The sequence below is a fragment of the Triticum aestivum genome, chromosome 5B (assembly GCF_018294505.1).
Source record: "Triticum aestivum cultivar Chinese Spring chromosome 5B, IWGSC CS RefSeq v2.1, whole genome shotgun sequence".
NCBI classification, from domain to species: domain Eukaryota; kingdom Viridiplantae; phylum Streptophyta; class Magnoliopsida; order Poales; family Poaceae; genus Triticum; species Triticum aestivum.
Window position 1 is genome coordinate 495,118,347 of NC_057807.1, and position 72,089 is coordinate 495,190,435.

Sequence of the window (72,089 nt, forward strand, 5' to 3'; positions counted from 1 at the left end):
AAACCTAGGCAGAGGAAATAATATGTTTTTTAAGATATACTCCTTCCGTTCGAAGTTACTTGTCACAAAAATGGATGTATCTACAACTAAAATACATCTAGATACATTCATTTTTTGGACGAGTAATTTCGAACGGAGGGAGTACTTTACACGACATCATGAAGATCAGCGACAAGGATAAGAATTCATTTGTTTTTTGTTCTTTTAGAAACCTTGTCGGAAGGGTGGGTATTCCTGCAGTTCATTAACAACAAGAGAGATGTGTGCCCCTTCGCCTGTGCTCTCACTACTCAAGAGCGATTGTCATCTCCTGTCGGCGCAGCCGCAGGTCTACCTCGTCTCCTGTGTGACGGAGTCGATTCCGGCGAATCACAGGTAGGGGATCCCGAGCTAGTAGCATAGATGCGATGGTAACAAGAATATGAGGTTTTACCCAGGTTCAAACTCTTTCAAAGAGATAATACCCTATGTCCTATTTGTGATTGTATTGATTGGGGTGAAGTACAAAGTACGGATTGATCTACCACGAGATTGTTTTATATGTCTACGAGCCATACCCATCGGTTTATGTTGATATACCAGGGGGTCTAGGGTTATAGGTCGGCTATATGTAAGGTAATCGTATTGTAGACAACCTCTTAGTTTAGAGTATGCCAAGTCTTCTGGAATATTCCTTCTACGCGCCATGGACCTTTCAGATAATGAACCACCATGGGGGGGGGGGGGTCCTTGATCTGGCTCACCTATCCGGTTCGCGACCTGCATGAAGAGTTAGTTGTCCAACCGCATGTCCTTACAGTCGTGCGGGGTCACCTCGGTTATTAAGAATTAATCAAACAAAAACATTGGGTCTAATGACAGCACCTCATGTTTCACCAAGGATTGGCTTTCTGCTACAGTACTAAACATGTATGTCACTAGTGTTTAGAATAACGTTTTGCTTCCTCCCTGCTCCTAACCTCCTCCTTGATAGAACTCCGGGATCCTGGGCACCTACATGGTCGAAGATCGAGAAAGATACGAGACAACTACAATGCAATTTTAACACATACATGACATTAATTCAAACTCAATTCCATCGATCCATCATACAAACACATCGGCTTGCAAGGCTATGCCTCAACCCATTGCCTTATCGAATTACTCACACATGGCGATCGGATCGCAAGAAGAAATCATTGAAGAAGACATGAAGATGAATGCTTTATTGATAATTTGTCTTACAGTGGTTGCTGGATGCGATACACGATTGGAGGTGATTTGCTGCGGTGATGGTGGTGGCTATGAAGATGAGATGGGAAATAACGACGGCTAAGGTTGGAGAATGGCTTCTGGTTTGGTGATGGTAGTTGCTACTAGTGATAGGCATTGGGATTTCCCCAAAGAGGAAAGGTGAAGTAATATAGTAACAGAAAGTATTTCCTTCAGTAAAGAACCAGGGTTATCGAACCAATAGGAGATCCACGCAAACGACCTTTAGCGGTACCTACACACACAAGAGCAAATATTTGCACCCAACACGGGCAAGTGGGTTGTCAATCCCCTTGTACTCGTTATTTGCAAGGATCAAATCTGATAGTAGGAGATATATATATATATATATATATATATATATATATATATATATCATAAAGTAAAATAAAATTAAATAAATTGCAACAGGGTTTTTAGGGTTTTAGTAATATGATTTAGATAGACACGGATGCCATAGCTTTCATTAGAGGCATCTCTCTTAAGAACATAGCAAACGGTGGGTACACAAATTACTATTGGACAATTGATAGAATAGCGTATAGTTATGACGTTATTCATGGCATGACCAGTACATAGGCATTATGTCACCGTAATGATTCTGCATCTATTACTATTACTCCACTTCGAGAAAGCATTTATGCTTGCCTCTCTAGGTATTAAGGTCATGACAAACAGAGTAATGCATGAAGCATGATGACATAATGTAGACAGGAGAAAACCAATCAATATGATCAAACCCCGTCATTTTATCCTTAGTAGAAATAATACAATACGTGCATCGCTACCCCTCATGTAACAGAGTGAGGACACCACAAGATTGAACCTACCACAAAGCAACACTCCCACATAGTGAGGGCTGCCGCCGCCTCCCGCGCCCGTTGCCTCGCACGGCGGGTACGCCCCACCAGGTTTGAGCTGGATGACACCCATGGTGCATCCATGGCCTCGGCACGCCAACAGAGGGGTTGCGCCTCTGCCACCCTATCCAGACGCCATACGGACCGCACCCGCCTCCGATGAGGCAGCGACGACACACCTAGCGCCGTATCCATGCGCCATTTGGTCGGGCGCAATGGATTACCGTTGAAAGGAGTCCGGGCTCTGCCTCACACGGGCGTCTTCCTGGGAGCAGCGGAGCGCAAACCAGACGACCATCTCATCCTCTAGGCTGCGTGGGATGAGCTCAGGGTCGACGGATCTGGAGGGGAAGGACTCGGATCCGCTTCCCGCTATGCCGAAGGACGGAGATCGCCGGACGTGAGTTTGGTCTGGCGAGCGAATGGGAAGAGATATATGTGGGGTTGGATGGGCCAGCGTGAGCCGGCTCCGACGCGGCGGACGCACCCGGGCGCCCTCATATCTACGTCATATTTAGGCTAGATACAAGACGTATCGGTCAGCCTGGACATTTGAGGCCGATTTGCGCCCGGCTGTAGATGTTCTTACAGCTTGGCAAAGGTCAGATATTATGCTCCTCTGCTGTAGATACACTTTCTTGCTAAAGAAACGAGCATCTGGCTTGAGAGACCCAACTCCCGGAATTTAAAAGAATTGTGACACCGGTAGGAGACAAGGGACGCTTCTGGCGAGTTCCCGGCTGCGAAGTGAAGAGCATTAGTGCGGCCTCAGAAGGCCATCCCATAGTGCGGGCTCTAAATGGCGGCGATCAGACATGTGTCATGGTAGGCCAAGCTCAGCACACGCACAACATCGCGAGCGCTCTCCTATCATGGCGTGCACGCGCTCTGGCCACACCGTTGATGGCAGAGGCTATGTTGCTCGTGTTATCGACGCATGGCGAGACCTCACAGCAGAATATATTTCGCCCGCGTGTGTTAATGATCAAGTTCTCATGATAGGGCCGTTAGGACAACTCCAATGTAGGACCCCATCCTGTCCGCACTTCTCCGTTTGGGCCAAAACGGACATATGACACGGCCCAACGCGCGGTCGCATCCTTAAATTTTGTCCGTTTGGCGTCCGATCCACCTCATTTTCGGCGCAAACTGCGTCTGGTTTGCGTCCACACAACGCCGAACGGACAGGCATGCACTTGCTCATCGTCTGCCTTGGGGACGCGTGGCAGCCGTCCACCTACCTCCACCGCCAAAACTCAATGCGCATGTGCGGCGGGCCCCCACTGTCAACCACCCAGCTGGTGGGTCGTCCTTCTTCTTAAGTGTGGAAGCCGTGGACCATACAGTCCATAGCTTCCACTTGCTAGCCGGCCTGCCTCCTCGAGCCCCGACACGAGCAAACCCTAGTGGCCGCTGTCACATCCTACTCACCCACCTCCCCGCCGGCACCATGGTCTGGCATTGAAAGGGGAAGCACGACCACGATGCCGGCTCCTCCTTTGGTCGACCCGCTCCACTAGTTTCCTGCCGCCTTTACCACCTTCTTTACCCGCACCACCTGCTCTGCCTGCGTTCGAGATCGCGCCGGTGGCGGCCGGGCACTGTTGGGGAACGTAGCAGAAATTCCAAATTTTCTACGCATCACCAAGATCAATCTATGAAGTAATCTAGCAACGAGGGGAAGGGGAGTGCATCTACATACCCTTGTAGATCGCTAAGCGGAAGCGTTACAAGAACGCGGATGAAGGAGTCGTACTCGTAGCGATTCAGATCGCGGTTGATTCCGATCTAAGCGCCAAACAACAGCGCCTCCGCGTTCAACACACGTGCAGCCCGATGACGTCTCCCGTGCCTTGATCCAGCAAGGGGAGAGGGAGAGGTTGGGGAAGACTCCGTCCAGCAGCAGCACGACGTCGTGATGGCGGTGGAGGAGCGTGGCACTCCAGCAGGGCTTCGCCAAGCACCGCAAGAGATGTGGAAGGAGAGAGGTAGGGCTGCGCCAAGAGAGAGTTCATCTCGTGTGTTTTGCAGCCCCCAATACCTCAAGTATATATAGGGGAAGCGGAGGGGCTGCGCCCCCATCTAGGGTTCCCTCCCTAGGGGTGGCGGCAGCCCCCAAAACCCATCTAGGGTGCGGCCAAAGGGGGGAAGAGAGGGGGGCGCCCTAGGGTGGGCCTTAAGGCCCATCTGGACCTAGGGTTTGCCCCCTCCCACTCTCCCTGCGCCTTGGGCCTTGGTGGGGGGCGCACCAGCCCACCTGGGGCTGGTCCCCTCCCACACTTGGCCCACGCAGCCCTCTGGGGCCGGTGGCCCCACCTGGTGGACCCCCGGGACCCTCCCGGTGGTCCCAGTACGTTATCGATAGCACCCAAAACTTTTCCGGTGACCAAAACATGACTTCCCATATATAAATATTTACCTCCGGACCATTCTGGAACTCCTCGTGACGTCTGAGATCTCATACGGGACTCCGAACAACATTCGGTAACCACGTATATCTATTCCCTATAACCCTAGGGTCATCGAACCTAAGTGTGTAGACCCTACGGGTTCGGGAACCATGCAGACATGACCGAGACAACTCTCCGGCCAATAACCAACAGCGGGATCTGGATACCCATGTTGGCTCCCACATGTTCCACGATGATCTCATCGGATGAACCACGATGTCAAGGATTCAATCAATCCCGTATACAATTCCCTTTGTCTACCGGTATAGTACTTGCCCGAGATTCGATCGTCGGTATGCCGATACCTTGTTCAATCTCGTTACAGGCAAGTCTCTTTACTCGTTTCGTATCACATCATCCCGTGATCAACTCCTTGATCACCTTGTGCACATTATGATGATGTCCTACCGAGTGGGCCCAGAGATACCTCTCCGTCACACGGAGTGACAAATCCCAGTCTCGATTTGTGCCAACCCAATAGACACTTTCGGAGATACCCGTAGTGCACCTTTATAGCCACCCAGTTACGTTGTGACGTTTGGTACACCCAAAGCATTGCTACGGTATCCGGGAGTTGCACAATCTCATGGTCTAAGGAAAAGATACTTGACATTTAGAAAAGCTTTAGCATACGAACTACATGATCTTGTGCTAGGCTTAGGATTGGGTCTTGTCCATCACATCATTCTCCTAATGATGTGATCCCATTATCAACGACATCCAATGTCCATGGTCAGGAAACCGTAACCATCTATTGATCAACGAGCTAGTCAACTAGAGGCTTACTAGGGACATGGTGTTGTCTATGTATCCACACATGTATCTGAATTTCCTATCAATACAATTCTAGCATGGATAATAAACAATTATCATAAACAAGGAAATATAATAATAACCATTTTATTATTGCCTCTAGGGCATATTTCCAACAGTCTCCCACTTGCACTAGAGTCAATAATCTAGTTCACATCACTATGTAATTGTAATGAATCAACGCCCATGGGGTTTGATCATATCTCGCTTGTGAGAGAGGTTATTAGTCAACGGATCTGAACCTTTCAGATCCGTGTGTGCTTTGCAAATCTCTATGTCATCTCCTAGATGCATCTACCATGCTCTATTTGGAGCTATTCCAAATAACTGTTCTACTATACGAATCCGGTTTACTACTCAGAATAATCCGGATTAGTGTCAAAGTTTGCATCGGTGTAACCCTTTATGACGAACTCTTTTACCACCTCCATAATCGAGAAAATTCCTTAGTCCACTAGTTACTAAGGATAACTTTGACCGTTGTCCTGTGATCCATTCCTGGATCACTCTTGTACCCCTTGACTGACTCATGGCAAGGCACACTTCAGGTGCGGTACACAACATAGCATACTGTAGAGCCTACGTCTAAAGCATAGGGGACGACCTTCGTCCTTTCTCTCTCTTCTGCCGTGGTCAGGTCTTGGGTCTTACTCAATACTCACACCTTATGACACTGCCAAGAACTCCTTCTTTGCCGATCTATTTTGAACTCCTTCAAAATCTTGTCACGGTATGTATTCATTTGAAAGTACTATTAAGCGTTTTTGATCTATCCTTATAGATCTTGATGCTCAATGTTCAAGTAGCTTAATCCAGGTTTTCCATTGAAAAACACTTTTCAAACAACCCTATATGCTTTCCAGAAATTCTACAACATTTCTGATCAACAATATGTTAACAACATATACTTATCAGAAATTCTATAGTGCTCCCACTCACTTCTTTGGAAACACAAGTTTCTCATAAACTTTGTATAAACCCAAAATCTTTGATCATCTCATCAAAGCGTATATTCCAACTCTGAGATGCTTACTCCAGTCCTTAGAAGGATTGCTGGAGCTTTGCACACTTGTTAGCATCTTTCAGGATTGTCAAAACTTTCTGGTTGTATCACATACAACCTTTCCTCAAGAATAACGTCGAGGAAACAATGGTTTTTGACATCCTATCTGCAAGATTTCATAAATCATGCAGTAATTGCTAATATAATTCCAACAAACTCTTAGCATCGCTACGAGTGAGAAAGTCTCATCGTAGTCAACTCCTTGAACTTGTCGGAAAACATCTTAACGACAAGTCGAGCTTTCTTAATGGTGATACTTACCATCATTGTCCGTCTTCCTTTTAAAATCCATCTGTACCCAACAGCCTTACAACCATCAAGTAGTTCTTCCAAAGTCCACACTTTGTTTTCATACATGGATCCTCTCTTGGATTTTATGGCCTCGAGCCATTTGTCGGAATCCGGGCCCACCATCGCTTCTCCATGGCTCGTAGGTTCATTGTTGTCTAGCAACATGACCTCCAAGACAAGATTACCGTACCACTCTGAAGTAGTACGCATCCTTGTCGACCTACGAGGTTCGGTAGTGACTTGATCCAAAGTTTCATGATCACTATCATAATCTTCTACTTCAATTGGTGTAGGCGCCACAGGAACAACTTCCTGTGCCCTGCTACACACTAGTTGAAGTGATGGTTCAATACCCTTATCAAGTCTCTACGATCCTCCCACTCAATTCTTTCGAGAGAAACTTTTCCTCGAGAAAGGACCCGTTTCTAGAAACAATCACTTTTGCTTCTGGAACTGAGACAAGAGGTATACCCAACTGTTTTTGGGTGTCCTATGAAGATGCATTTATCCGCTTTGGGTTCGAGCTTATCAACCTGAAACTTTTCTCACATAAGCGTCACAGCCCCAAACTTTTAAGAAATGACAGCTTAGGTTTCTCCAAACCATAGTTCATACGGTGTCGTCTCAACGGAATTGCATGGTGCCCTATTTAAAGTGAATGCGGTTGTCTCTAATGCCTAACCCATAAACGATAGTGGTAATTCGATAAGAGACATCATGGTATGCACCATATCCAATAAGGTGCAGCTATGATGTTCCGACACACCATCACACTATGGTGTTCCAGGCGGTAGTAGTTGTGAAACAATTTCCACAATGTCTTAATTGCATACCAAACTCATAACTCAGATACTCATCTCTATGATCATATCATAGACATTTTATCCTCTTGTCACGATGATCTTCAACTTCACTCTGAAATTACTTGAACCTTTCAATAATTCAGATTTGTGTTTCATCAAGTAAATATACTTAGAATCTACTCAAATCATCTGTGAAGTAAGAACATAACGATATCCACTGCATGCCTCAACACTCATTAGGCTGCACACATCAAAATTTATTACTTCCAACAAGTTGCTTTCTTGTTCCATCTTACTAAAACCGAGGATTTTCAGTCATCTTGCCCATGTGGTATGATTTGCATGTCTCAAGTGATTCAAAATCAAGTGAGTCCAAACGATCCATATGCATGGAGTTTCTTCATGCGTATATACCAATAGACATGGTTCACATGTCTCAAACTTTTCAAAAAACGAGTGAGTCCAAAGATCCATCAACATGGAGCTTCTTCATGCGTTTTATACCAATATGACTTACGTGGCAGTGCCTCAAGTAGGTGGTACTATCATTACTATCTTATATCTTTTGGCATGAACATGTGTATCACTACGATCGAGATTCAATAAACCATTCATTTTAGCTGCAAGACCATTGAAGGTATTATTCAAATAAACAGAGTAACCATTATTCTCCTTAAATGAATAACCGTATTGTGATAGACATAATCCAATCATGTCTATGCTCAACGCAAACACCAAATAACAATTATTTAGGTTTAACACCGATCCCGATGGTAGAGGGAGCGTGCGATGTTTGATCACATCAACCTTGGAAATACTTCCAACACATATCGTCACCTCGCCTTCAGCTAGTCTCCGTTTATTCTGTAGCCTTTTATTTCGAGTTACTAACACTTAGCAACCGAACCGGTATCTTAATACCCTGGTGCTACTAGGAGTACTAGTAAAGTACGCATTTAATACAATGTATATCCAATATACTTCTGTCAACGCTGCCAGCCTTCTCATCTACCAAGTATCTAGGGTAGTTATGCTTCAGTGACCGTTCCCTCATTACAGAAGCACTTAGTCTCGGGTTTGGGTTCAACCTTGGGTTTCTTCACTGGAGCAGCAACTGATTTGCCGTTTCATGAAGCACCCCTTCTTGCCCTTGTCCTTCTTGAAACTAGTGGTTTCACTAACCATCAACAATTGATGCTCCTTCTTGATTTCTACTTTCCGGTGTCAAACATCGCGAATATTTCAAGGATCATCATATCTATCCCTGATATGTTATAGTTCATCACGGAGTTCTAGTAGCTTGGTGGCAATGACTTTGGAGAAACATCACTATCTCATCTGGAAGATCAACTCTCACTCGATTCAAGTGATTGTTGTACTCAGACAATCTGAGCACAAGCTCAACGATTGAGCTTTTCTCCCTTAGTTTGCAGGCTAAGAAAATCGTCGATGGTCTTATACCTCTTGACGTGGGCACGAGCCTGAAATCCCAATTTCAGCCCTCGAAACAGCTCATATGTTCTGCGACATTTCAAAAACGTCTTCGGTGCCTCAATTCTAAACCATTTAACATTACTAAACTATCACGCAGTTATCAAAACGTGTATGTCAGATGTTCGCAACATCCACAGACGACGTTCGAGGTTCAGCACACCGAGTGGTGCATTAAGGACATAAGCCTTCTACGCAGCAATGAGGACAATCCTCAGTTTACGGACCTAGTCCGCATAATTGCTACTATCAACTTTCAACTAAATTTTCTCTAGGAACATATCTAAAACAGTAGAACTAAAGCGTGAGCTACGACATAATTTGCAAAAACCTTTTGACTATGTTCAGGATAATTAAGTTCATCTTATGAACTCCCACTCAGATAGACATCCCTCTAGTCATCTAAGTGATACATGATCCGAGCCAACTAGGCCGTGTCTGATCATCACGTGAGACGGACTAGTCATCATCGGTAAACATCTTCATGTTGATCGTATCCACAATACGACTCATGTTCGACCTTTTGGTCTCTTGTGTTCCGAGGCCATGTCTGTACATGCTAGGCTTGTCAAGTCAACCTAAGTGTTTCGCGTGTGTAAATCTGGCTTACACCCGTTGTATGTGAACGTTAGAATCGATCATCACGTGGTGCTTCGAAACAACGAACTTTCGCAACGGTGCACAGTTAGGGGGGACACTTTCTTGAAATTTTAATGAGGGATCATCTTATTTACTACCGTCGTTCTAAGCAAATAAGATGCATAATCATGATAAACATCACATGCAATCAAAAAGTGACATGATATGGCCAATATCATTTTGCTCCTTTTGATCTCCATCTTCGGGGCTCCATGATCATCATCGTCATCGGCGTGACACCATGATCTCCATCATCATGATCTCCATCATCGTGTCTCCATGAAGTTGTCTCGTGAACTATTACTTCTACTACTATGGCTAACGGTTTAGCAATAAAGTAAAGTAATTACATGGATGTTTCATGTGACACGCAGGTCATACAATAAATTAAGACAACTCCTATGGCTCCTGGCGGTTGTCATACTCATCGACATGCAAGTCGTGATTCCTATTACAAGAACATGATCAATCGCATACATCACGTATCATTCATCACATTCTTTTGGCCATATCACATCATATAGCATACCCTGCAAAAACAAGTTAGACGTCCTCTAATTGTTGTTTGCATGTTTTACGTGGCTGCTATGGGTTTCTAGCAAGAACGTTTCTTACCTACGCAAAAACCACAACGTGATATGCCAATTGCTATTTACCCTTCATAAGGACCCTTTTCATCGAATCCGATCCGACTAAAGTGGGAGAGACTGGCACCCGCTAGCCACCTTATGCAACAAGTGCATGTCAGTCGGTGGAACCCGTCTCACGTAAGTGTACGTGTAAGGTCGGTCCAGGCCGCTTCATCCCACAATACCGTCGAAACAAGATTGGACTAGTAACGGTAAGCATATTGAACAAAATCAACACCCACTACAACTTGTGTTCTACTCGTGCAAAGAAACTACGCCTAGACCTAGCTCATGATGCCACTATTGGGGAACGTAACAGAAATTCAAAATTTTCTATGCATCACCAAGATCAATCTATGGAGTAATCTGGCAACGAGGGGCAGGGGAGTGCATCTACATACCCTTGTAGATCGCTAAGCGGAAGCGTTACAAGAACGCGAATAAAGGAGTCGTACGCGTAGTGATTCAGATCGCGGTTGATTCCGATCTAAGGGCCGAACAACAGCGCCTCCGTGTTCAACACACGTGCAGCCCGATGACGTCTCCCATGCCTTGATCCAACAAGGGGAGAGGGAGAGGTCGGGTAAGACTCCGTCCAGCAGCAACAAGACGGCGTGGTGGTGGTGGAGGAGCGTGGTACTGCAGCAGGGCTTCGCCAAGCACCGCAAAAGACGAGGAGGGAGAGAGGTAGGGCTGCGCCAAGAGAGTGTTCATCTCGTGTGTTTTGCAGCCCCCAATACCTCAAGTATATATAGGGGAAGGGGAGGGGCTGTGCCCCCATCTAGGGTTCCCTCCCTAGGGGTGGCGGCAGCCCCCAAAACCCATCTAGGGTGCGGCCAAAGGGGGGAAGAGAGGGGGGCGCCCTAGGGTGGGCCTTAAGGCCCATCTGGACCTAGGGTTTGCCCCCTCCCACTCTCCCTGCACCTTGGGCCTTGGTGGGGGGGCGCACCAGCCCACCTGGAGCTGGTTCCCTCCCACACTTGGCCCACGCAGCCCTCTGGGGCCGGTGGCCCCACCTGGTGGACCCCCGGGACCCTCCCGGTGGTCCTAGTACGTTATCGATAGCACCCGAAACTTTTCGGGTGACCAAAAAAGGACTTCCCATATATAAATATTTACCTCCGGACCATTTTGGAACTCCTCGTGACGTCCGGGATCTCATCCGGGACTCCGAACAACATTCGGTAACCACGTATATCTATTCCCTATAACCCTAGCGTCATCGAACCTTAAGTGTGTAGACCCTACGGGTTCGGGAACCATGCAGACATGACCGAGACAACTCTTCGACCAATAACCAACAGCGGGATCTGGATACGCATGTTGGCTCCCACATGTTCCACGATGATCTCATCGGATGAACCACGATATCAAGGATTCAATCAATCCCGTATACAATTCCCTTTGTCTACCGGTATAGTACTTGCCCGAGATTCGATCGTCGGTATGCCGATACCTTGTTCAATCTCGTTACCAGCAAGTCTCTTTACTCGTTCCGCAACACATCATCCCGTGATCAACTCCTTGATCACATTGTGCACATTATGATGATGTCCTATCGAGTGGGCCCAGAGATACCTCTCCGTCACACGGAGTGAAAATCCCAGTCTCGATTCGTGCCAACCCAACAGACACTTTCGGAGATACCCGTAGTGCACCTTTATAGCCACCCAGTTACGTTGTGACGTTTGGTACACCCAAATCATTCCTACGGTATCCGGGAGTTGCACAATCTCATGGTCTAAGGAAAAGATACTTGACATTTAGAAAAGCTTTAGCATACGAACTACACGATCTTGTGCTAGGCTTAGGATTGGGTATTGTCCATCACATCATTCTCCTAATGATGTGATCCCGTTATCAACGACATCCAATGTTCATGGTCAGGAAACCATAACCATCTATTGATCAACGAGCTAGTCAACTAGAGGCTTACTAGGGACATGGTGTTGTCTATGTATCCACACATGTATCTGAGTTTCCTATCAATACAATTCTAGCATGGATAATAAACAATTATCATAAACAAGGAAATATAATAATAACCATTTTATTATTGCCTCTAGGGCATATTTCCAACAGGCTCCATAACAAGCAATATGTCCACGCGAACGTCTGCCGACGCTACTGGGAGACGGCAACGCCACTCCCGTGGGGAGATGTCCACTTGCCCAACAACTGGCATCTCTCCGCGGATCACGTGCCAATCCTGCCAGTGCCAGTGAACGGCCGCGCCCATCGCGACGTGATCAACCTACGCCGCGCCCTCCTTCAAGCGGACCTCCTCCACGACCCCAGGTACCTCATGGATTTGCCGTTGTGGGATACGTGGCTCCGTGACGAGCATGACCTGCGGAGGCAATCCTTTTTTTCTGGTCGTCCTCTGAGCCCTCGCCGCCCATGTCCGGCTCGTGCTGACAGCCGGTCTTAAACATGCGATCATAGGTGTGTGCGCGGCATCACAGTGTCGCCATCTCCGTCCCCATCCCCGTCCCCATCCCGGCCACCCCCCATGACCGAGGAGGAGGAGGCCCGCCTCATGAGGCGGGTCATGGAAGACTCCATGACCACCCATGATGAGGCAATGGGAGGGCTTGCAAACCGCGCTGGCCCTCTCCGCGCCGGCAACGTGGCCATCTCGGAGCTGGACCTCGACGTCAAGGAGGTACAGGAGGAGGTGGTGGAGGAGCCACTCATCGCCGCGTGGAACCCTCGTCTGGTGGGCCAGCAGTGGAGCTGGTCATCCATGACGCCGGAGATGGCCGACTCGGTGGGTGTCGGACCATGGTCATGAAGGAAATATGCCCTAGAGGCAATAATAAAGTTATTATTTATTTCCTTATTTCATGATAAATGTTTATTATTCATGCTAGAATTGTATTAACCGGAAACATAATACATGTGTGAATACATAGACAAACATAGTGTCACTAGTATGCCTCTACTTGACTAGCTCGTTGAATCAAAGATGGTTAAGTTTCCTAGCCATAGACATGAGTTGTCATTTGATTAACGGGATCACATCATTAGAGAATGATCTGATTGAATTGACCCATTCCGTTAGCTTAGCACTTGATCATTTAGTATGTTGTTATTGCTTTCTTCATGACTTATACATGTTCCTATAACTATGAGATTATGCAACTCCCGTTTACCGAAGGAACACTTTGTGTGCTACCAAACGTCACAACATAACAGGGTGATTATAAAGGAGCTCTACAGCTGTCTCCGAAGGTACATGTTGAGTTGGCGTATTTCGAGATTAGGATTTGTCACTCCGATTGTTGGAGAGGTATCTCTGGGCCCTCTCGGTAATGCACATCACTATAAGCCTTGCAAGCAATGTAGCTAATGAGTTAGTTACGGGATGATGCATTACGTAACGAGTAAAGAGACTTGCCGGTAACGAGATAGACCTAGGTATTGAGATACCGACGACCGAATCTCGGGCAAGTAACATACCGATGACAAAGAGAACAACGTATGTTGTTATGCGGTTTGGCCGATAAAGATCTTTGTAGAATATGTGGGAGTCAATATGAGCATCCAGGTTCCGCTATTGGTTATTGACCGGGTCCGCACGCTTAAAGTTCGATGACAGTTATATTATGAGTTTATGGTTTTTGATGTACCGAAGGTAGTTCGGAGTCCAGGATGAGATTAGGGACATGACGAGGAGTCTCAAAATGGCCGAGACATAAAGATCGATATATTGGACGACTATATTCGGACATCGGAAAGGTTCCGAGTGATTCGGGTATTTTTCGGAGTACCGGAGAGTTACGAAATTCGCCGGGGAGTATATGGGCTTTATTGGGCCATACGGGAATAGAGGAGAGAGGCCAAAAGGAAGGAGGCCTGCGCCCCCCTCTGGTCCAAATTGGACAAGGGGTGCAACCCCCTTTTCCTTCTCCCTCTCCTCCTCTTTCCTTCTCTCCTACTCCAACAAGGAAATGAGGAGTCCTACTGAGGGTGGGAGTAGGACTCCCCCCTTGGCGTGCCCTCCTCCTAGGCCGACCGCCTCCCCCCTTGCTCCTTTATATACGAGGGCAAGGGGACACCCCATAGACACAACAATTGATCCATTGGATCTCTTAGCTATGTGCGGTGCCCCCCTCCACCATAGTCCACCTCGATAATATCGTAGCAGTGCTTAGGCGAAGCCCTGCGTCGGTAGAATATCATCGTCATCACCACGCCGTCGTGCTGACGGAACTCTCCCTCGACACTCGGCTGGATCGGAGTTCGAGGGACGTCATCGAGCTGAACATGTGCAAGAACTCGGAGGTGTCGTGCTTTCGGTGCTTGATCAGTCGGGCCGTGAAGACGTACGACTACATGAACCACGTTGTGCTAATGTTTCCGCTTACGGTCTATGAGGGTACGTGGACAACACTCTCCCCTCTCGTTGCTATGCATCATCATGATCTTGCGTGTGCGTAGGAAAATTTTGAAATTAATACATTACCCATCAGTGGCATACGAGCCTGGTTTTATGCGTAGATGTTATATGCACGAGTAGAACACAAGTGAGTTGTGGGCGATACAAGTCATACTGATTACCAGCATGTCATACTTTGGTTCGGCGGTATTGTTGGATGAAGCAGCCCAGACCGACATTACGCGTACGCTTACGCGAGACTGGTTTTATCGACGTGCTTTGCACATAGGTGGCTGGTGGGTGTCAGTTTCTGCAACTTTAGTTGAACCGAGTGTGGCTACGCCTGGTCCTTGAGAAGGTTAAAATAACACTAACTTGACGAACTATCATTGTGGTTTTGATGCATAGGTAAGAACGGTTCTTGCTCAGCCCGTAGCAGCCACGTAAAACTTGCAACAACAAAGTAGAGGACGTCTAACTTGTTTTTGCAGGGCATGTTGTGATGTGATATGGTCAAGACATGATGAGATATAAATTGTTGTATGAGATGGTCATGTTTTGTTGAAGTTATCGGCAATTGGCAGAAGCCTTATGGTTGTCTCTATATTGCATAAGATGCAAGCATTAAATAATTGCTTTACTTTATCGCTATGCGATAGCAATAGTTGGCGAGGTGACCATGTGACGACACATTGATATAGATCAAGATGATGGAGATCATGGTGTCGTGCCGGTGACAATAGAGATCATGAAAGTACTTTGGAGATGGAGATCAAAGGCGCAAGATGATCATGGCCATATCATGTCACATATTTTTTTATTGCATGTGATGTTTATCTTTATGCATCTTATTTTGCTTTTATTGGTGGTAGCATTATAAGATGATCTCTCACTAAATTTCAAGGTATAAGTGTTCTTCTTGAGTATGCACCGTTGCGAAAGTTCTTTGTGCTGAGACACCACGTGATGATCGGGTGTGATAGGCTCTACGTTCAAATACAACGGGTGCAAAACAGTTGCACACGCTGAATACTGAGGTTAAACTTGACGAGCCTATCATATACAGATATGGCATCGGAACACTGAGACCGAAAGGTCGAGCGTGAATCATATAGTAGATATGATCAACATAGTGATGTTCACCATTGAAAACTACTCCATCTCACGTGATGATCGGACATGGTTTAGTTGATTTGGATCACGTGATCACTTAGATGATTAGAGGGATGTCTATCTAAGTGGGAGTTCTTAAGTAATATGATTAATTGAACTTTAATTTATCATGAACTTAGTCTTGATAGTATTTTGGAAATTATGTTGTAGATCAATAGCTCGCGTTGTTGCTTCCCTATGTTTTATATATGTTCCTAGACAAAACTAAGTTGAAAGATGATAGTAGCAATGATGAGGACTGAGTCCGTGATCTGAGGTTTATCCTCATTGCTTCACAGAAGAATTATGTCCTTTATGCACCGCTAGGTGACAGGCCTATTGCAGGAGCAGATGCAGATGTTATGAATGTTTGGCTAGCTTAAAATGATGACTACTTGATAGTTTAGTGCACCATGCTTAACGGCTTAGAATCGGGACTTCAAAGACGTTTTGAACGTCATGGACCATATGAGATGTTCCAAGAGTTGAAGTTAATATTTCAAGCAAATACCCGAGTTGAGAGATATGAAGTCTCCAACAAGTTCTATAGCTAAAAGATGGAGGAGAATTGCTCAACTAGTGAGCATGTGCTCAGATTGTCTGGGTACTAAAATCGCTTGAATCAAGTGGGAGTTAATCTTCCAGATAAGATAGTGATTGACAGAGTTCTCTAGTCACCATCACCAAGTTACTAGAACTTCGTGATGAACTATAATATGCAAGGGATGATGAAAACGATTCCCGAGCTCTTTGTGATGTTAAAATCGACGAAGGTAGAAATCAAGAAAAAGCATCAAGTGTTGATGATTGACAAGACCACTAGTTTCAAGAAAAGGGCAAAGGGAAAGAAAGGGAACTTCAAGTAGAATGGCAAGCAAGTTGTCACTCCCGTGAAGAAGTCCAAAGCTGGACCAAAGCCTGAAACTGAGTGCTTCTACTGCAAAGGAAATGGTCACTAGAAGCGGAAATACCCTGAATATTTGGTGGATAAGTAGGATGGCAAAGTGAACAAGGGTATATTTGATATACAGGTTATTGATGTGTACTTTACTAGTGTTTATAGTAGCCCCTGAGTATTTGATACTTGTTCAGTTGCTAAATATTAGTAACTCGAAACAGGAGTTACAGAATAAACAGAGACTAGTTGAGGGTGAAGTGACGATGTGTGTTGGAAGTAGTTCCAAGATTGATATGATCATAATCACACTCTCCCTGCACTTTTGAGATTAGTGTAGAACCTAAATAAATGTTATTTGGCGTTTGCGTTGAGCATGAATATGATTTGGCCATGTTTATTGCAATATAGTTATTCATTTAAAGTTAGAGAATAATTGTTGTTCTATTTACATGAATAAAACCTTCAATGGTCATACACCCAATGAAAATAGTTTGTTGGATCTCGATCGTAGTGATACACATATTCATAATATTGATGCCAAAAGATGCAAAGTTAATAATGATAGTGCAACTTATTTGTGGCACTGCCATTTGGGTCATATCGGTGTAAAGCGCATGAAGAAATTTCATAAAGATGGATTTTTGGAATCACTTGGTTATGAATCATTTGATGCTTGCGAACCGTGCCTTTTGGGAAAGATGACTAAAACTCCATTCTTCGGAACAATGGAACGAGCTACTGACTTGTTGGAAATAATACATACTGATGTATGCAGACCAATGAGTATTAAGGCTCGTGGCGGGTATCGTTATTTTCTGACCTTCATAGATGATTTGAGCAGATATGGGTATATCTACTTGATGAAACATAAGTCTGAAACATTTGAAAAAGTTCAAAGAATTTCGGAGTGAAGTGGAAAATCATCATAACAAGAAAATAAAGTTTTCTGCGATTTGATCGCGGAGACGAATATCTGAGTTACGAGTTTGGTCTTCAATTAAAATAATGTGGAATAGTTTCACAAGCTCACGCCACCTGAAACACCACAGCGTAACGGTGTGTCTGAATGTCATAACCGCACTTTATTTGATATGGTGCGATCAATGATGTCTCTTACCAATTTACCAATATCGTTTTGGGGTTATGCATTAGAGATAGCTGCATTCACGTTAAAATAGGGCATCATCTAAATCCATTGAGACGACACCGTATGAACTACGGTTTAATAATAAACCTAAGATGTCGTTTCTTAAAGTTTGGAGTTGCGATGCTTATGTGAAAAAGTTTCAACCTGATAAGCTCGAACCCAAATCGGAGAAATGCGTCTTCATAGGATACCCAAAGGAGACTGCTGGGTACATCTTCTAATCACAGATCCAAAGGAAAAATATTCGTTGCTAAAAATGGATCCTTTCTAGAGAAGGAGTTTCTCTTGAAAGAAGTGAGTGGGACGAAAGTAGAACTTGATGAGGTAATTGTACGTTCTCCCGAATTGGAAATTAGTTCATCACAGAAATCAGTTCTAGTGATTGCTACACCAATTAGTGAGGAAGCTAATGATGATGATCTTGAAACTTCAGATCAAGTTACTACAGAACCTCGTAGGTCTTCCAGAGTACGGTCCACACTAGTGTGGTAAGGTAATCCTATTCTAGAAGTCATGTTACTAGACCATGATAAACCTACGAACTATGAGGAAGCGATGATGAGCCCAGATTCCGCGAAATGGCTTGAGGCCATGAAATCTAAGATGGGATCCATGTATGAGAACAAAGTGTGGACTTTGGTGGAGTTGCCCGATGATCAGCAAGCCATATTGTATAAATGGATCTTCAAGAGGAAGATAGACGCTGATAGTAGTGTTACTATCTAAAAAGCTTGACTTGTCGCAAAAAGTTTTTCAACAAGTTCAAGGTGTTGAATACGATGAGATTTTCTCACTTGTATCGATCCTTAAGTCTGTCCGAATCATGTTAGCAATTGCCACATTTTATGAAATCTGGCAAATGGATTCCTTAATGGATTTATTAAAAAAGAGTTGTATATGATGCAACCAAAAGGTTTTGTCAATCCTAAAGGTGCTAACAAAATGTGCAAGCTCGAGCGATCCATCTATGGGCTGGTGAAAGCATCTCGGAGTTGCAATATACGCTTTGATGAGTTGATCAAAGCATATGGTTTTATACAGACTTTTGGATAAAGACCTGTATTTAAAAGAAAGTGAGTGGGAGCTCTGTAGCATTTCTAAAACTATATGTAGATGACATATTGTTGATTGGAAATGATATAGAAATTCTGGATAGCATAAAAGGGTACTTGAATAAGAGAATTTTCAAAGAAAGACCTCGATAAAGCTGCTTACACATTGAGCATCAAGATCTATAGAGATAGATCAAGACGCTTGATAAAATTTTTCAATGAGTACATACCTTGATAAAATTTTGAAGTAATTCAAAATGGAATAGTCAAAGAAGGAGTTCTTGCTTGTGTTGCAAGGTGTGAAGTTGAGTAAGACTCAAAACCCGACCATGGCAGAAAACAGAAAGAGAATGAAAAATCATTCCCTATGCCTTAGTCATAGGTTCTATAAGTATGCTATGCTGTGTACGAGACCTATTGTATACCTTGCTCTGAGTTTAGCAAGGGAGTACAATTTTGATCTAGGAGTAGATCACTGGACAACGGTCAAAAATATCCTTAGTAAGGACTAAGAAAATGTTTCTCGATTATGGAGGTGATAAAAGAGTTCATCGTAAAAGGTTACATCGGTGCAAGCTTTTACACCAATCCATATGACTATAAGTCTCAATCTGGATACATATTGAAAGTGGGAGCAATTAGCTAGAGTAGGTCCATGCAGAGCATTGTAGACATAGAATATTTGCAAAATATATACGGCTCTGAATGTGACAGACCCGTTGACTAAACTTCTCTCACGAGCAAAACATGATCACACCTTAGTACTCTTTGGGTGTTAATCACATAACGACGTGAACTAGAATATTGACTCTAGTAAACCCTTTGGGCGTTGGTCACATGACGATGTGAACTATGAGTGTTAATCACATGCAGATGTGAGTATTAGTGTTAAATCACATGGCGATGTGAACTAGATTATTGACTGTAGTACAAGTGGGAGACTGAAGGAAATATGCCCTAGAGGCAATAATAAAGTTATTATTTATTTCCTTATTTCATGATAAATGTTTATTATTCATGCTAGAATTGTATTAACCGGAAACATAATACATGTGTGAATACATAGACAAACATAGTGTCACTAGTATGCCTCTACTTGACTAGCTCGTTGAATCAAAGATGGTTAAGTTTCCTAGCCATAGACATGAGTTGTCATTTGATTAACGGGATCACATCATTAGAGAACGATGTGATTGACTTGACCCATTCCGTTAGCTTAGCACTTGATCATTTAGTATGTTGCTATTGCTTTCTTCATGACTTATACATGTTCCTATAACTATGAGATTATGCAACTCCCGTTTACCGGAGGAACACTTTGTGTGCTACCAAACGTCACAACGTAACTGGGTGATTATAAAGGAGCTCTACAGCTGTCTCCGAAGGTACATGTTGAGTTGGCGTATTTCGAGATTAGGATTTGTCACTCCGATTGTCGGAGAGGTATCTCTGGGCCCTCTCGGTAATGCACATCACTATAAGCCTTGCAAGCAATGTAGCTAATGAGTTAGTAATGGGATGATGCATTATGTAACGAGTAAAGAGACTTGGCGGTAACGAGATTGAACTAGGTATTGAGATACCGACGATCAAATCTCGGGCAAGTAACATACCGATGACAAAGGGAACACCGTATGTTGTTATGCGGTTTGACCGATAAAGATCTTCGTAGAATATGTGGGAGCCAATATAAGCATCCAGGTTCCGCTATTGGTTATTGACCGGAGACGTGTCTCGGTCATGTCTACATAGTTCTCGAACCCGTAGGGTCCGCACGCTTAAAATTTAATGACGGTTATATTATGAGTTTATGGTTTTTGATGTACCGAAGGTAGTTTGGAGTCCCGGATGAGATCGGGGACATGACGAGGAGTCTCAAAATGGTCGAGATGTAAAGATCGATATATTGGACGACTATATTCGGACTTCGGAAAGGTTCTGAGTGATTCATGTATTTTTCGGAGTACCGGAGAGTTACGGGAATTCGCCGGGGAGTATATGGGCCTTATTGGGCCATACGGGAATAGAGGAGAGAGGCCAAAAGGAAGGAGGCCTGCCCCCCCCCCCTCTAGTCCGAATTGGACAAGGGGTGCAGCCCCCTTTTCCTTCTCCCTCTCCTCCTCTTTCCTTCTCTCCTACTCCAGCAAGGAAAGGAGGAGTCCTACTCCCGGTGGGAGTAGGACTCCCCCCTTGGCTCGCCCTCCTCCTAGGCCGGCCGCCTCCCCCTTTGCTCCTTTATATACGGGGGCAGGGGGCATCCCATAGACACAACAATTGATCCCTTGGATCTCTTAGCCGTGTGCGGTGCCCCCCTTCACCGTAGTCCACCTCGATAATATCGTAGCAGTGTTTAGGCGAAGCCCTGCATCGGTAGAATATCATCATCGTCACCACGCCGGCGTGCTGACGGAAATCTCCCTCGACACTCGGCTGGATCAGAGTTCGAGGGACGTCATCGAGCTGAATGTGTGCAAGAACTCGGAAGTGTTGTGCTTTCGGTGCTTGATCGGTCGGGTCGTGAAGACGTACGACTACATCAACCACGTTGTGCTAACGCTTCCGCTTACGGTCTACGAGGGTACGTGGACAACACTCTCCCCTCTCGTTGCTATGCATCACCATGATCTTGCGTGTGCGTAGGAAAATTTTAAAATTACTACGTTACCCATCAGGTCAGCCATGCCGCCGCGGTCACTAGAGCAGGAGCAGGAGCCACGGGAGGAGGTGGTGCAGGCGCCGCCTGCGCCTCCGGTCTAGCAGGGGCCGCCATCCCACATTTAGCAGCCACCTCCCTACGTCGACCTCACCAGCGACGACGACGAGTAGGACGACGACTCCTGAAGACGACGGTTGCCACCAGCGACGGGCCTTTATCTAGTTTATTTATGTCTTTTATTAAGTTTTAGTTTAATTAAGAACTGTGTTGAACTTGGGTACCGTGGATGTGTGGACGTTCATGTTTATATTTATGTTTTCGTATTATTTGCAAGTTTATTTGGGTTTTACTGGGCAAAAAACCAAAGTCCACAGACACGGACGGTGGCACACGACCGCAAGCGGACGTCCGTGTCCGTTTTCCTGTCCCAAATGAATGAAAAGCGGACGAAACGGATGTCCGTCTTGGGTCGTGCGTTGGAGTTGGCCTTAGATCAGTGAAGCCAATCACACGTGAGAGAAAAGAAGAGGATCAAAACAGTACTACCTCCGTCTTAAAATATAAGATATTTTCGTGCGAAAATGCCAAACGGAGACCGAGCTCCATGAAGGCCTTTTATTTGAAAACTTCAAAATTCAAACTTTTTTGTTTCAAAAAATTCTGAAAATAAATACACATATAGCTAGATACATGATATACATATGTGCAAATTTTTAGGTCGAAATACAATAAAATGTGAGCTACACAGAAAATACAAATCTGGGGCCTTTTAGCATATGTACTGTTCATCTTTAAAGTCCATGATTTTGCTTTTTTTGTGCAGCTCGGAATTCAAAGTATTTCATCTTAGAAAATTTTCACACATACACTTTACATCCTTGCATACATGTGTATTTTTTTTCAAAATTATTTTAAACCGAAATTTATGAATTTTGATTTTTTTTTTCAAATAAAGGGCTCCAAGGAGCTCTCCAAAATGCCCTACTCATTTTCGTAGGCTAGAGGTTGTAGTAAGTTGCAGTACTGTTCGATCATGTGGTTTCACCGGCCGTATGATGGGCCAGAAGCGACGGAGGACAACTCACAGCCTATCCTATCCTCTGCATTCCTTGTCGGAATTAAAAGCCTTCCTGACCTTGCTATGATAAACATACATGTGGGATTACAGTGGCTGGCAGTCCAGTATGGTCGTGATGGATCTGTCTGTCCGTGGCGGCATTTGCCGCAGTAGTATTTCAAACCCCAGCAACCAACAGGCAGTTCCAGGCAGAGCTAGGGGTTCGAGATGGCGACAGCTGAGTGTGGGAGCAGAGAGGAGAGGTGGAGCCTGGCCGGCGCCACGGCGCTCGTCACCGGCGGGAGCAAAGGGATCGGGGAGGCCATCGTGGAGGAGCTCGCCGGGTTCGGGGCGAGGGTGCACACCTGCTCACGGAACGCCGAGGAGCTGGAGGAGTGCCGCCAGCGGTGGCAGGAGAAGGGCATGCGCGTCACCGTCTCCGTTTGCGACGTCTCCGTGCCCGCCGACAGGGAGAAGCTCATGGACACGGTCCGACAAACCTTCGACGGCAAGCTCAACGTACTAGTAAGTTCTGCTCGTATATATGGAAACAAAATACGCCAATTTTTCAAACAAAATCACCGTAGAACATTTAGTGCAAGTCGTCGGGCCAGCGACAAGCTGGGAGTCCGAAGTAAACAAAGAGCACTAGCAACATATTTTGTTATGGACGCCGCTAAGTGCCACACGTGTGGGCGTTAGAAGGACTGCCCACATATTTTATGTGGTGTATAAGAGGAATAGCCCACACACATACGTGTGGGCAAAATAAGTAATGTCCACACACCTCTTTTTTTCCTCCCAGTCCATCTTACACGCGTGCGTGTGGGCGAAGTAGATAACACCCACACGCCCCGTATGTCAAGCCTCGTACCTCTTGGCCCCGCATGCTACGCGTGACAGTCACCGCGCGCCTGCAGTTCCCATGTTCCAGACCCTCGTCCATGTTCGTTTAACTGCAGTTGCCATGTCGCTGAACTACGGTTGCCATGGTTGCTCAACTGCAGTTGCCATGTATGGTCTGGTCTACTGTAGTTGCCATGATTTCAAAATTTTAGGAGTTGTCACATACTAACACTAGGCAGTTGAGAGAGTTGCCATGTGCTCACAAGCATGCTAGGGCAGTTGCCATGTAAAAATGAAGAGTTGCCATCTGCTTACGTGCACGTTAGGGCAATTGATTGCCATGTACCATGTAAAAACACATGGCAACTCGGTAAAGAGAGAGTTGCCATCTGCTTACGTGCACACTAGGCAGTTAACGTGTACCCTGCAAAACACATGGCAACTCGGGTAAAAAGAGAGTTGTCACCTGCTTATAAAACACACTAGGGCAGTTGCCATGTGTGCTGTAAAGCATGTGGCAACTAGCAGCTTGGGTGTGGGAGAGGAGATGGACGTGTGGGCGAGATGACAAATGCCCACACACTAGCCCTTGTACGTGCGTGGAAAGTGACGTGTGGGCGAACTGCTGAACGCCCACACACCAGCCCCTCCCATGTGGTGAAACGGCCGTGTGGGCGACCTGATAAATGCCCACACACCAGACCAGTCCTACGTGGTACTAAAAATATGCCAAGATTCATGCGCTCATGAACGGACGCGGATCCACGCGTGTGGGCGAGATGCAAACGCCCACGCGTGTGGACTTAACATTTTCGTTTGTTATAAAAGAAGTCCACCCGGATGACATCGTGGAAATTCGCTCCGATGGGAGTGGAACCCTGGTCTGCAAGGTGGATCCGAAGCACAGTAGGTACGATCGATAGTGTTCCAATCCTAGTCCTCTCTGCGTGTGTAGGTGAACAATGCAGGGCAACATTTGGTCAAGCCCACCGTTGAGTGCACGATGGAGGAGTACAAGAATGTGATGGCCACCAACCTGGGCTCCAGCTTCCATCTCTGCCAACTCGCGCACCCTCTTCTCGTGCGGGCCGTCGGAGGCAACATCATCAACATCTCCTCCATTGCAAGCTCCATTGGCTTCGCTGGCTCCACAATCTATACCATCACAAAAGGTACCTACTCACTAGTCACTCCCTCCCAAAATACATTTCATAATATTCGTTAGGTCTAAGTCAAAATAATAATAATTTAACCGACTTCAAGTTTTAAAAATATATATTGTGTTTGTAGGTGCACTGAATCAACTGACGCGGAGTTTGGCCACCGAGTGGGCCCCTCACAACATCCGTGTGAACAGTGTCGCCCCAGGATTCATCACAACCGATATGGTTGAAAAAGTAAGCAATATAGTCTAACCTATTCAAAGTACTAGTAGGTGTTTTGCTTGTTTAAACAACAACACACTAATTTTAAACCAGGTTTAGTACCTTTTTAATGAGATAGTTTAGGGTTTAAGGTTAAGGGAAGCTCTAACAGTTTTGGGGGAAGTGATAAGTTTACTTTACACGAGGAGGAAAAATGTTTCTGACATCCCGAATGTTCTTTGTGGATATACTTTACAGATAAATAAGGAGTACATGGAGCGGGAGCACTCGAAGACCCCGTTGCGATGGTGTGGCAAGCCAACAGAGGTTGCCTCGACGGTCGCATTTCTCTGCATGCCGGCGGCTTCCTTCATCACCGGGCAGGTCATCTATGTCGACGGTGGTCGAACCATTAGTGCTTAATTGGCCGCCATCACCATCACTGCATAAGCTTTAATTAGTCACTCGACACAAAAGTACGAGTGTTGGGAGTGAAAGTTTCTTCGTAAAATAAATGATGGCGACACGGAGTAATAACTATCATCATCTACGGTAGTACATGTACTCCCTTCATTTCAAATTACTCGTCGTGGTTTTAGTTCAAATTGTTACTCGTCCAAATTTGAACTAAAATCACGACGAGTAATTTGGAACGGAGGAAGTATGTGTGTATGTGCGTGCATGCATACCTGTGCTGCACAGTTTCTGTATGCTTTTTGTAATGGACATATTTATATGGTCATTCTTGTGTTAGTAATGGAGATGAATATTGGGTTACTGCTTTTCTATTGATGCTGAAAAGTATACTTAAGTACTACTAGTAAGCTTGCACGTGCAACACACGTTATAACCTTGCTACTAAACTAAGTTTTCACTTGCAACGCAAACCTAAGCAGAAACTTTCTCATCCCCTCTTAAACATATTTGAACAGAATAAATAATCCACTCTTAGATCATGAGACCATTACTCCCATGTTGATCAATTGAAATTTTCAGCAAGTACAATCGTTGAGTTCCTACACCATTTGCAGCAAGTACAACCCCAGGGTCTAACGTGATGCAAGACTAACATGGTGCAAGATTAAATCATAACAGAAGAATACTACAGGTATAAAAATTTAGTTAAGATTAATCCTCAAAGCCTTTCGTAATAGGCTGATAGCTAAGTTAGAAGAGAAATTATACAAGTACTTGGCTAAAAAAGGCTGCTCACAAGCAGTGGCGGAGCTTCAAAGAAAAAGTTGGGCGGGCCGGCGAGACAAAGGCAGAGCAAAATATTTTTTGAATGAAGCACATGCACTAATATATGATACAAGGTTATAAGATGGAGTGATCAGATATATATTTATTAATATAATTGTTAGAATGTTCTCCTTTTTCTTTCAAAAACCAACTCAATTCTTCCGTGATTATCAGTAGCTTTGCTGCCCATTGCCTATGCCTACCAAATATATATTGTCATCTATAAAATGTAAAGAACAAGTGAGTGCAAAAATCAGGCTATCTAATGAAGCAATTATAGGAAAATTAGTTGTGCAGTATATTACAATTTCCGTCTAGTTCGTTTCCCCAATCGAGTGGAACAACCTTGATATCTAAGTATCTAACCATGACTTTACGGTGGACAGATATGCATATGAGCAATTTGTATCTAACTTCATTGCTAAACTCGTTGATTACTTGTGATCTCTTGTTGACTCCGCAATCTGGGTGCCCATACAGCAAGTCGGAGGGCGGGAGCGGGGTGGGGCTGTCTACCTGCCCAACTGGCCCCTGGATGTGCGACCCTAGATCTACGCGGTCGGCCGATGCTAGGCTTAAAAGGATGTCTGTTTCCAGGGACTTATTGGCTTAGGGACTTAAAAAAGTCCCTATAAGTCCCATCTAAACCAAACAGGAAGGATTCATAGGGACTTATGAAATAAGACTCTCAATGAGGGACTTATATGGACTTATAATTGTAATATGGTCTTATAGAGACTTATAAGTCCCAGGAACCAAACAAGTAGGGACTTTTTAGGGACTTGGGACTTATAAGTTGGAACTAAAAAAAGTCCTAAGACTTATGAACCAAACAGGGCCTAAGGTACAAGTACAAGTGCTGAGTGCCCCTGCTGGCTGCGGCCAGGAGAAGCTGCAGAGCTGCTACATGCTCGTGCCGGCTGCATGCTCTCGCATGGCAAGTTGGCGAGTGGCGAGCGAGACGTGAAGTGCGTTAGATCGACCGCATACTTAGTGGGTTGCACATGGGTTGTGCTCCGATGCATAGGTAAAATAAAAAATGCAAAAAAACCTGGGCGGGCCATGGTCCTGTTTGGCCCCAACAGAGCTCCGCCCCTGCTCACAAGCCTTGTACATATTTTGCACATAAGACAAATTCCAAAACCACGTGAATTACAGAGAATTTATAGTCTGCATGAGAAAACAACGCTTATTACCCGTAATAGTTCTCTATTCCACATATTTCGACTTTTTGTGCGATAAACAGTAGTTGAAGGCATGTTAGAAATAAGGTTACAGAAATAACCAAATACAAATTCACGAACCAAAATACGATATGCAAAACTGAAGAATGGTAAATTATGTGATATAAAACAAAAACAACAAATTAATGTCACTGATAGAGGTGAAGCTTGATGTTCATAGCACTGACCCCCAGCATTGATGAATTACTGCATGCACACCGGTAATGCCGGACTGTGCAGAACTAATTTGTCCACTGGCTTTACATATTGTAGTCTTTTCTTAAATACTCTTTGTTAGTTGAGTTGCATCAACATAGATGACTGAATGTATGCCAACTCATTGAGTTGCTCTTCTCTGTTTGAAGAATTCCATATGATATATAATAAGAAGGAAAGTTTATTAAGGTAAAAACAATGTTTGGGATATCGCTTATCGGTAACTTATCGGTCAACCCATGATAAGGGATAGATCGGCCAGTTTATCGGCATATCGGCCGATTTATCGCCATATCACCTAATTTATCTGCCAATTTATTTTATCAGGCTGACGCTGATAAACGATAAATCGGCCGATTTATCAGAATATCGAAATATATCTTGAACAGTGGGTAAAAAAAATCACACAAATAGTAGGCGATACATAGGCGCCGGTCAACCGGCCGAAAATTTCGGCCGGTCAACCGCGAGCCTCGCGATTCTACGCCTGGTAGCCGTCGGATTAGCTCTCGTTTCGTCCTCCTCCCGCAGACAAAAAAAGCTGTGATCGAGCGCCGCCAATACCACAAACCCATGCGAGGCGACAGAGAGCTCAAAGCTCTGCCGCTCGCCGACCAACCTCCTCCCCCGCTCTCTCGTCGGTTCCGGCACAAAATCTCTTCGACGACCTCAGATGGCTCGTACCAAATTACGAAGCCGGTTGTAGCATTTTCCATCCACCGTCAAAACATCTTCATCGCCGCCTCCTGCATCTTCGTATAGCCATTGACGACAGTGAAAACATCTTCAGTTCACCCATGTAGCATCTACCAACGCTGGTTCCAGCAAAAAAGCTGGATGGTTCCAGCAAAAAACAGTGGCATGAATCAGCGAACAATGGTGCGCCGGTGGGAGCAAAAATTCTCACCGGTCCCAGCAAAAACAAACGTCGGTTGTAGCTCGTGATCTGCCGGTTGTAGCATGTTCGACTCGCCGCCGATATTGGTTGCAGCTTATCGCCCTGCCGCTTCCAACTTCTCCGCCGGCAGGTTCCAGCAAAAATGCTCGTCGGTTGCAGCACTCGGTGCCAGCCGCGGTCACCGCCGCCGCGCACCCCTGGCCACCACCCGCTCGCCACCATTGTAGCACAGTCGCCGCTGACTGAAGTACCACGGCGGCGTAGTTGTAACACCTTCGAGCAGCGGGCATAACAAGATGGGTTGCCGCACAGCCGCGCAGGTGGATGGGTGGCCGGTCGGATCGCCAGAGCAGTGTGGGGCTAGTGGATGGCAGCCACTTGCTGGAGTAGTCCGGGTCAGGTGGACGGCGGCCGCTCACCGCAGGGTGTGTCTCTGATTTGGGGGAGGAAGACATTGCGATGGGTTGACTGTGCGGAACGATAAGGGAGACGCTGCGAGGCGGTTTGCAGGGCCCACGAGGGGACGCGTGGGGAGGGAAGGAGGAAGACGTGGCACAGCCGCAGGCGAGAGATTGCAAGCGATCGTATGCTGCTCGCGCGACCGGCCTAGTCTGTAGCCGGTCGACCGGTAGCAAACATTACCCCAAGTAGTATCACATGCAAAACAACTTACAGTTGCTCACAAGCCTGATGCAAAGTGTTATTACATTCCTGCAAGTATGAAGGTAGGTTCGAGGTGAAGACAGTAAGTGCAGGTACAGGGAAAACTGAACAAAGTGACGGCCAAAAATTTACACCTTTCGGCTCAGCCGGGTCCGGTTATGTTTGTGCTTCTTCCAATATCAACTCAAACCTATGGATTGATTCCTACTGTAATCCTGTAAGATCGGTTGGACGGATAACAATTACATTCAGAGAACACTATTCTTAGAGAAATTTGTATGAGCAATTCAACAGTCGATCTATTAGCTTCCACTGCCAATGTATGTACAGTGTGTGACCATCTAAAATTCAGAATAAGTTTTATCAAGAACCCTTTGGGACAGATAATAATTTCATTCAGAGAACACTACTGCTCTAAGCGATGTTTGTATGGGCAGTTTAACGATTGATGTAGTAGTATCATACAGTGCTATATGTAGACATCAAGGCACTTGCCATGAAACTGGTGTATAGCTATTTACCTGATATATAGAAAAGATGATTCCCTGGTGCCTTAAAGAAGCTATTGTGGCAATCTATTGAAAAGAATACAGGAGTTTATAGGAACCTAATATAGGCATGCATAAATCTGAAAGCATCTTTGGTTGATATACTCTTCAGGTCATCTGATAATAGGTGTGCTATTATGCTTGGCAAACTCAGCAATCCACTTTCTATAGTTCCCAGCCTACTATTTGGCAACCTGAAAATGATATTTGGCACGTGAGGAAATCTTTACCTGATTGTACAGAGATGGAAAGGTGTTGAGCAAGTGCATCCGGCCGCATGCGCCGTGGCCGGTTCATGGCATAGGACTTCGGGACCTTCGGATCCAGCCTGGTGAAATCGACCACACCTTCCTTATCCACCATGAACTCGATCTATGGGCCAAAGTGACTTGGTGGGGAGAGGAGGCAACCAACCTTCTCCACCACAACGCCGGCAAGCTCCCCAGCAAACGGCCACGACACTGGCTGCCTCCACCATCTCGATCTGGAAAAAAAGGGTGAGAGTACGCTATGTTTCATCACTGCTATGCGTGTAGGATAGGGTTCCATCACATGAAAGAGAACAAATCTGAACATGTACCTTCAGTTTATTCCAGCAGCACACCAGGAGTACTCAAATAACTTTTCTTCAGAAATTTTCACCCTGGTTGCATCACAAGTTAGGGTCGGGTCAGTACGTGCATAGTACCTAAGCATCGAGATAAGCTGGATTTAAATGACGTTAACTATCAGGACTTACCTACAGTTTTTCAGTAAAAAAGAAGGGATAAACTAAAGGGATGGCGCAACACATTCGCACACATAAAATTATTGTGAGCTACGTTCTCACTTATCAACACCATAGCGAAAAATAAGAGCAAGAAGAATGGATGAACAAATTACCCATCTAGCCGGAACGCTCCCGGACATCCATCAAATGTGGTGAGGTGAAGAGCCCATTAGGAAGCAAGCAATTAAGCAGGATTGACTCTGTGAATTCTGTCACTTTGTTTTGGCAATGTTTAACTGTAATTCCAAGTTTTCCAGTATAGTTGTCTATTTGTGCAGAAGAACTATTTTTATTATATCTAATGTAAATGTGCCAGTGTTTTGGAAAGCATCACCATATCAGAGTATGAAATACTGTTATTTCTCGAGGATATACAATCATAGAAATTAGAACAAAATTACATATATAGCACTGAAGGCACTTTGGTGATAAATTACAGTCACTTCTGATTATCCTGCTGGAACTCAGACTTGTAAGGCATTCTAGATGGCAACACTATCCACGTGCACTGTAGAACTTAATGTACCGTTGCTCAAAATCATAATTTTATAGGACATTATAAACGTGCTCTTCCCTGTAAGCATCCTATAATATTTAGCACTATCCAAATACTCTGCCTACTATTTGGAGAAGTACAGACCAGCTAGTACATTAACTAACTCATGTGTTGCTATCTCTAAATTTAAGTAGGAAAATTGCTGTGATAACATGCTTCCTACAGAGCAACTACATTAATTCTCCCTTTATCTACAACAGCAACATGAGTCTTGTAATCTGAAACTGCTACATTTTTCACATTGTAATATGAATTTCAATCCATCAGCTATTCAGTTGAATCACCCAAGCATCATCAAGGTTGTAGTAATGAAGAGAGAAAAGAGCACTGTAATGTAATCATCTCGTGGCATTAGTTGCTTAAAGCTATTTGTAAATAATTTCTAATACTTTTCTGTAGAGTCGTTCTTGGTTGTATGCATGTTGTAAATAGAAAACCATTAACTCAGAGTCTCTTTACTTGCAAAAAAACATGGGCTCTGCTGATCGACGTCAGAGGAGACTGTTTTTCTTCCTCAAGCACTGGAGACTAACTGAACAAGATCAGACATCATCCATCCAGAGTAAAAAAGGAGAAGAACTAAGAGGCGGGAGGCGGGGTGGATGCTTGCAGAGGCTTACCACCAGTTTTCATCTTCGGCGACGGCAACAACTTGCGTTCTTCCTTGGCGTCCACAAGCTACAGCCCAACCTCTACCTCCGAGTCGGTGCACTCGGACGCGGAGCAGCTGCTCATGATGGCGGACAGGATCCCAACCGGCCGCCGGGGCAGTGATGGGTGTTACGCATCAGAGGAGGAGGGTATGCCCTACGGGTCAGGTTCTCCATGGTGGCCGGATCCGAGGAGAGAGGGCCAGGCCCGTGCGGTGCCGAGTGCGAGGGCTGCATGCGGGCGGGGAGGCTGGAGAGAGATGGGCTTCGGGGAGGGCGGCGGTGGTGATGAGAAGCGGGGCAGGGAGGATGGAGCGTCGGGGAGTTGGGGTTGGAGCGCCGGGGAGGGGCGGGGCGGCTCCGGCGGCGACCATGGCGAAGGGCGACCCGCGGCGGCTCCGGCTATAGCGGCGACCCGCGGTGGCTCCAGCGGCGAGCGGCGAGCGGCTCCCGCGACTTCTCCCGCGGTGAAGGGCGGCTAACGGCTGTCGGAGTTCTGCCGGAATTTACGCGGCGGCGAACGGCACGGGAGGAGTAGGAGGAGGAGGGGGAGGTCGTGCGCGCAGGGGCGAGAGTAATGCGCGGGTGCGGGGGTTTTTTTTTTTTTAACGGCGGGGCTGGGTTCTCGATCGATGGCTTGTTAGCGGCCGTTTGCAGCGTTAAACACCAAAGGACTAAGGGCCATTGGATTTTGTTGATGGATGGGTGAGATGATTTGGTTCTTTGCCCTCTTTTTTTTTATAGGGGTAGTAGATATAAGACTTTTTCAAGACGAGATGTAAACTTCATATGGTCATACTACCTTTGTTTCTTTTTATTCCGCATAGAGTCAGCATATTAGGTTTGTCTTGAAGTTAAAGTTTATAAAATGTAACCAGATCTTATATCATAAAATTTATATTACAATAGCATCTACAATATCAAATCAATACAGTATGTAAATATATTACATGATGGATCTCATGATAGTTTTTCGATAAAGAGCGGACTTTATAGACTCATAATGTTGCATCAAGAGAATACAATCACTATGAGCACATGTCGGCCTCTGCACGACTAGGATGTACACAACCAGTCGAAGCGAACTTAAGCATACAACAACATCATCAACAACAACCACCACAGATGACAACACCTGAACTGTGAGAGTAGTGCTTCAAACACGATGCCTTCAGGAAGGAAACAAGGCACAAGTGTCGTCGTCACCAGATCCATCCATGAAGATTAGATCTTGGGTTTCACCTTGAAGAATAAGTCCGAGCAAACACCAAACAATGTATCCAACAAGGATATGCTGTATAAACCATCATTGCGAGGTACAACCTATGCAGGTCAGACCTAGAGTTTTCACTCCAGAGCACAAGACCTTGTATTGAATAGCACCACCAAAGTTGAGTCATCTTGTACCGCTGCCTCCACTTTCAATGAAGAAGTCCCTGTTGAAGCTAGATCATCTCGCCTCTTTAGCGTACACGTCCAGAGTCCTAACGTGGACATCACAACACAACCAGAGCCCATCTTACAAGGAGCCGATATCAACAAGGTCGTCAAGGCTGCCAATAGACCACCTTAGAGGCCAGTCGACAGCCCAAAGGCGTCCGCAGTGCTCGGATGCAGCCTGCAAAAATAAAGTCGTGGGTGCCGCCAAGTACCCACATGGAGCAATCCAGCAACCCGCCACATCTTCACAGAAGTCAATCGGCGGCGATTCAGGACGAGACATCGAGCATTCACGTTGGTGGAGCTGGTAGGGAAGCCTCATCAGGACTCAATCACACGCCCTTCACTACCATGTGCGGTCGACGCTCGCGGCATCCATGTACTCATGTTGATCCAGCACACCTTGTGTCCACCACCAATATGACATGCCTGCTATGTCGAGACTGCCCAAGAAGGTGGCCACCGCCACAGGGCTTGTGGCGGCCGTCCTGTGTTGTCAAGGAAGACGGTCAGTGCCTAAAGGCTTGGTGCCACCTGCTTGATCTGCTATGGACGGATATGAGGTTGCAACGAACTACATTGATGACTTCCTGCCTTCCTTGCCTGATCTGGACGAGGGTAATCAGCAGATGGCCAATTTGAATGAGCACCGGAACACCAGATCATGTAAACAACCACCAGCCTACCCCGGTATGATCTGGATAATAGGAATCAACATGATGCGCCGCCGGACTCCAGGATAAGGGGTCTCGAGAGGGAAAGAGGCGGGAGAGGAGAGGAGTCGGTCTGGAGGCAATGTTGGCGGCTGCGAGGGGGTGTGCTGTGATAGTCTTTCTATGGCGGCAGCTGGGTTGGGTTCGTATGGGTGTCCGGGATCTCATGATAGTGATTTCGTATTGTGATTGTTTGTATTTTTTGCTATAAATTTGGTCAAGCATAGGAAAGATTAACTTATGAAAACCTAATATGCAAAGTAAAAAAGAAACATGGAAGTACTATGTAAATAGTATTCTGACTAGAATTTCAACTACTTCCTTTTAGTGCTTATATTTTCTTGTACCACACAATGTTAGCAGCATACCCCCGAATCATGCCAGCACTTGGGCCTTATCCTTCAATGTAGAACCCGATGGTGCAATAACAACATATCATCATCGTAGTTTTATTTTTTTTTGAAACGGAGGCAAAAGTTTTGCCTCGTCGATTAATTAAGAAGAAAAGAGTTGCCCAGTTAATTTTGGAAAACTGGATAAAAACTGATACAAACAACCCATATGCGTGCTACTCACATCACACAAAACACCGTGACCGCACATGTGGCCCTCCTAACGCACCACAACCACAACTCTCGACACTTGTACAACATAATGAAGCTCCAGACAAGAACACTACCCACAATAGAAATGAAGCACCCTCCATCATGAAGTCGCGGGCTCCTTCCAAATGGCGCCACCCTTCTTGCTTTTGTTTGTCTTTGCTTTCTCCCTGTTAGGTTTCTCCTTCAGGAAGCAGCCACTTGTATTGTCGGATCCAGGATGACCAGCCACCCATTTGTCAAGGAAGTCGTAGAACTCATTGTACTTCTTGATGTAGTTGTCGTCAACCAAGGGGCTCTTAGGAGCTGGACCAAACCAACTGGCCGCAACGACATCATCGGCGCAAGAAAACCACCGACACGACATCCTCGACCACAGGGACTGAAGGAGTCCTGGATAAGGGGGTATCCGGACAGCCGAACTGTATTCATCGTCCGGACTATAGAAGTGTCAAGATACAAGACTCAAGACTTCGGCTCGTGTCCGGATGGGACTCTCCTTTGCGTGGAAGACAAGCTTGGAGATCCGGATATTATGTTTCCTTCCTTGTAACCGACTCCATGTAAACCCTAACTCTCCGGTGTCTATATAAACCGGAGAGCATGGTCCTTAGAAGGCCGATCACAATTACAATCATACCATCATAGGCTAGCTCTTAGGGTTTAGCCTCTACGATCTCGTGGTACATCTACTCTTGTATTCCACATATCTTCAATATTAATCAAGCAGGAAGTAGGGTTTTACCTCCATTGAGAGGGCCCGAACCTGGGTAAACATTGTGTCCCTTGCTTCTTGTTACCATCAGTCTAAGATGCACAGATCGGGACCCCCTACCCGAGATCCGCCGGTTTTGACACCGACATTGGTGCTTTCATTGAGAGTTCCTCTGTGTCGCCGTTGCAAGGGCTCGATGGCTTGTCACGTTGTCAAGGACGATATCACGTCTGGGGGAGCGCTGGCTGTAGGCCAGACTCTCCGACTTGGCGGCTTCATTATGACCGCCCCATCGGCTGTCGCGTCGACGATGGCCTCTCGGGTCATCACACATAAACTTTGCATTGGTTCGAAGCTTTCCGAACAGATGGATCCGATGGAGCTCTCCTCTCTTAACGAGCTCTTGGATCGCATCGCCGCTTTGGGGGTCGCTACGGTCTACGACCGGATTGGGCTTAAACCCGACCAGAGGGACATTCGATCCCCGCCGGCCACCCATGAGATAGCGGTAGTGGAAGAACCACACGTGGGCCGCCCCTCAACTTTGAGGACGAATTATGTTCGGATCACCGAATTCAGTGAGCCGAACACCCACCCAAAGGACTACATGACCCAGGTCCCGGACTTAGAATCGGGCGTTGGGCCAAAGGGATTAGGTAATACTCCAGATCCCGAACTGTCAGGCTCGGTACTTCCCGTGCCCACGGGCGTCAGACCGGATCAAAATCCGGCTTCAGCCAATGACGGCCGCTCGGACTTAATCCATCTCTCCCGTGTCCGGCAGGAGCCCCAGGAGACGGTACGTCGTTACTGGGCCAGATTTCTCCTTGCTCTTAATAAGGTCAAGGACTGCCACGAGGAGGACGTAGTCTCTCTTTTCTGCAGAAACTGCACGAACAAAGGACTCCTTAATGCTATAAGTCGCCATGACATAGAGCACCTTACAGACTTGGCAACCATAGTACAAAAGTACTGTGCGACGGAAAGTGCCTGGAAAACCCCGACAGAATTTTGGGATAGTACGGCCCTCACCGGAACCTTTGTCCGAACTAAACGGCCGAACTCTCATAAGTCGACCAACTCAATTCCCAAGAAACCAAAGCCCGCCCCAGGGCGTGGAACCGTATTGGAAGGATGGCTCAACGGGCCGTGTAAGCTTCACAGCATGCCGGACGCTACACAGACCCATAGCCTTAGAGCATGTTGGATACTCCGGCAGGTAGCTAAGAGTGGCGAGGATCTCCTCGAGAACCATAAAGCAGAACCACATCCCGCCAAAGAACACAATACGGTGCTGACAGTCTTCGAGACCTTCGCCTCAAACAATAGGCGCAAGCGAGCGCATCGAAGCTCCATTGAAATTTGCCATGTGGCAAAAGTAAATCCATGGAACGACATTGCTATAACCTTCAATGCCAGTGACGAACCCCAATTCCAGTCCGTCCGGGCGCCGGCCGCTCTGGTCTTTAGCCCAATAGTGGATGGCTTTCGGCTCACTAAAGTACTCATGGACGGCGGAAGCGGATTAAACCTAATCTATGAAGAAACCCTAAAAAAGATGGAGATTGACAAAAGCCACATTGAACAAAGTGGCACGACCTTCAGGGGAATTATCCCTAGTCGGGAGGCTCGGTGTGCGGGAAAAATCACACTGGACATGGTATTCGGCACCCCAGAGAATTACAGGTCCGAAGAAATCATATTCCAAGTGGCTCCTTTCAACAGCGGATACCACGCCATTCTAGGGCGGGACGCGTTTTCGAGCTTTCGAGCCATACCCCATTACGGGTACATGAAGCTTAAAATGCCCGGATCCAATGGAATCATCACTCTAGCTAGTGATCCGGACGTCGCACTCCGTGCCGAAAACAAAACCGCAGCACTGGCCTTGGAAGCATTATCCGAAGCCCTAGCGGCAGAAGAATTAACCACACTACGTGCCACCGTGGACAGGGACGATGTGATACTCGACAAGCGACCCAAGTCCACCTCATTCAAACCCGCAGATGAGATAGTCAAATTCCAAGTCCACCCAACGGACCCCATGAAGACAGCTTCCATCGGGACACAGTTGAACCCCGCTATGGACGCCGCACTGCGCGACTTCTTACGCGAGAATTGGGATATCTTCGCCTGGCACCCATCGGACATGCCGAGCATCCCACGTGGATTGGCCGAACACAGCCTTAACATACTAAAGGGATACAAACCTGTTAAACAGACCTAAGGCGATTTTCGGAGCCCAAACGGCAAGCCATGGGGGAGGAGCTAGCCAAGTTACTTGAGGCCGGATTCATCAGAGATATCAAACATCCGGATAGGCTGGCAAACCTGGTAATGGTGCCAAAGAAGGACAAATCTTGGCGCCTGTGCGTCGACTTCAAAGACCTTAACAAGGCTTGCCCCAAGGATCCCTCTCCCCTCCCTCACATCGATCAAATCATCGATGCCAGAGCCGGACATGACTCGCTGTGTTTCCTCGACGCATACTCTGGATACCATCAAATAAAGATGGCAGAGTCCAACCAAGCTGCAACAGCTTTCATAACGCCATACGGCCCTTTCTGCTTCAACACTATATCCTTCGGGCTTAAGAATGCCGGAGCAACCTATCAACGCATGATTCAAACATGCCTGGAAAAGCAAATCGGCAAAACAGTGGAGGCATACGTGGACGACGTAGTCGTTAAAACAAGACACGTCGAAACCCTAATTGATGACTTGAGGCTTACGTTCGACAACTTACGAACATACGACATCAAGCTGAATCCGGAGAAATGCATTTTTGGCGTCCCCTCTGGAAAACTGCTGGGCTTCATCGTTTCCAATAGAGGAATTGAAGCTAATCTGGCAAAAATCCGAGCTTTGTCACAGTTGGCTATACCAACAGACCTCAAACACATCCAGAAACTAGCTGGATGCGTGGCTACTTTGAGCCGCTTTATCTCCAGGTTAGGAGAAAAGGCATCGCCTCTTTATCGCCTCCTTCGGCGCACCGAACACTTCGTGTGGACGGATGCCTCCGCGGCCGGACTAGACGAAATAAAGACCTTATTGGCCAGTAATCCAGTCCTAACAATGCCAACTATCGGCGAACCTATGCTGCTGTACATCGCTGCAACACATCAAGTTGTAAGCGCAGTACTCGTCGTCGAACGAGAGGTTGACGGATACAAATTCCCGCTACAGAAGCCGGTTTATTACGTATCCACGGTCCTCACACCATGCAAATCCCGATACCCACATTATCAAAAAATAGCATACGCGGTCTTCATGTCATCCCGAAAGCTACGACACTACTTTCAAGAGTGTTCGATTACGGTGGCCTCCGAAGTACCGCTCAACGACATAATAAATAACCGCGATGCCACGGGCCGGATTGCTAAATGGGCCATCAAGCTCGTTCCGTTTGACATAACATACAAGCCTCGGTGGGCTATCAAGTCGCAAGTATTAGCTGACTTTGTTGCCGAATGGACGGAAGCCAAACTCCCTAAAGAATACGGCGCATACTCTAATTGGATCATGCACTTTGACAGCTCTAAAATGTTGGACGAATTGGGAGCAGGCGTCATCCTGACTTCTCCCACCGGAGACACGGTCCAATACGTCCTCCAAATATTATACACAGACTCCAACAATGCAGCCGAATACGAGGCTCTGTTGCACGGTCTTCGGATGGCAGTCTCTATGGGCATTCATCACCTAGAAGTGTGCGGGGATTCAAACCTCACAATATCACAAATAAATGGAGACTTTGATGCCAAGGATCCGAAAATGGCAGCCTATCGCAATGCCGTCCTTAAAATATCAGCTCGGTTCGAGGGGCTCGAATTCCACCATGTGGCTCGAGAAAACAATCAAGCGGCAGATGTCCTTGCCCGCATCGGCGCTAAACGCGACCCTGTCCCACCAAACATATTCCTAGAAAGACTGTTCAAGCCATCCATGGTATGGGAAGGGGAGTCCGGCAATACTAGCACGAATCCGAATACATCCCCAGATTCCGAACTATCAGACACAGTTGGAGGTTCTACCACCGAAATAACATTGTCAGCCCACGAAATAATGGTTGTCATCGCCCCGTGGACTGAGTCTTTCTTGGCCTACCTAAATAGGCAAGAGCTCCCTGAAGACGAAAACGAAGCACGCTACATTGTCCGGCGTTCTAAAGCTTACAAAGTCCATGAAGGAGAGCTCTATAAGAAAAGTGCTACCGGAGTGCTCCAAAGGTGCATCTCCGAAGAGGAAGGGCGGCAGCTCTTGGCTGAAATCCATGCCAGACTGGGAGGGCACCATGTTGCGGCTCGAGCACTAGTCAGCAAAGCCTTCTGTACATGTTTCTATTGGCCGACACCCCGAGCAGACGCACATGACCTTGTCCAACACTGCGTCGGTTGCCACCTCTTCACCAATCAGAGCCATATGCCCCCTACCGCTCTCCAAACAATCCCCATAACTTGGCCCTTCGCATTCTGGGGGTTGGATATGGTTGGACCCCTTAAAGGGGGAAGCCATAAGAAAAAAATACTTATTGGTCATGGTTGACAAGTTCACCAAATGGATAGAAGCCAAACCAGTGAAAACGGCCGAATCCGGACCAGTTATAGACTTTATATCCGGGGTCATACACCAATATGGTGTCCCCCACAGCATCATCACCGATAATGGCTCGAATTTCACGGCCGATGAGGTGAAATCTTGGTGCGGCAAAATGGGCATTAAGCTCGACTATGCTTCCGTCTACCATCCTCAAACAAATGGCCAGGTCGAACGGGCAAACGGTCTTATTATGAGCGGCATCAAAACCAGACTAGTGCGATCCTTGACAGAGTCGGATACTCAGTGGGTCGAGGAGCTCGACTCCGTACTCTGGGGGCTGCGGACCACGCCGAATTGTACCACCGGATACAAACCCTTTTTTATGGTGTACGACGTGGAAGCAGTACTACCATGCAACATAATACATGATTCGCCACGTGTATGCATGTACGAAGAGAAGGAAGCCGAGTTAGATCGGCAAGATAATTTGGATGCCATGGAGGAGGAGCGTGATGTCGCTAAGGCCCGTTCCGCATTCTATCAGCAACAGGCTCGACGATACCAAAGCAGAGAAGTGCGGGCCAAAACTTATAATATTGGCGAACTCGTTCTACGCTTACCAGAGAAGAAGGACAATCTCAAACCCAAGTGGGAAGGCCCCTTCATCATCGACAAAGTTCTCACTAGAGGAGCGTACCGCTTACGTAATGCATCCGATAACAGACTCGAGCCGAACCCATGGAACGCGACCAGACTCCGGAGATTCTACGCCTAGCACCGAACTCAGTGTTCGTCTCCTTAACCCTCCTTTTTCAATTATGCTCCCTCCCTTTTTCCTTTCTCGATATCTTTCTTTTCACACAAGTATTTCGTACAGTGCGGATTCCAAGATTACTCCGGCTGCACTATGTGTGTAACACTTTACCTGGGGGCTTCCTATACGGAAGCTTAATATAAATTACTTTAAGGGCTTCTTGCCCATCACACATGCGTTTCTTCTTCCATGTGTGCCTTTTCTTCAGCATTATATGCATCGATATGACTTAAGATATGGTCAAGCTGGTTTGCCTGGCTCCTGTATTTATGCCCTACGTTCCCGTTATTTTGGCTAGGGCATAAGGTGAGCACCTCTGCGATTGTTACTGTCGGTTGAGCCGGATGTGTACCTCAGACTGGGTGAAGCCGAAAGCTAGTTTCCTTAAGAGAATATTCGGTCGGTGAACAAAAGATGTCTTCATTTATTATAACATTAATCCCCAGAAGTTTCGTATCCCGCGCTTTGGTTCGCAGTACGGACATGTGCCTTGACACATGCTTACTCAGGGAAAGGAACCCTTAACGGAACTATTCTCCCTGGAAGATGTTTCTTGCTAACCATGCAATATAACATAACTAGTTGGGTATTTGTCTGTTCAAGCACTTATGACCCCTACGTCTGGTCTCCACGCATACTCCGGTTTATATAACCGAGCGGGTATTCGGACACACCCCAGACTTTAGGATCCGGGGGCTGAAGCAAAAAGGTCCGCCACGACAAATGATTTTAAATCCGGCTAGGGGCTACTTAGGTCCATCGAATTACACAGTCATTTGGACTGATTATATTCATCCTCTATACCATCCAATAGGCTATCTAACTTACAATCCTGTTGAGAATACTTTGTGGCTAACGCCACCTGGTCATATACCAGACTCACGGGAATTTCTTGCCCATCTGGCCCGGCCGGTCCAACTTCGGTCATATGGTTCGGGTCCAGCTTGGTGTAGCGCGTCTTCACCGTCGCCCATGCTTCTCTTGCACCTTGCCAGCATGCGGATATCTTCCACAAACGAAAGCACTGCCGTGCTCCCTGAAGCATGTCCACAAGCCCCCCGTGCCCTTTGGCAGGGAGCTTGATGGCCACAATGATCGTGCAATGCCCTGCATCACCTGCCGAGCTCGCTCATGCAGTTGTGAGAGGTCCTGCAGTAAATCACCTGCAGAAGCGGGCATCTCCTCCTCAGGGCAACCCGTCAGCATTCCTGCAAACATAAATTTTTCAATATGCTTCCTCGCCGAACTATACAACAGTTTGTTTAAGCACTTACGATAAATGCCGTGGCGAAGCCTTTTGTTCTCCTTCACGGAGTCTGCCAGCTATGCGCGGAGGTCTTTCAATTCCATGTCTAGCCGAACATTGGCATCTTGGAGAATATTCTTATCATGCTTCACTTGCGTCAGGATGCGCTCACCGGCCTTTAGTTGCCTTTGGAGATGCGACTCGTCCTCCCCGCCGCCCTCCGGATTTACTCCGGGGTTGTCTACAGAACTCTCTGTTAAATTTTTCATACTAGCCTGTTGCCAACGGGTGCATTTTCATATAATTTAGATAAATATTACCACACGAGGCCTTCTGGGATTCATCTAGCTTGGCAACTGTAGCCCTCAGTTGAGTCTTGCACTCCTCTAGCTCCCGAGACAATTGCTCATTCTTATCAACAAGAACCTGCGCATGAATTGATACTTAAAACTTTTGTTTCAACCGTTTCATGTCTCAGGGGCTACTACTATATATATGCTCATCAAGCTTTCTTACCCGTATATCTTTGGTATACTAGACTGTCGCCCGAGCAAGTCCGCTTTGAGCAGCTCGGATGTATGCGTCTCCGGAATTGAAGGCATTAAACGCCTCTTTGGAAAAGATGTTGTTGCGAAGCACGGCCCGTCGCCGCCGATGATCCATGGCGCTCTCTACCTCCGAATTGGTGGCAGAGAGCATATCTGCGTCTTCTGTTGGAGGACTATGCGGCGTCGGCCCTACGTCCGCCTCCTCTCTCGAAGTTGGTCTTGGAGCCCGACTGGTGGAAGCGTGGTTGGCAGGATCTCCAGATACAGTCCGGATACTCCTCTTCCTGCCAAGATGTACGAAGGGCGCTGTTATACTTCAAACGACAACAAAATTGCATGATAGGTTGTTTTCTTACCTCTATAGAGGCGTGTCGGTTCTAATCGCCTTCCTCTTGAGCCTACCCAATCCGGACGGCTGTGGCTGACGGGTCCCTAGGGGCTCGGTCCTGCGCTCCGGACGTTGCTTCTGCAAAAGCACGACATATCAGGGATAAGGTGTGACATCAGGAAAGAATTCTCTTTGGAGGATCGAGTTTTCGGCTTGGTTTGCACGCGACGAAGGTAACAGTCCGGGATAATCGGCGGTAATAGCCACTGGGGCGCCGTCACAGCTTGTCCGATAAAATATCCCGTCGACAAGCTCCACGACCGCATCTGGGTCTTCTTCGAGTCCTGGATCCAGGGCCCTTTCGGGGTCCTCTGGCTACGGAGAAGGGCCGGTGATTCCTTCCACGTCCCTCCTCAGTTCCTGCTTGGAAATATCGACGTAGGTAACTTTAGCAAAGAACGCCACAATAAGTGAAGCGATAAAATAAATGACAACTTACCCAGTTTGGGGGATTGTACATGGAGAATCCATCCCGCGGTTTGATATGGAGGAATTCTTCCTCTTCTCCTTTGTACAGGTCGAACAGTATCCTTGCCAAAGCGGTGGGGGAGTCCAGACCCTTACGGCCGCAGCGGGTGGCGTCGTCTGTCCCGTTGTAGTGCCACATGGGATTGCTCCGATATTGAAGTGGTTGCACTCCCCGCATTTTGCATACTGCCATCACCTCGACTATCATCAGTCCGGATTTGGCCAGTAACTTTATCCTGTTCATCAGGAAATGTACTTCCCTGGAATCCTCTTCTTGGGGGCCTCGGGGGCACCAGCTTAGACGTGCCCTCAGCGGGGAGTTATTAAACTTGGGGAGTCCTGTCCGGACTGGATCCGGAAGGGGAGCATCGTCAATATAAAACCACTCTGAAGCCCAGTTGTCTAGAGCCTTCTTGGGTGTACCGGACAGGTATGCGGTCTCAACAATACGCCATACTTCGGCCCCGCCCACTTGACATAGGGATTCTCCCTGGTTGCGGGGGACAAGACAGAACAGCTTCTTCCACAATTCGAAATGAGCCTCACAGCCTAGAAATAGCTCACAAAGGGCAACGTACCCTCCTATATGCAGTATGGAGGCTGGGGTAAAATTGTGCAGCTGGAGGCCGTAGAACTCCAGAAGCCCGCGAAGGAATGGATGAATAGGAAACTCGATGCCCCTTAACAGATGCGGAATTAAGCATATTCGCTCCTCTGGAGACGGTTTGGGGGATCTCTCCGCTTGTTCTCCGCCGTTATAGGTGGCAACTCCGGCTCGAACAGGGACCATGAATGCCGGTGGGAGGAGCCCTTGGGTTTGTAACTTTATCAAACGGCTATGAGAAACTGAACACTCTCCCTAGTCTCCCGACTTGGGGCAAGGGGAGCGAGCAGAAGAGCTGTGATGACCGGCCATGCTGGAATCATTTTTTTTGGGTGCTCTGTTGGATGCTTGCTCGAGGAGGGAGAGTGAGGTTTGGATCTGGGAATCCCCGTCTCTTCAAATAGACGGCTATCCCGAAGGGCCGAGGGTGGCAAATGCAAAAATGACTCAACTCCTCACATTCGCTTGACACGTGGAAATGATCATTATTGATACACTGAAGCCGAGGAGTACAACATTGATGAAGATGCCGAAAACTGTTCGTCATGATGGGAACCTTGGAGTATTCAGAGGAGGAACCCGCCTTGCAATGCCGAAAACAAGACTGCGCGACGGACTCATCGTCATTGAAGCCTGGTTCAGGGGCTACTGAGGGAGTCCTTGATAAGGGGGTATCCGGACAGCCGGACTGTAATCATCGTCTGGACTATAGAAGCGTCAAGATACAAGACTCAAGACTTCGGCTCGTGTCCGGATGGGACTCTCCTTTGCGTGGAAGACAAGCTTGGCGATCCAGATATTATGTTTCCTTCCTTGTAACCGACTCCATGTAAATCCTAGCTCTCCGGTGTCTATATAAACCGGAGAGCATGGTCCTTAGAAGGCCGACCACAATTACAATCATACCATCATAGGCTAGCTCTTAGGGTTTAGCCTCTACGATCTCGTGGTAGATCTACTCTTGTATTCCACATATCTTCAATATTAATCAAGCAGGAAGTAGGGTTTTACCTCCATCGAGAGGGCCCGAACCTGGGTAAACATTGTGTCCCTTGCTTCCTGTTACCATCAGCCTAAGACGCACAGATCGGGACCCCCTACCCGAGATCCGCCGGTTTTGACACTGACAGGGACCATCGACACAATGGACTTCGGCGCCTCGAGTTGCACACATGAAAGAGGCAGAACATGCCCCTCACACAAGGTCGCCGATGAGTCCACCTCCAACCTTTCCAAAGACAGAGGTGAAGCAGCGCTCGAACATATATCCCAAAGCTCGGGCATTAGCTGTAGCACCGAAGCCGCAAACACGGCGATGGACTCACCCACAACAGTAGGCAAAGCAGCGGTTTGAGCAGACATCGATGGGGAATTATCCCAAACACGGGGGGGGGGGGACAAAAACAACCATAGGACTCTGCACCTTCGTCCTCCGTGGAGCCAACATCAGCCATACCAAGAGACCGTGGCGTTGGTGTGGCCTGCAACATAGCTGGCATAAGGGAGAGCCTACTCAAAACAGCCTCTGCCCACTCCAGAAAGCTTTCAATACATGCCTGCCAGCCTTGAAGCAACTCAGTCTGGCCAGCCAGAGCAGACTAAAGCACCACATCGGATGGAGTTGTCGGGCTAGCGGAAGCAGAAACCATAGAAGCCCAAGACCCATGGTGAAGCTCATTGGAGGGAAGCGCAAATTTCATTTGGCCTTCTCTTGGAGCAGGAGTCTGACGATGCTGGGTGCCGAGGCGAGAGATGGGCGGCATGACAAGACATGCCAATGAGTTGAGAGGACGCCAGGGGTTACGACAGTCGCATGCACGATGGCCGTTCTCCAAGCAGCGAGCGCATCGAAAGGGATCTCTGCAAACCACCGCACAGTGTCCCAGGGCGAGGCATCTGCAACATCGACCGTGGAGCCAGTCGGGGATAGGCCAGGGAGCCAGAGCCAAGGCCCGCGACGCCGAACAACGCCAAGCCCCCACCTTCACCCATCCTTGCTCCGAAGATGCCTTAGGAGCAGCAGTCACAACAACAACAGCCGGTTTGCTCATCCCGATCGAGCATCTGGCACCCGCACCCAACGGTGTGAGCGGGGCGAGCTTGTCGTCATCGCCAATGCTGCAGATGTCATCGGCGAAGGAAGGACATGACATGGCTAGCGGCTGCCGCGAGGCCTGCACAACGGCGTCGGGGGCGAGTGCGTGCCCAAGGGCAGCCGTTGGTGGACGGGAGCAGGGCCCTCCCAATATGGACATGGCGAGGTAGAGGTGACAAGCATAGGAGGCAAACCATGAGCGGTCGGTGTAGGAGGCGTGAGGGGCCATCCTGAGGAGGCTCTCGCAGGAAGAACAGCTGCAACACGAGACTATGACAGAGCCGATGCAGAATTAGTCGCTGCAGCTCCTGAGACCGGAGATGAGGCGACACCGAGGGTGATGGATAAGGGGCCACGACGTGGAGCCTCGATCCAGTCTGGTCAGCGGGAGCGAAGTCTAGAGGGCGGGGAGCCGAGCGGCGGCGGCGAGCTCCCACGTGTTGCATGGGAGATCGCGACAGCCCCATGGTTACCCGCGCGCAGCCATCTTCCTGTTGCTGCTCGCTCAAGGAACTGGCTGGGACCTCGCCGGCTGCGGGAGGCCGAAAGAGCGGCTGGACGACAGATGCAGTTGGGAGGATGGAGAGAGGGCGCGACATGGCTTCCGGATCCGGGCTAGATGGAGGCTTGGGAGGCCGGAGCGAGGAGATCAGGCTGGCGGCGCCTCGCACACGGTCGACGCGGCCATGCTTGCGAGAGCTCTCAGCATCATTTCAAAATTGTAGTTGGAGATCTCCCTATTTCGATATTCATCAGCGACGGAGATGCAGAGTCATGCCACGGTCCTCCTCTCGCAGGCCGGCTCCACCGCCGCCTACATTTTCTACGACCTCTCCTCATCTTTGACACCGAGCTATAGCATGCTGTGGCGTAGTAGGATGCGGCTGGTCGGCATGTGCAATGGCCTGCTATGCCTCTGCGCTGCGGCGATGGCGGCAACGTCACCCTGGTCAACCCAGCAACAAGGGAGATGTTGTCCGTCCCACGGCTGCCATGTGACATGAAAATGGAGGAAACTGACCCTTCTTCGAAACTTCAATATAAAATGACCCCAATCTGAAAATATTTCATAAAACTGGCCCTTTTGCATGACGCATGGGCTAGGGCGCCATGCTAGAAAGCATGATGCCCTGGGCTAGGAAGCCATGCTATTTGGCATGACGCCCTAGCCCAGGACGCCATGCTACATGTCGCTACCATAGCGCCCTAGCCCGGGGTATCGTGCTATCTAGCATGGTGACCCAACACTAGGAGTCATGCAAGAAGGCCCGGTTTGTGTTGAAGTTTCATAAGGGGGCTAATTTCGTCCATTTTCACCCATGCGAAGACCAGCTATTCCGCGGGGATGACGGATACTACAGGAGGTCTGAGTGGGACAAGGCATACAACTTCGCGTACCAAGTTAATTGCATGGAAGTACCACAATTGGGGCAGCACGTCCGAGCCCACGACACGAGAAGCTCGCTAGGTGGGAAGGTGGAATTGCGTGCCATGGATATACAACATAAATGCAAAAAGACTTTAGACATAGTTCATACTTAATGCTACTTAAATTAACTTTAAATTAGGGTATGCTCCCACTAAAATCTGTATCCCTCATTACTAGTGACTTAAGATCCATGACTCACTTACTCCGCTAATGATGTGACATCATCCATGACAGAATAATGAGACCGGTAGGTCAACATGCCAATCATATCTCCATATGACTATGTTGATCTTTTTATGAGTGTGTTTCGAGCCCAAGATGATCTTGGAAAGCCAAGACAACCAAGTGCCTCACAGCGAGAACTGTTCGCACCCCCCCTCATACATGTCAAGCCTATCGTGCCCATGTGAAATGGTGCACCTCAGACTGGTAAGTACTCCAGATGATGCTACACTCTGACGAACACTAACTACTTCATATTTGTGTGAGGGATCCTATTTAATAACGTCAAATGCACATCAAACAAGGTGCCAAAAAGGATTAACATCATATACAGTTCATTATATAGCGATATGGCATAGCCCCTTTGGTTGAAGAAGTCTCGGTCATCCTCAATATTGTTTTTTGCAAAAATCATGTTGTGGCTGTGTTTTGTCCACAAGAAAATATTGTCGTGACAGCAGTGTCAAAATTTCTGTCGTGGCACAGTTTTTCAACAAGAAAACTCTACCATGGTATCACTTTTCTACTGTGGCGGTAGAACTTTTCTACCATGCCTTCTCTTCAACATATTTTGGAATAGAACTCTTTCTCCATGCACAACGTTGCATTGAGATCCATTGATGCATGATATGTCACCACCATGTCATTCACAATTACTACTAATGCATTCCATGCATTTGTAGTTGACACGCAAGTCAAATACAATAAATTATTGACCACCATATTGGTGGCTACCGGTTGTCGTACTCATGACACAAGTCATGGCACGTGTTCCAGAATTGTATGGCCTCATCCAAACTAAGATGATGTCACCGCCTCCTTCTAATGAATAAGGTGATGATTCTGCTTCTGGAGCCAGTGGTGCTGCAGGAGGGTTGAGATCCTCTGCTGTAATGTACGGTGCTGTAGTGCGGATGACATGTGGGGCCGGGTCCACATGGCAATGACCCTACAACACCGTACAGTACTGCAGAGGATCCTGACCCGCTGCAGGAGGTGCCCTTACTACTTCTTCAAGACTGTGGAATTATGAGAAACTAGTATAATGCCCGTGCGTTGCCACGGGGCAAAATAATTATATATAGAGATAGTACCATCCAAATAAAATGTAATTCATCACGTGGATGTTGCATATGACTTATAATTGTATTGCTATAAATTTTGGTCCTTCTAATACATATTTTCTGGTCCCATATATAAACACAGCGCATGAGTTCAGCGTTTATAAAAAATACGATGGCATAAAATTCTACAATTAACAAAAATGCACTTCGTTTGAAGTGTATGTATCTCGATGAGTTTTTTTACTCTCTCAACATATTAGGGAGATGAAGATGTTCTCCCCAACGCAGCCAACAACCCCCCCACCCACCCACCGTGGTGTCGACACAGATGCAGATGTCCTCCTTCGGCTTGGATTGTTTTCAACTAGCTCGCGTCCCTCTTGCGCGGGTGTATGGGGAGGCGCAGGAGCGATGTGTCATGTACAGTTTGTTGTCCTCGGTGGAGGGTCGGCTAGAGGATGAGGTGCTGACCGTGACACGAGAGGTGGGCATCTCTAAGCCGTCCAAGATACTGTGCGTTGTCGGTGTGCCTCATGTGCTCGCCGACACCAGTTTTGCGTGCTTGGCTCCCGCACTGGCTGCGGGAAGACTCTTGTTCAGTTGCTCCCTCTAGTTTAGGTACTTGGACTGTCTCAGGCATTCAAAATCAAATGGTGATAGTGTGGGGCCTATGTTTGATCAGATGGTGGATGTTGTCATATTTGGATGAGGAGTCCATCAAGAAGGTTGCGACCTCCTCGTCGTAGTAGATCTCCTATTACAAACAAATTCTTTCTCACGGGTAATGGCGGATCAGTGATTTTTTTTCTGTTTAGTTCTTTGACTTGTTGGTGAAGGAAGTGAAAACAATATGATCATATAGGGACCAATCTTCTTCAGTGTGGATGTTCTAGAAGATTTTGATATATGTATTGGTCAATACATGTACATACAAGTATAGAACCCACTCCATCTTCAACTATAATATAATGTAACTGCAGTTGGACACTTCTGTTAGAGATGTATGATATGACTACTACACCTTTGTGGTTTGCACACTTTTTTGTTGTTTAATTTGCAAGACCTATGTGGAATTCCTCGAGAATTTAGCTTAGTGTGTTTGCCAATATGATCTATATAGTCGGCGGCCTGTGCCTTGCCAATGTTCGTGTAGTTATACTTGTCATGCGATTAATTTATGCAGTTATTACCTGATACCATTTTTTTACTCTCGACTTATCCAATTCACTGATCAATTGGTTAGATAGATAGATGGTTATTTTTCCCATTAATTGCTTAAATAAAGACTAAAACCACAAGTTCACCCTTGAAGTTGAAGTTATAGTTGAATGCCGTGTGTTGCCACAGATTTTTTAAGAAATACATTCATTGATCAAATATCATAGTAATTCACAACGTATATGTGGCACACAATTTTTGACTATATACTGAGTATATGCTATGATAAGTATCGTCTAGGAGCCCATGCTCACTGTCTTCATTGGTCTGATGTCCATCATCACTTCTCCTCTGCTCTGATGCCCATAGACGATGGTGGAGGTCTTGTATCCGTGCTCTAGGTTATGACCACATGAGCATATCGGTAAACTCTCATTTATGTTTCCCCCTTTGGCATTCTCCCTCGCGTTCTTTTGCCCTACCTTGTCTAGCACCGCCTTCTCGTTCACCAACATATCTAACAACTCCTCAAAAGTTCAAGGATGACACAAAATTTAAAACATATGGTGATAACAAATTTAGCCCACGGATGGGAAGGAAGAAATGGCTTCTCCCGATGACATGCTGTCCAACTCACCTAGCTCAGAAATGTGGAGAATAGGTCCAAGATGTCCCAGTGCAGTTTGCTATTGAGAGTTGAGATCCTTTCCTTCAACAATCCAAATCAGTCTCTATAAGGATAATTAGAGAAATGCTACTGATGACCCATCTACACAATTGAGAGATTATGTACGTAGTGTTAGTATTGTGCATACGAGAATATCACCAAGATGGAAGTATGCTTTCCTGCTGCTAAACCATAAACCTGAGTGTTATAATTTGCTTCGTGTTCATTCCATGGTCCTGCATGAAACCAAACATTACTCATAATTTGCTCAAAAAAACATTACTCACAATGCTTTTTTACGCAACTAAAAGAAACATTCAAAGAAAAGTCCGAACAACTTCACTTTAATGAAACAAATTCAGTCAAAATTTTCTTCTCGCTGGCGATCAAATCAATATAAAATAGAAAGTATTAATCAATTTTTAAGTTGTAAGGTGTAGAATGTCATCGTTTGTCATCCTTTGTCGTCTACTTTGATGCCCAATCTGCATGCCTTCTTGAAAACAAAACTGAATAAATTGTCTAGTCCATACCCTATATCAGCTTCATCGCGTATATTTGAATAATGCCGCAGAACACTTGTACTAATGCCAAAAAAATGCAGGGATCAATTATCAGAATTCTCCCTAAGGACATGTTATTTATTGTCGCAGTTGCACACACTGAATCTTGTTCTTCCACCTACAGTTAGATACTTTTAGATGATTTTTTTTTATTTTTTTGGGAACGGAGGATGACCCCCGGCCTCTGCATCTGGAAGATGCATGCGGCCATTCTTAGATGAACAAATACATATCATATTTGATGATAGAAGGGATTAATAAGATGACATCGCTAAAACGTGAAAAATGAAGGTAATATTAGCGTATCTTATCAGAAAAGATCATTGTGCAAATTAGCAACACCTTCCATGCATAGTGGCTAGAGAGGTGAAAATAATTGAACTGTAAAATCATGACATATTGGAGATAAGAACTCAGTTAACCTTTTATGTTGCATCAGCTTCGCATCAGATCAATTCCATGGATAAAAATCAACTTGTTCGTAATGTGGTACTACCCTCTTAGTCTCTCATGCTCTTTCTCTTGCAGATGCACGTGATCCCAAATTTAGAGGACGACAGTAAAGGCTTGATCATATACTGGCTGTCGTTCTGATCTGAGTGCGGCCACTACAGTTATCGTGGTGATTCTGACTTCAAGCATAGCCACGACGGTCATAACCAGCGGAGGCGGTTCCAGCACTGTCGCACTGGAGTCAAGATTAACTAGCATGCATGTAACACGCATGGCCCACGGATGCTATGTAGCTAGCCACACTCAAATCACAGGAAACCCAACATAACAGGACACACACCCGGCAAGAACAGAGGAATCTAGTGAAGAATCAGGAAATATTAATATATTATAACCTAAGAAGAAACATAACATTTTGAGCTAACCTGAGATATCAAAGGCCCCGGAGGTCGATGGGATGACACGGTCGTGTCCGTCTCCTCGTCGTGGCCAACCTGACGCAGTAGATGAATACAGAACGGCGTTGGCGGCACCAATAAAAGTTTGTATAAACAGGATAATCATAGATCTAATACAACATCAAGGTTCAGGTTTTACAATTGCATTCAGTACATGTATTCTAGATGTGTTATGACTTATGGTTTGTACAGTCGAAATTACTCGAATGAAATATAAGAAATCAGTTGGTCTTTCACAAACACGATTTTGAGTCAACATTATGTCCACTTTTACAACAGATGTCAAGTCATATCCTAGTTTAAATTGAAGGGTTTCATTGGAACTAAAAGCTTCTTCTAGGATACTTCGGAAGATTTTTCTACTTTTATTTGCATCCAGATAACCAAAAGGTATGGTGACAAGACAAACTGTTAATTTGGCATACCTTTAGAGAGCAGCTATTGATCTTTCCCTTGAAAGCAGAGAATTGCTTAATCTGAAGACCAAAGCGAAGCAGGCTGCTAGAATAACACCTGCCCAAAAATTAACTGCCCAAAGAGAATCCAGGTACACATTGAGGAATGGCATATCCAACACATCCGTTACAAGAAGAAGAGTTCAAGATACATATGTATATTTCAGATTCCAGACTGATCTTGCTGTATCTATTTTTTACGAAAGCTAGAAAATTAGCTTGTTAGCCAATGAAGAAAGACAGAAGAAAACATGCCCAGTTCCTCTTAAAATAAGATAAGAAGGAGAAACACGAACCTTAGGTTAGTGTTCAGGCTTAGGTATCATACATTGGCAACTAACAAAATATGATGTTCCCTTTGGTTAGATACATTTTCTTCCTACCTAGATTGAGTCAAAATTAGATGATGCATACATTCGGAGTAAAGTACATATACACATCCAGTGGCACATGCAAATAAAATAAAGAGCCACCTCTGCAAATCATAGCCTAGTACAATCAAGATCTTTATCAGTCTTCTTCTCAGGCTACATGTAAATCTTCTCTAGTAGTCCTATGAGCATAAACAACTTCTCGAATCTACAAAATTGAGGAGCAATTCGGTAAAGAGACAACCACCTTTACAATGACAGTTTATAATACTATAAGTCAAAAAGCGTCCAGGACAAGTTGTGTGATTTCCAAGACTTCAAAAACCATTATATCAAGATACCCATGATTACAATTATTTCCCAGCACACCCGGCAGTACACACTGACAAACCGTTTATGAGATCATGTATTGGAATTATTTGGTTCACAGTATTTTATGCAAAGAATTTTAGCTTGAACACAGTACACTATATGTTGGTCTGGGCATCCAGTTACCTAAAGGAATATAAATTTACGCCTCCATTTCAACGACGACAAGATGCAAATAAAATATTGAGAGAAAATGTATTTATCCTTTTATCGACATCACGAAAAAATAGATCGTGGCCATCCAATTCAACTACCAATAGCAAGACTTAAGACAACAACTAGTTTCACCAGAAGAGAAAGGCAATACTCCAATACATACATACTAACACTTAGGCTGACTTCACGTACGATAAGCAAAACTAAAAGGTAACCAATGTGGGATAAATCAGAACTAAAGGGAACCAATCTGGGAATCAATACCTTGCTGGATATATCCGTAGTGATGCTGCCGCTGCGTACCGAGTTCAGTACGTCTGCATGCAATGATCATTGATCAAGTTGGTCAGGTACGCATCAGTACGTCTGCATGCACTAATAAAATCCGGCCAAGAAGATGCACTAATCAAGTTCAACCATGTACAGCCGACGACGCCCGGTGCTGGAAGATGTGGCAGGCGGCGTGGATGTGTCCTGTTGGACAGTGGCGGTCGCTTCAGTATGGTATAAGACGGCGACAGCCATGGCAACGGCAAGAGAGGACGTGATCAGGCAGAAGAAGACCGGTGCTTATGGAGGCCCTTTGGAATGGGGGGAGACGAACGTGACCTGTTGGACAGCGGCGGCGGCGGCAGCCCCGACGCAAAGGAAGATGGAGAGATCGGGGCGCGGCCACGACGCGAAGGAAAAGGCAGCGATCGGTGTGGGAGACGAAGTGATCCGGGCCACGGCTGCGTGGGAAGGCAGATGGGCTTCGATGGCAGATGGATACTCAATGCGTGATTGATGCAATCGTTGATTGACTGCCTTTTTCTTATAAAATTTTAAGGTAGGAGAGATAAACCAGGTGCAGGTCAGGTTGCACTACAAAAAAAATATACTTTTGTGATGATACGTGTTTGTCACATTAGGTCGCGGTTTTTGTCATGCATGTACATCCATGACAATTTTGTGACAGAATCAAGATAGTCATACTTTTTTGAGGGGAAGCAAAGTTTTATTGCTTACGTGTGCGTGGGCATATCACCCATAGCAAAGCCAGTCACAATGGGCGGAACATCGGACTCCCAGTACAGAGATTCAGAATTAAAACGACACTGACCAATCTTAGCTAACTCGTGGGCTACAGTATTTGCCACACGACGACACGCTCGGACCTCGTTGAATGAGAACCACATCTTCATTTGAAGCTTCAGGTCCTCGATGACTAGAGCGTACGGCGACGAGTCGGCACGGGCAAGATCCATCGCTTCTTCTAGCAGTTTGGAATCTGTTTCAAAAGCCACCCGTAGCATGCCAAGATCAACAGCTATGGTGATAGCACATTCCATTGCTCTTAGCTCTGCCCCAAAAGCATCAAAGATAGCATTGGTACTTCCTGCACCTGCATGAAGAATATTTCCATGGCTGTTACGAGCAACAACTCCCCATCCCGCATGATCATCTCGAGCATTGAATGCTCCGTCCACATTGAGCTTTATTATATCATCAGGTGGCGGTCTCCAGCGTGTGCCAGTTTTGGCTTTCACAACCTTGCCAAAAAACTCAGCATATTCAAGGCTATAGCTCTTCGTTCGCCGAACGATTTCCTCGGCTGACAGAGGAAGCTCGCCTTCTCGTACCTTGTTACGGTTCTGCCACCACTGCCACCACATGGTTAAAATCACAACTCTCTCTTGCTCATGTAAGGCCCATAACATATCCAATGTCTCATGTACTGAATGTGCTGCTTCAAGTCGCGCCCGGACATGTTCCATATCAAGCGATCGCCACAGCACCTTAACTGCTTTACATTTGACAAACAAATGAGCCCCATCTTCATCCATCCGGCTGCAGATAAAACACTTGGTACTGTCTAGTTTGACACCACGGTTTGCCAGATTTATGCAGAGGGCTAGCGAATTATGTTTCATACGCCATACGAACATACTAATGTTCTGTGGACACGGCAGTGACCAAATACGTTTCCATGAATGGTAAGAGCAATTATTCAGATTGCCAGCTACCATAGTACTGTTGCCGGTGCTCCTTCCTTTACGTTCCTTCTGTAGCTGGACATGAAGTTTGTATGCACCTCTGACAGAGTGTCTTCCTCTTCCATCAAAGTGCGAAGCAGTAAAATCATCTACGCCCTCTCTCAGCGGGATCTGAAGAATATGCTTAACATCATCAGGCCAGAAAATGTCTCTGATTAAAGATTCATCCCAACCTCCAGTAACTGGGCAAATCAGCTCGTTGACATGGGTTAGAAGACATGCACCTCGCAGTGTGATAACCCTTCTAGACCATGCTCTCGGAATCCATGGATCCATCCATATATCCACATTCCTACCATCACCAACACGCCAAATATATCCTTGCTTGATGAGGTCTGCTCCATGCAACATGCTTCTCCAAGTGTATGATATGCCGTCTTTCGGTTCAGCGTCCAAAATGTGACACTCAGGATAATACTTTGCCTTGAGCACACGAGCACATAAACTATCCTGGTGTTGTATGAGGCTCCATACTTGTCTTGATAACATGGCCACATTAAAACTATACATATCCCGGAATCCCAGACCACCCATAGCCTTCGGTTTTGTCAGTTTATCCCAGCTCAACCAATGGATGGGGTTTCTCTTATCTTGTTGACTCCACCAGAAATTTGCAATCATTGCGCTCACATCCGCACAAAAGGATTTCGTTAGGTAGAAGCACGACATGGCATACGTCGGAATTGCCTGAGCGACCACCTTCACAAGGGTCTCCTTCTCTGATTTAGCAAGGAGCCTTTCTAACCACCCTTGCATACGTTCCCAGATTTTGTCTTTCACATATGCGAAAGCTTTCTTCTTGGATCTGCCCACATACACAGGGAGGCCTAAATATTTCTCATGCCAAGATTCATTTGTAATTGCTAGTGCATCCTTGACCTCAGTCCGAGCTTGCTGGGGCGTGCAAGGACTGAACATGAGAGCAGATTTCTCCAAGTTAATTCTCTGTCCCGAGCAGTTTTCATAAAGAGCCAACACATTGTGTAGTGCTTGGGCTTCCTCTTTCCTAGCCTTCAACAGCAGAACCGAATCATCCGCAAAGAACAAGTGTGACACTGTAGGCGCTGCTGGGCATACTTTTATTCCACTGATTTTCCACTTCTTTCAGCATCTTGTAGCAGAGCAGACAATCCCTCAGCACAAATGACGAACAAGTATGGTCAGAAAGGATCACCTTGCCGTAGACCTCGGGTAGGGCAGAACTGATTTGTCAAAACACCATTTATCTTTATTTGGTATCTGACTGAAGACACACACTTCATTATCAGATTAACCCAAGTCCGCCTAAATCCTAGCTTGCACAACATTGCTTCCAGGAAGTTCCACTAGATCCGATCATATGCCTTGCTCATGTCATCTTTAACCGCCACCACCCCGTCCTTGCCTCTCTTCTTGTTCATGAGATAATGAGAGATTTCATAAGAAACAAGCACGTTATCTGTGATCAATCTGCCTGGAACAAACACGCTTTGGCTGTCAGAAATGAGCTCGGGAAGTACTAATTTGAGTCTGTTGGCAATGACCTTTGACACCAATTTGTATAGTACATTACATAGGCTAATTGGTCGCAGGTCCTTGATCCTTGTTGGGTTTTTAACTTTGGGGATGAGCACCACTGTCGTATCATTCCAACCCTCTGGAATGGGTCCGCCGTTAAGAACACTGAGAACCTCCTCGACGACTTGATCACCCATGAAGTGCCAACATCTCTTATAGATAACAGAGGGCATTCCATCAGGCCTGGGTGCCTTAAGATCTCCTATGTGGTCCAAAGCTTCCTTAACCTCTTCCCTCGTGAAATCAGCTGCTAGCAAATCATTCATTTGGGGTGTCACACGTCTAGGCACTTTATCAGTCAGCTCTTGGGTTCGGTCACCCATAGTGGAGGTGAATAGATCCTTAAAAAAAGAACAGACATAGTTAGAAAGTTCCTCTCCCTCCTCTACTACTGACCCATCCTCCCTTCTTAACTCCTTTATTGTATTTATCCGGCGCCGTGCCGAAGCCTTCGCCATAAGATACCGCGTGCTCCTATCTCCTCTTCTAAGCCATCACACATGCGCTCTCTGTTTGTACTTTGTGTATTTCTTCTCCTCCAACCTCTGAACTTGACACCTCAACTCCGCCTCTTCTTTAATCTTCTCTTCTATCACCATCTCCCTCATACACCTTTCTAAATCAGCCTTCACTTTCTTCAACCTTCCTTCCAACTCCCCTAGCACCTCCCTGTCCCATTTGCGGAGTTTACTAGCGAGAAAACGCATTGATCCAGCGACATCCACCCCTCCTTGCTCCCTACTCTCCTCCCATGCCTACTGAATTAATTCTTGACAACCTTCCTCCTGGAACCAACGTGCCTCAAATCTGAATCCACTATCACCGCCTCCTCTACCACGCCTTTGCTCTCCCTCTGTCCGAACAATAATTGGCCTGTGATCGGAATGTCGAGGTGAACCATTTACTACTCTGAAGCTCGGGAATAGGTCACACCATACCGGGTTTGCTGTGGCTCTGTCCAACCTTTCGAAAATGTATGTGTTAAGCGTCTTCCCATGGTTGCGCCATGTAAAGATATCACCCTCGAAACCAATATCCATCAGCGAACAATCACACAATGCATCTCTGAATTTATCCATGGCCTGTTGCGGTCTGACTACCCCTCCTTTCTTCTCATCGTTTGACAGAATTCCGTTAAAGTCTCCAAGGCAAAGCCAGGGTCTACCATCTTGGTGTTGCTGTTTTAAGATCCTCAGAGTCCTCCATGTCTCTCCCTTCCTCTCCGTACATACCGGTCAGCCTCCACACACCCCCATTGTCATCATTGACATCGACATCCACATGTCTCCTACCATATGACCGCAAAGTAATGTTTATTCCATGTCTCCAAAACATCACTACTCCCCTACTCCGTCCTTTAGAACTCCATGCACACATGTTGGCGAGCCCCAACATCCACCTGAACCTCTCGAATTCCTTCTCAAATAGTTTTGTCTCACACAAAAATAAAACATCCGGATCTTCTGACCTCCCCAACTCGAGGAGACTGCAAACTGTCGGGCCATTTCCGAGTCCCCGGCAGTTCCAACCTATTATTCTCATTGTTCCCGGCGGGGCTGCTCCTGCAGCCCGGCCGATATTATGTTTGATGCTCTGTCAGTCATTGCGTCCACCTCCAAATCCTCTCCTACTTTACCCTTCTTCGGTGCATGCTCAACATTCACTTCCATCTCTTCCCCACTTCTCTTCCTGGTCACCTCCATTGTGTTCCCTCGGCTTTCTCTTGAATTTCTTCCCCTGCTTCTCACTTTGTTTTCCAGTCCTAACAATTTCATTCCCCATCTTTTTGCCCGAGTCATCTTTTCCCTCTTCCTTCTGCCTCCCAGTATTATCTTCCTCCCCTAGCTTCCCACCAACACGCCCCTTCTCGCTGAGAGCAACTGCACCGACCCCCTCATCAACCACCATGTCCAACTTACCCTTCTCCTTCTTGTTTTTGTTGTCTTGCTGCTCATTGAAACACAACTGTTTAGAAGCTGATATTTCCCCCTGCCGCTTGCTTCCACCGCCTTGCTTGGGAGGGCTTGTGACTTCCTTCTCTTCTCCATCGCTGCTCTTACCGCTCATCCCAGAGTTCACTCCCTTCTTACGCCATGACACCCCATCACTTCCGGAGTTTACACCTCCCCTCCCAAAATTGTACTGGCGATGTGCTCCCTGTTGATGCCCATATGATCCAGAATTACTCCGAGCCCCCCCATAGCCCTTATTACCCCCACTTCCTCGACTCTCCAACCACTTCCCCCTATTGTTGTCTTCCCCTTTTCTGTTTTCTTCCTCAGCCCGCATCCATGGTCCGAATTGTGGTGCCTCCCCTTTAACCGGTTTACAGCTGCATTCATTTTCACTATGGCCGATGATACCACAAGTATAGCAAAAATCTGGCATATGCTCATATTCGAACCGACACCACACTAACTTTTTCTTTTCCCTCCTCTTCTCCTCTGCATTTTCGATTACTTCTACTGCCTTCGTCCCATGTTCAGCATTTCTATCCAGAGTGAATCCTCTCATAAGCGGCTCATTGATGTCCAGCTTCACCTTGATGCGCAAAAATTTACCCACCGCCCTTCCATCATGACCCACGTCGACATCCAGTACTTCATGGAAATCGCTTCCTATCAGTTCTCCCATACCTTTGTTCATGGACCCTAGAGGCAGGCCGAAGACTCGAATCCATATAGGAATCAAGTTGAAGTCATACTCCTCCACCGTCTTTTCCGGATCATACTCTTCCATAACTAAAAGTTCCTTATCAAACCACCAAGGTCCTTCCTCCAGAGCCCTCCTCCACCCCGCTGGCTGCCTGAAATTAAGTAGTAAGATAGTCTCCTCAAGCTCCTTGCATCCTACACCTTTAATCGGACACCAAATTCTGCCCAACATGTTCCGTACCACCCCTGCATGTGCAAGCTTCTCCGAAAACAACTTCCCAACTGCCTGTGGTTCTTTTGGTGCCCAATCAAACACCTTCTCCTTTTCCTTCTCTCCAATCCTCAACCCTTTTCTCTCAGCCGCCGTCAGCCTCAAGCCCTTCATCAATCCTTCAACAGCCTCCATGTCAACAGAAACACCTAGCCGACTCAGGAACCAAACCTAGGGTAACCGGTGTTTGTACGACCGTGCGCCCTAGCCCACACGGAAGGCTTATGTGGATGGGTCTGGGGATTGGTTTCAGTGAAGGGCGAAGGGGCTAGGTTAGGAAGGAGAGATCGAGATTGCTGCTGGATTCCTAGGCTCCACAAGGACCTCGGGCGCCGGCGGCCAGGACACCGACGACAACCAGCACCTGCGACGAGATCCAATCGCCACAGCGCTAATTACGCTAACCGTCACCCCGAGGGACGGACTAATGCTAACAACTATGATAAATAAGATAGTCATACTTGTGCTGTCGTAGAAGTGTTTCATGACATTACCAAAATTATCATCATGGAAGTGTCCACTTCCATGATGATAAATCGCGCGTCATAAAAGTGTTTTTGTCAAGGGTGACCGACAGGTGGCATCCACCGTAACGAGACACTGTTAAGCACCGTTAAGCTATCGGGTTCGGTTTTGGATCCGATAACCCGTTAACAGCCACGACCAATGCCAATTTTCCACGTGAAAAATTCTCATTGGCCGACGGAACCACGTGTCAGCTCCGCGTTGGCACAGGTGTCACTCATCCAATAGTAGAGATGGGCCTATGATATGTTGACACCTGGACGGGCCCAAAAGTGGCCCATAAAGTTTAAATGGGTTGGCCCAACTGAAGGCTCATAAGATTTAGCGGACCATAATGGGCCGGCCCAGCTAAAGGCCCACAAGATTTTGTAGACCATAATGGGCCCGCCCAGCTAAAGGCCCACAAGATTTTGTAGACCATAATGGGCCGGCCCAGCTAAAGGACCAACATTCTCTGTTAAGGCCCGTACGGCTAGTGTCAAATCGACCTGTCAACGGCCCATCCTAAACTTGTCATCATCGCGGCCCATGGTCACTTCTGGCCCGTTAACAGTCCGCTAAGTATTTGGGCTGAATTACGGTCCGGTGTATTTCTGGCCTGTTAAAGGTCCTGCTTCATTTGGGCCTATTTACAGGCCATTCAAACTTTCAGCCCATAAACAACCGTGAAGGATTTGGGTAATATTCGGCCATGTCTGACATTCGGCCTATTAGAGGCCCACTATAGATTTGGGCAACTTTCGGCCGGTTGCGAATTTCGGCCTATTAACGTCGGACGAAAACCATGGGCCATACGTGGCCCAATGTCACATCGGGCCCATTAACGGCCCATATAAAAATGATGATAATCTAGCCCGACCGAAGTTCCGGCCTGTTAAAGGCCCGTGTATCAGGTCGGCGCATTTACGGCCCGTTTGAATTTCGGCTTGTCAAAGATCCGCATCGTAAATGGGCCAAAATTTTGGCCTGCTAAGACCAGTGGGTTATTTGGCACAATCAGGGCCCAATCTCACTTTCGGTCTATTAAGTGCCCATGTTTTTTGTGGGCTCGAGATATTTACACATGTAAATGGCCTATTGTTACTGAGGGCCCAAATTATGTTTAGGCCTGTTAAAGGCCCACTATGGGCACAGGCCTACCAAAAAATATGAAAGCTTATGCTGATTTAGGCCCAGATATTTTTAGTGGGCTACATGCAAATTTCGGCCCATAATCGTTTTTAGCCCAATTGGAATGGGCCCGACAAATGTTGGCATGTTGGACTCCTATGAAGCTTTCAACCGAATACATTACTAAGATAAACCTACACTATACAAAAATAGCATCGTAATTACTGCAGCCTTTGGCAGCATCATAAATGATGTATCACAACAAAATAAATTCCAACCATACAACAAAAGGCCTGTTGGCATAAAGTTTACAGTCCTTGAAGATAAAAGCACCATCAGATGTATAGAAGCACATATCATTTGACCTGAGTGTTAATGTTTCAGGCTATAGAATCTGATGGGGCAGCACGATCTTCACCTTTTTTCCACCATTGCTCTTGAACAACAAATCGAATGTCTGATAGTCTGGTTTCAAAACCATTCATATCTTGATGACATTTGTCAACCACTATTCTTGTTTCCCAAACGATGTCCATTAGGGATTGGACTTGTGTCTGGAGCACAGATATATCACTCTGTCTAGCAGGAAGATTTTGTTCAGTATGCGATTTGGACGAGGTTACCTTGACAACCAACCTAGAATTATGCAAGAAGGTGCTTTTTGCACTATTAGTGGAGAGATACTAACGCACTGCAGCAAGAGGTGACATTGTGCCTGTGGTAGCCTCGTCACCTTCAGGTGGTTGTGGATGTTCAATCATTTGTTCTATAGCTTCCTGAAAGTTTGAACTTGTAGATTAGTGTACCAGATAAGTTAATAATGAGACAAAAACAAACGAAGTAGGTTACACATTTATACATAACTTATTTTGGTGAACTACTGTAATACATTAGCATGTATTGTAGTGCCAACTACATAATAAAATCACTTTCAGAACATATGTCCATGTAGCATGCCTACTGTATTGTCTATTTCCTCCATTCGTTGACATCTAAGTATAAAGAGACATGGTTTAAAGTAGGATGAACATAGTATGACATCATTCATATCATGGGCAAACAGATATAAAACAAACATGCTATTTTATCATTGTGTGTGCATGTGAACATAACAACTAGATTACAGATCAAGACCAAAAGAATATCCTTCATCTCTTTTAAGCCATGTAAGGTGAAATGATACGTTAAGACAACTGTGTATAAAAGTGAACAGAGTAATTGACATTGGCTGCAAACCAAGTAGTTAAATGAACACATCGCAGTACCAATCAGTTCAAAGGCAGGAGGAGTAAGGATTTACAACAGCGGCTTGAACTGGTGTGCTCATGCCCTTCATCTTGCTGGTGTGGCAATCCTTGAAGATTTGTACTGCATTCGGTTCAGGTTCTTTTTGGTCTGCACGGGCTTTCCTCTGTATTTGGAACAAGTCAATATAGATACGATAATATGGCACAGAAAAAAGAAGGAAGTAGCAACTATTTACAAGAGCCTCACAGTGTGCAATATAGCTACGAGATCCCGTTGTCTGTTGGAATTTCACTTTAGAACGGTTGGTTTTGTTCTTCAAACAGTTAGCCTAGAAGAAGATACACCTTGTAAGGCACATACATAAATACAAGTTCAATATGTGGTCTGATCAAATACATATAGCCTACCTGATACTTTGGATCAGACCAGTGCTTAATGAGGGCTGTCCGGTCTTCATCTGTAATATATTCCACTTGAGATGTTTGGGCGATTTCATTGTTAGCCTTGCCTTCAAAGTGAGATTTTCTAAGGTGGTACCAATATTGTCGCAGAGCAAACTGAAAAACATGAGTGCATGCTTGTTTAGTTGCATCATCTTTCGGATCCAACTTGAACCTCATCTGTTGAAAAAAGAATGTGAGTCTTATTAGGAGGAAGCTAGAAATTATGGGACAGAGCAAGACAATATTACTAATTGCGATGAATAACAATACTTATGGATAAATGGTCAAGGAAGGTGTTAAACTGGGTATTGTCTTTCTCATTCCTGTACTGGATCCACGTTGGGAGGATACGTGCATGACACCTAATAGCAACGGCTGCCTCTGATACTAACTTGGCTGACTCTGTAGCATCACGTGGCCTTTTTAAACCTGCCTCAAAATGGATCTCCATTCTTCCTCCTTTAGATTTTGTTAATCTGTCAAGCATTATCCCTGATGTCTGTTTCCGCTTGCGCCGTGGTGCTAGTTCAACAATGAATATGGAAAGTGTTAGTGTACATCAAACTGTGAGAGTACATATAAAGGAGCATGCAAGTGCAACTTGACTCGGTTAGGTACCATCTTGGTGTTGATGCTCATGAGGTTCATCTGATCTTGCCAATTCCTGTTGTGTCAGCAGTGCTTTAGAAGTACTCTTAGGTGTGAAGGCAGCTTGGGAACTGGCCAGTTCGGGAGCAAACGAACATGTAACTCGTTGAGACGCTGGTACAGTTGAAGCGGATGCTGCAGCTGGTGGAGCAGGTGATACTGTGTTTGTAGATTTAGCCGGTGGACTTGTACCTTCTACTACACTATAAGTACCAGCAGAATCTCGACGACAGATCCTTTTCCGTTTCACCCGACGAGTAACACCACTCCCTACTATATTATTTTCCTTGCTCTTTTTTGAATTTTCCATGTCAAGCCATACCCAGAACACAAAAGAATAAAATCGTTCTTCAGAACTCATTGATGCATGATACAGACAAGCAATACTTTGATGTAAGACAACAGTATGAGGATGGAATATGTAAGAAAAACAGGACGACATGACAACTCACAGCTACGATGTGTAAACTAAGCAGAAGGATTTTAAGGAAAATAGAAGTAATGCAAGCTAGACACCATATGAAAGGTGCAACCAATATTACTCTGCCAAGTTAAAAGTGTCTTGTCATAAGTGGCAATTCAAAAATTGGAAGCAGTACAATGTAGAAATCAATGCAAGATGCAACCACTATCAAACTGCCATGTTAAAAGCGTCCAATCATGAGTGACTGATGCGGGATACACAACAACAGTACTTTGATGTAAGAACATGGTATGATAGATAGATACAGTGTATTCTAGACACAGAAAGACATGTCATATGCACATGTATAATGTATAAACTCAGCAGGTGTAGTTTAATCAAAATAGAAGAAATACAGGCTAGACAACATACGCAACATGAAACCAATTATCACACTGTCAACTTGGAGCAAGCACCTGCGATGGTGGAGTATGGGAGATGAACTCATCATGTAGACTTGGGACTTCAACTTCATCAGCGGTAGCAGTGGCAAATCTAGAGAGTCTCTGTTTGCGTCGGTGCGGAGGACCACCAACATCCCCTAACTTACTCTTTTCCTTCCTATTTTCTGATATTGCCTTATGAAGTCAAAACCACAAGAAGATGAATAAAATTAGCTCTGCATAACTGGTTGGTGCATGATACAGGCGAACACTACTTTGATGTAAGGAAAGTGCAGGATAGGAGGATGGAATATATACAAAAAAGACAGCATTTCATATTCACACGTACGATAGGAGGTGGAATATGTATGAAAAAACAGTAAGCGGAAGGCATTTCAACAAAATTAGAAGAAATGAAAGCTAGGCACCATATGAACATGCAACCAATATCACTCTATCAGGTAAAAAGTGTCTCGTCATAAGTGCCATTTCAAGAAATTAGAAGCAGTACAAGCTAGAAGACAATGCAAGATGCAACCTACATCACAGTCCCAAGTTAAATGTGTCTTATGGTAAGTGATCGTTGTAGGTATAAGTTGTAAGCTACGCAGATGCAATTCAACATAATCAGAAGCAATACAAACTAGACATCATACGAAAAACACAACCACATATAACAGTTCCAAGTTAGAGCAAGCACATGTGATGGTGGAGTAGGGGAGATGTGCTCATCATGTACACGTATGTTCTAGAAATAGGAACACGTGTCATATTCATAGGCATTATGTGTAAAGTAAGCAGATGCAATTCAACAAAGTTAGAAGCCATACAAGCTAGACATCATACGCAACATGCAACCACATATAATAGTGCCAAGTTAGAGCAAGCACCTGTGATGGTGGAGTAGGGGAGATGTGCTCATCATCTACACATCTACGTTGACTGTCCAGCCTTGTGTTGTCTTGCGAATCTTGTTGGGAGGATGGCGGAGTAGAATCTGTAGAGATCCCCTGTTTGAGTTGCTCCTAAGGACCACCATCATCCACTGCCGGACTAATTTCCTTCAGCTATAATGATTTTGCATTGTGAAGTCAAACCGATAAGAAAAAGGAATAAAATTCGCTCTTCAGAACTCATTCATGCATGATACTGACGAACACTACTCTGATGAAAGGCAAACACATGATGCAAGGATGGAATATGTATGAAAAACAGGATGGCGTGGCATATTCACACCTATGATGTGGTAACTAAGCAGAAGGCACATCAACAAATTAGAAGCACTGCAAACTAGACACCATATGGAAGGTGCTATCAATATCACTCTGCCAAGTTAAAACTGTATCGTCATAGGTGGCGTTCATCAAACTAGAAGCAATACATGCTAGAAATCATATTCAATACGCAAACCAATATCACACTGCCAACTTAAAGGTATCCCATCATAAGTGACTGATGCAGGATACACAAGAAGAGTAGTTTCATGTAAGAACATGGTGTGATCGATAGATATAGTATGTACCAAAAACAGGAAAGCGTGTCATATTCACACGTATCATGTGTAAGCTAAGCAGATGCAGTTTACACTAATTAGGAGCAATACAAGCTAGACACCATATGCAACATGCGACCAGATATCACACTGCCAAGTTAGAGCAAGCACCTTCGATGGTGGAGTAGGGGAGCGGAGACTTGGACCTTGTAGTGCACTATCAGTACGAGGAGAATCGGTACAGATGCTCCGTTTACGTTGCTGCAGAGGACCACCATCATCGCCGTCCTTACTCTTTTCCTTCGTCTTTCTTGATTTTTCCTTGTCAAGTCAAACCCACAAGAAAAAGGAATAAAATTTGCTCTTTAGAACTCATTGATGCATGATATTGACGAACACTACTTTCATCTAAGGCAGCCGCATGATAGGAGGATGGAATATGTATGAAAAAACAGGATGGCGTGACATATTGACATGTATAATGTATAAAGTGCAAACTAAGCACAAGGTGCTTGAACTTGTTAGAATCAATGCAAGCTAGAAACCATATGAAAGATGAAACCAATATCACTCTGCCAAATTAAAATGGTGCCCTAACAAATGTATTTGACCAAATTAGAAGCAATACATGGCAACAGGCTAGAAATAATATGCAATATGCAACGAATAAAGGTGACTCGTCGTAAGTGATTGATGCAGGATACAGAAGAGAGGTAGTTTCATGTAAGAACAAGGTTAACACATAGATGTAGTGTGTACCAAAAATAGGAACGCATGTCATATTCACAGGTATAATGTGTAAACTAAGCAGATGCAATTTACCCTAATTAGAAGCATTACAAGCTAGACACCGTATGCAACATGCAACCACATATCACACTGCGAACTTAGAGCAAGCATCTGTGATGGTGGTGTAGGGGAAGTGCGGTCTTCAAGTATAGAGCTACGCTCAATATCTTCATTTAGGCTTGTTGTTTCTTGAGAATCATGTGGAGAGGATGAAATTGCATTCTTTATAAGAGTAGTGCATCTCATATTAACTCATGGGCGTGACAGTCTCATTATAAGCGATAGATGCAGGATACACAAGAATAGTAGTTTGATGTAAGAACATGGTGTGATAGGCAGATGTAGTATGTACCAAAAACAGGAAGGTGTGTCATATTCACATGTATAATGAGTAAGCTAAGGAGATGCAGTTTAACAAATTAGGAGCAATACAAGCTAGGCACCATATGCAACATGCAACCAGATATCACACTGCCATGTTAGAGCAAGCACCTTGGGTTGTGGAGTAGGGGAAATGAGATTTGGAACTAGCACTTCAGTACGAGTAGCAGGAGAATCTGTAGAGATCATCTGTTTCGGTTGCTCCAGAGGACCACCATCATTTTGTGCCTTCGTCCTTTCAGATTTTGCCTTGTCAAGTAAACACAGAAGAAAAATGAATGAAATTCGCACTTCCAAATTCATTGATGCATGATACTGACGAACACAACTTTTATGTATGGCAACCACATTGTAGGAGGATGGAATATGTATGAAAAACGCTAAGCAGAAGGCATTTCAACAAATTGGAGGCAATGCAATCTAGACACCATATGAAAGATCCAACCAAAATCACTCTACCAAGTTAGATGTGTCTCATTATAAGTGGCACTTCAACAAATTAGAGGCAAGACATGTTTGAAATGATATGCGAGATGAAACTAATATTACACTGTCAACTTGAAGGTGTATTGTCAGAAGTGATTGATGAGGGATACACAAGAAAAGTAGTTTGATGTAAGAACATGGTTAATAGAAATACGTAGTATGTACCAAAAACAGGAAGGCATGTCATATTCACAGGTATAATGTGTTAACTAAGCAGATGCAATTTACCCTAATTAGAAGCATTACAAGGTAGACACCATATGCAACATGCAACCACATATCACACTGCCAAGTAAGAGCAAGTGATACGTCTCCAACGTATCTATAATTTTTGATTGTTCCATGCTATTATATTACCTGTTTTGGATGTCTATGGACTTTATTTTACACATTTATGTCATTTTTGGGACTAACCTACTAACCGGAGGCCCAACCCGTATTGATGTTTTTTTTGCCTATTTCAGTATTTCGAAGAAAAGGAATATCAAACAGAGTCCAAACGGAATGAAACCTTTGGGAGCGTGATTTTTGGAACGAACGTGATCTGGAGAACTTGGAGTGCAAGCCAAGAAGCAGCCGAGGCGGCCACGAGATAGGAGGGCGCGCCCACCCTTCCTGGGCGCGCCCCCTGTCTCGTGGACCCCTTGGGAGGCCACCGACGTACTTCTTCCTCCTATATAAGCCTACATACCCCAAAAACATCCAGAGAGCCACCGAAGAAATATTTCCGCCACCGTAACCTTCTGTATCCGCAAGATCCCATCTTGGAGCCGTCGCCGACGTTCTGCCGGAGGGGGAATCCACCATGGAGGGCTTCTACATCAACACCATAGCCCCTCCAATGAGTTGTGAGTAGTTTACCACAGACCTTCGGGTCCATAGTTATTAGCTAGATGGTTTCTTCTCTCTTTTTGGATCTCAATACAATGTTCTTCCCCTCTCTTGTGGAGATCTATTCGATGTAATCTCTTTTTGCGGTGTGTTTGTCGAGATCCGATGAATTGTGGGTTTATGATCAAGTTTATCTATGAATAATAATTGAATCTTCTCTGAATTCTTTTATGTATGATTGAGTTATCTTTGCAAGTCTCATCGAACTATCAGTTTGGTTTGGCCTACTAGATTGATCTTTCTTGCCATGGGAGAAGTGCTTAGCTTTGGGTTCAATCTTGCGGTGTTCTTACCCAGTGACAGAAAGGGTTGCAAGACACGTATTGTATTGTTGCCATCGAGGATAAAAAGATGGGTTTTATATCATATTGCTTGAGTTTATCCCTCTACATCATGTCATCTTTCTTAATGCGTTACTCTGTTCTTATGAACTTAATACTCTAGATGCATGCTGGATAGCGGTCGATGTGTGGAGTAATAGTAGTAGATGCAGGCAGGAGTCGGTCTACTTGTCATGGACGTGATGCCTATATACATGATCATGCCTAGATTACATCATAATTATTCGCTTTTCTATCAATTGCTCGACAGTAATTTGTTCACCCATCATAATACTTATGCTATCTTGAGAGAAGCCTCTAGTGAAACCTATGGCCCCCGGGTCTATTCTTTATCCTATAAGTTTTCAATCTACTTTTATTTGCATCTTTACTTTCTGCATCTATATCACAAAATACCAAAAATATATTTATCTTATCATATTATCTCTATCAGATCTCACTTTCGCAAGTGGCCGTGAAGGGATTGACAACCCCTTTATCGTGTTGGTTGCGAGTTCTTTGTTTGTTTGTGTAGGTTCATGGGACTTGTGAGGAGCCTCCTACTGGATTGATACCTTGGTTCTCAAAAACTGAGGGAAATAGTTACGCTACTGTGCTGCATCACCCTTTCCTCTTCAAGGAAAACCAACGCAAGCTCAAGACGTAGCAGCAAGCACATGCGATGGTGGTGTGGGAGAATTGCAGTCATCAACTAGAGAGCTACGTTGACTATCTTCATTTAGCCTTGCTGTTTCTTGAGAATCATGTGAGGAGGATGACACTGCACTCTTTAAACGAGTAGGGCGTCTCACAATAACCCACTAGGGTGACTGTCTCATCATAAGTAATTGATGAGGAATACAAAAGAGCATTAGTTTGATGTACGAACATGGTTAATAGACATATGTAGTATGTATCAAAAACAGGAAGGCATGTCATTATCAAAGGTATAATGTGTAAAGTAAGCAGATGCAATTTAACCAAATTGGAAGCAATACAAGCTAGACACCATATGCAACATGCAACCACATTTGACAACGTGAAGTTAAAGCAAGCACCTGGGATGGATGTGTGTGGAAATTGAGATCATCAACTGCAGAGCTACGTTTACCGTCTCCAACTGCTCACACTTCACCCTTTAGAGCGCTGTGACGCTTAGTGCTTATCTTCGAATTACACTGGAGCGACTTCTTTGTTTTCTTTTCTGCATTCATCAACACTGCGTCAGAGTCTGAAATACCCATGCATAAAAAAACAATAGTGTGAGTATGGGTGAAGTGTGTGCACAATTAGTACAGTGTAAAGGTAGCAGATAGCAGGTCGGTGAGAAATAAATGACGGGAGACATATGATAGCTCTACAACATGTATGGCACACTAAATTACTACAGGATTCTATGAAAATAACAGTCGACTGAAAACAAATAGGTCAGTCCATTTTTTCTGCACCCTATGATGTACAAAGAATGGGCAGATCACCTTCATCTACCTCCAGCCAGTCACTATTGACGATCTTCCTCGAAACGCCAGTGACCACCGGCCCAGTCCCCTGCCTGCGCCCTCCCCTCGACCTCACCGCACCGCTGTGCTTGGCACCGCCCCCCGGCCATCCATTCAAGCCCCGCTAACCTCCAGATCGGGCGCAAGCAGCTCCTGCACCCCACACCCCTATGATAGACACCGATGTGCTGCTTCCCCGGCGAACAGGCGGACTAGGTGCTCCGCCCGCCTAAGCGGGTGCTGCTTCTTTTAATTGCGGTTCGACTGACCCTGAATTGAAATCCAGGCGGGCTACTAACCTCTAGCAAAGGTGAAATAGTAAAGGGAGGAAACCTTGTGCATTTAGTATCACGAAGAATATGCAGTAAGAAGCGCTCAACTAGTTTCTTTCGTGGGATGAATATGGTGTGAGCAGAGACGTAAGATTTGCACGAATAAGGGAAGAGGAGTACCTCTTTCTGCTGGCAGTGTTGTGTCCTCCTTCTGTTTTTCCAACGATCTTCTTGTGGTTTGCTGGAAACGAGAAGTTGTGGAGGACGGTGGAGCCTTGGACGAACCCATGGCCAATTTATTGAGTGTGGTGCAGTGGCCGTCTGTCGGCGGCGGGGAACCAGATCCGAGGCGGCGAACGACGGTGTAGCGGGAATAGCTCCGATGCGGTGGACGGTTGGGACAGTGGAGTGGCAGCGGTGAGGCGCAGGATGGCGTGGTCGGAGTGGTTCTGGTACGGCGCACGTCAGCGTCGGCATCATGGAGGAAGCTCTACCTCGGCTTCAGTTGCTAAGTCCTTGGGGGCGTTGCGGTTGCGGTTGCGTTGGACGATGACGTCGGGGTACCGGCTTCGGCGTGATGGAGGAGGGCAGTGGTAGATTGGGCGCTATGGTGTGGAGGACGGAGGAGGCTGGGGTTTCGCGGCTGGTGGAAAGGGCATTTTGGCGCCCATGGAGTATGAATGGGGAAACTAAGGGAGGCGGGGAACTAAGGGGGAGCAATGTTTCGGTTTGGGACGCGCTTGTTTGAAATTTGGGGAAAGTTACAAACTTTGCCCCCATCTAAAATTTCTGACATATTGCGGGTTGGGGGTAGGACAGTAATCTCAGGTGTCCCAAATATGGGCGGGATAGATTTCGGCCGAGCGCATGGGTGTTTAGGCACCCACGACGTATGAATGCTTCTCGGAGGCGGTTGAGACTGGCGTCTCGGTGAAGTTACAAACCTACCCCGGTTTAGGCCTTTGGACAATAGGCCGATAGGCTACACGGGAGTCAGGACAGTAATTTCCTACAACCAAACATTAGTCTCACGTGGTTTTGGGTGACCAGAGGCCTATTTGGCGCTTCGTTCAATATTTGGGAGCAGAAGCATTAATGTTTTCGGTTCTCTTGAATTGAACTTTCAGGATTTGTTAAACTTCACAAATCTTTACTCTTGGAAATACTAAAGCTACGATTATTTTGGAATGGAGGGGGTACATTTGAATATACATTGTACATGTGTATATATTAAAAAATATGCAACTTACCTCAGTTCATGCATGGTTCCAGATATAATCTCCTTGGTTGCAAAAAAAAGTTAAACATGCGTATGAATATATATATATATATATATATATATATATATATATATATATATATATATAGCATGTTCAAACGCACAACAAAGATTGATGCCCCCTTTTACATCTGATTTACAAATGCCATTATCTCGGGTTCAAATAGATGAATGCACTTTCTATGAATTAGAAT

At 45.8% G+C, this 72,089-nt stretch overlaps 1 protein-coding gene and 1 long non-coding RNA gene across 2 annotated transcripts; one reads left to right on the forward strand and one right to left on the reverse strand.

Moving 5' to 3' along the window:
- Positions 1-22,792: 22,792 nt before the first annotated feature.
- Positions 22,793-25,620, forward strand: LOC123116601 (noroxomaritidine/norcraugsodine reductase). Its single transcript, XM_044537539.1, has 4 exons — positions 22,793-23,158; positions 24,435-24,651; positions 24,770-24,876; positions 25,102-25,620. Exons 1-4 carry the CDS (start codon positions 22,862-22,864, stop codon positions 25,264-25,266), a joined length of 786 nt encoding a protein of 261 aa, XP_044393474.1. The 5' UTR covers positions 22,793-22,861; the 3' UTR covers positions 25,267-25,620.
- A 1,966-nt stretch (positions 25,621-27,586) lies between these two features.
- LOC123116602 (uncharacterized) lies at positions 27,587-32,193 on the reverse strand. Its single transcript, XR_006457133.1, has 3 exons — positions 31,579-32,193; positions 30,214-30,276; positions 27,587-30,117 (listed from the first exon to the last, which is right to left on the reverse strand). It is a non-coding gene; the product is annotated as an uncharacterized lncRNA (long non-coding RNA).
- Positions 32,194-72,089: the final 39,896 nt, after the last annotated feature.

Bases quoted from the DNA above. Each gene is read 5' to 3' on its own strand.
- LOC123116601 (XM_044537539.1), top strand. From the start codon at position 22,862: ATGGCGACAGCTGAGTGTGGGAGCAGAGAGGAGAGGTGGAGCCTGGCC. The intron at 23,159-24,434 runs GTAAGTTCTGCT...CTGCGTGTGTAG, and splicing joins ACGGCAAGCTCAACGTACTA to GTGAACAATGCAGGGCAACA. The intron at 24,652-24,769 runs GTACCTACTCAC...TTGTGTTTGTAG, and splicing joins AATCTATACCATCACAAAAG to GTGCACTGAATCAACTGACG.